Raw genomic sequence first — 71,914 nt, 5'->3', positions numbered from 1 at the left:
ATGCCAATATATCAGATTGTTGCGGCAGATCACTTCAATATTGTTTTGAGTTAAGTGAGAAATGTACGATGGGTGGTTTGCTTTTGTCAATTTTTGTGGGTAGTTAAATGTTTAAATGTCTGATTACTTCATTGCATGGTTGGAATTATGCTTGGGAAAGAAAACTAGATGAGGTCCACACAAATTTCCTCATTAAACAGCAGGCATAGGAAGGTTTCTAAGGCCACTGTAGGTATTTTAAATATGAGGGGCCATATGGGGACATTTTCATTTAATAGGCTGAGATTGGACTGTGCAGGTTCCATAGTTGTTGCTATGAACAGTAGCCATAACAGCTACTTGTTGCTACGCTGGAGATGTGGGAAACCTTCAAGAGACCAAAATCCTTACATCTCTCCTTGCAGTGTGATTTCAGGCTAGAAATAGTTAGCAAACAAAGGCTGATTGGTAAGGCTGAGGAAGAGAGAAATCTGAGCCAGTAATCATTAGCTTGTTGGAGCCCATAAAACAGAAGGACTGGCTCAGTCAGAGTTCTGTGTCATGGTTCAGAAAAGAAACAGGACATGAGCTTGAGCAAGCTCCAGGAGATGTTGATGGATAGGGAAGCCCGGCTTGCTGCAGTCCATGATGATGCAAACAAACGGACATGACTGAAGGACTAAACTGAACGGAAAAAATTGAGAACAAAGACTAGTAAATCTAATTGCATCAAGTTGGTGACTAGCTGCATATAACAACACATTACTTAAGTGGCTTTAAAATTCAGGCTTATGACTACATTCAGAAGGGAATATCATCTAAAGAAAAACAAAATTACTGCCCATCAAAAACAAAATCAAAGCAAATCAAAAGAAAAAAGAGGAAAGAAATTAAAAAATATATTCAACAACTTCAGTTCAGTTCAATCACTCAGGCATGTCAAATTCTTTGTGAGCCCATGAAATGCAGCTCTCCATGACTCCCTGTCCATCACCAACTCGTGGAGTCCATGGAAATTCATGTTCACTGAGTCAGTGATGCCATCCAACCATTTCATCCTGTATCATCCCCTTCTCCTCCTGCCCTCAATATTTCCCAGCATAAGGGTCTTTTCAAATGAGTCAGCTCTTTGCATCAGGTGGCCAAAGTATTGGAGTTTCAGCCTCAGCATCAGTCCTTCCAGTGAACATTCAGGACTGATTTCCTTTAGGATGGACTGGTTGGATCTCCTTGCAGTCCAAGGGATGCTCAAGAGTCTTCTCCAACACCACGGTTCAAAAGCATCAATTCTTCAGGTCTCAGCTTTCTTTATAGTCAACTCTTACATCCATACATGACCACTGGAAAAACCATAGCCTTGACTAGACGGTCCTTTGTTGACATAGAAATTTCTCTGCTTTTCAATATGCTGTCTAGGTTGGTGGCAACTTTCTTTCCAAGGTGTAACCATCTTTTAATTTCATGGCTGTAATCACCATCTGCAGTCATATTGGAACCCATAAAAATAAAGTCAACCACTGTCTCCACTGTTTTCCCATCTATTTGCCATGAAGCGATGGGACCAGATGCCATGATCTTAGTTTTCTAAATATTGAGCTTTAAGCCAACATTTTTACTCTCCTCTTTCACCTTCATCAAGAGGTTCTTTATTTATTCCTCACTTTCTGCCATAAGGGTTGTGTCATCTGCATATCTGAGGTTATTGATATTTCTCTTGGCAATCTTGATTCCAGCCTGTGCTTCCTCTAGTCCAGCGTTTTCATGATGTACTCTGCATATAAGTCAGATAAGCAGGCCTTGATGTACTCCTTTCTTATTTGGAACCAGGCTGTTGTACCACGTCCAGATATAACTGTTGTTTCCCGAGCTGCATACAGGTTTCTCAAGAGGCAGGTCATGTGGCCTGGTATTCCCATCTCTTGAAAAATTTTCCACATTTATTGTGATCCACACAGTCAAAGGCTTTGGCATTGTCAGTAAAGCAGAAGTATGTGTTTTTCTGGAATTCTCTTGCTTTTTTGATGATGCATTGGACATTGGAAATATGACCTCTCGTTCGTCTGCCTTTTCTAAAACCAGCTTGAATATGTGGAAGTTCATGGTTCATGTATTGCTGAAGCCTGGCTTGGAGAATTTTAAGCAATGCTTTGCGAGCATGTGAGATGAGTGCAATTGTGCAGTAGTTTGAGCATTCTTTGGGATTGCATTTCTTTGGGATTGCCTTTCTTTGGAATTGGAATGAAAACAGACCTTTTCCAGTCCTGTGACCACTGCTGAGTTTTCCAAATTTGCTGGCATATTGAGTGCAGCACTATAACACCATCATCTTTCAGGATTTGAAATAGCTCAACTGGAATTTCATCACCTCCACTAGTTTTGTTCATAGTGATGCTTCTTAAGGCCCATTTGACTTCATATTCCAGAATGTCCGGCTCTAGGTGAGTGATCACACCATCGTGATTATATGGGTCATGAAGACGTTTTTTGTACAGTTCTTGTGGGTAATCTTGCCATCTCTTCTTAATATCTTCTGCTTCTATTAGGGCCATATCATTTCTGTCCTTTATAGAGCTCATCTTTGCATGAAACATTCCCTTGGTATCTCTAATTTTCTGAAGAGATCTCTAGTCTTTCCCATTCTATTGCTTTCCTCTATTGCTTTGCATTGATCGTGAAGGAAGGCTTTCGTATCTCTCCTTGCTATTCTTTGGAAATCTGCATTCAAATGGGTATATCTTTCCTTTTCTCCTTTGCTTATTGCTTCCTTTCTTTTCACAGCTATCTGTAAGGCCTCCTCAGACAGCAATTTTGTTTTTTGCATTTCTTTTTCTTGGAGATGATCTTGATTCTTGTCTCCTGTACAATGTCATGAACCTCTGTCCATAGTTCATCATTCACTCTATTAGATCTAGTTTCTTAAATCTATTTCTCACTTCCACTGTATAGTCATAAGGGATTTGATTTAGGTCATACCTGAATGGTCTAGTGGTTTTTTTCCACTTTCTTCAATTTCAGCCTGAATTTGACAATAAGGAGTTCATGCTCTGAGCCATAGTCAGCTCCCGGTCTTGTTTTTGTTGACCGTAGAGAGCTTCTCCATCTTTGGCTGCAAAGAATATAATTAATCCGATTTTGGTGTCAGCCATCTGGTGATGCCCATGTGTAGAGTCTTCTCTTGTGTTGCTGGAAGAGGGTGTTTGCTATGACCTGTGTGTTCTATTGGCAGAACGCTATTAGTCTTTGCCTTCCTTCATTCTGTACTCCGAGGCCAAATCTGCGTGTTATTCCAGGTGTTTCCTGACATTCTACTTTTGCATTCCATCCCCCTATAATGAAAAGGACATTTTTTTGGGTGTTTGTACTACAAGATCTTATAGGGCTTCATAGAACTGTTCAACTTCAGCTTTTTCAGCATTACCAGTCGGGGTGTAGACTTGGATTACTGTGATATTGAATGGTTTGCCTTGGAAACAAACAGAGATCATTCTGTCACTTTTGAGATTGCATCCAAATACTGCATTTTGGATGCTTTTGTTGATTATGATGCCTACTCCATTTCTTCTAAGGAATTCCAGCCCGCAGTAGTAGATATACTGGTCATCTGAGTTAAATTCACCCATTCGAGTCCATCTTATTTCGATGATTTCTAGAATGTTGATGTTCACTCTTGTCATCTCCTGTTTGATCCCTTCTAATTTGCCTTTACTCATGGACCTAACAAATCCACGTTCCTATGCAATATTGCTCTCTACAGGATCGAATCTTCCTTCTATCACCAGTCCCATCCACAACTGGGTGTTGTCTTTGCTTTGGCTCCATCCCTTCATTTTTTCTGGAGTTATGCCTCCACTGATCTCCAGAAGCATATTGGGCACTACCAACCTAGGCAGTTCATCTTTCACTGTCCTTTATTTTGGCCTTATCAAACTGTTCATGGGGTTCTAAAGGCCAGAATACTGAAGAGGTTTGCCATTCCCTTCTCCAGTGAACCACATTTTGTTAGACCTCTCCACCATGACCCATCTGTCTTGGGTGGCCCTACATGGCATGGCTTAGTTTCATTGAGTTAGACAAGGCTGAGGTCCATATGACAGACTGGCTAGTTGTCTGTGATTGTGGTTTCAGTCTGTCTGCTCTCTGATGCCCTCTGTCAGTGCCTACCATCTTACGTGGGTTTCTCTTACCTTGGACGTGGGGTCTCTCTTCACTGCTGCTCCAGGAAAGCGCAGTCGCTGCTCCTTACCTTAGAAGCAGGGTAGCTCCTCTGGGCTGCTGCCCCTAATCTTGGACATGGGCAAGCTGCTCTCCACCACGCTTCTGTGCTGCCCTTACAGCTGCCAAACTTCTGCACCACCACAGCAGCTGTGACTACCAATAATTCAACAACTTACTCTTCCTGATATTGTTTCTGTTATTGTGACAGAATCGTATTTGTGTTAATAGGTAAAAGCAAAACAATAATTAAAGCTAACGTTCTGGTGTAAGCCTTTCAGTGGCTAGTAAAAGAGGTTCACATATAACATAAAGAAGTTTAATTAAAACCTTGCTGTCTTAAATATTCAACTGAAAGCATAAGTTTGTACCAAATAATTATATTCTGTTTTATTTTATTTTCTGAGGAAAATGTATACTTCCTCCTGTGACCACTGTAAAACCAAGAAGCACGAAAACTTGACAACAGTGGCTGTTCTGAGGTCTAACATGTAGCTTCTAAATATATTTCCCATCAGATAATCTTAAAGAGATAGCTGATTTCAGGACTGGGTCAAGAAATGCACAAAATCATCTTGGGAATCTTGAATGACAGGGACCTGAAGGACTTCAATAACCAGTGGGACTGGACAGAAAGTTTAGGAATCCAAATGAAAAGGCCAAACATCTACCAGTTTGTTGGCCAGAATGATATTTCTGCTTCTCAACACACTATTTATGTTTGTCAAAGCTTTCCTACCAAGAAGCAATCTTCTGATTTCACGTCTGCAGTCACTGTCCACAGTGGTTTTAGAGGATACGATGAAGAAACCTGTCACTGCTTCCATCTTTTCTCCTTCTATTTGCCTTGAAGGATGGGGCTGGATCCCTTGATCAGAGTTTTCTAATATTTAATTTTAAACTGGTCGAATGTGTCCAAATGTTAATAGGCAACATCTAATTTGTCACTCTGATGGACTGCTAGGGCACCAACTCACCATTCTAAGCACTGAGAAAGGAAATAATAAATATGTATGCTATTTTTGTTTCTATTAAGCATATGTTATGTAACTACAAACAGTTCCAGTAAAACAATCTAGACTGTCCCTTCTGGGGGTGATGAGAGAGTGACAGGGGGCAGCTATAATACAGATGAAGCCACACTCACTGGCCTGAAGCTCACATCCTGTTGTGGAGGTCTGGTTCCTAGTAGACCAAGGACTCGTATTAGTCCTGACCCACTGCGCTGGTATTGTGGACTCCTGCTCTAAACACAACAGTGGGACATTCTGTAACACAAACCACCCTGCTTCCCCCAGTTTCTGAACAAGTAAATGGCATTATAATTGAGAGAGGAGCAGTTATTTTGTCTTAATGGAGAACAACCAAGTGCAACAAATGAGTACATTCTTACAATAAACTGCAAAAAGACAACTGCTTTTTGTAAAGCAGGGAAATTTGCATATGGACTGGATATAAGATGTTCATTCAATTGTGAACAAAAGAGCAATTTTTTTCACATCCTATCATTTTACCCCAAATACTCATTATGTACATTTTGTGAAATGTTCATCTTGTCTGTAAAATACTTCAGAAAAAATGCATATGGAGTAAAAGAGAGAATGAAATGAGGGTCTCTCTTGATTCAGAAACAGATCTGCATAGCTGATATGGATTAAATTGTGTCCACCCTTGACTCCCAATGTGATGGAATTAGGAAGTAGGGTCTTTGGGAGGTGCGCAGGTTGACATGGGTTTTGATGGTGGTCCCTCATGATGAGATTAGCCTCTCCCTCTTTTTCTTTCCTATTCTCCCTCTCCCTCCTTCCCTTCCCCCACCACATGTGTGATCATAGCAAGAAGAGAAAGACCTGATGCAAGTCAAGAATGTCTTCATCGAGAACTCAAAAGTCCACCACCTGGATGTTGCATAGTCTTCAGTCTATGACAACCTGTGGGACTAAGAGGTTAGTTTTGTAGTTATAGATGTCAAATGATGAAATACAGGGTTCATGACACTCTTCCTACTTATATTTGTTATGTGTGAAATCGTTTAGTAGTAAGAAGTTTATAGAAAGTCCACTTTGAAGATTCTGTCTTAGTGATACCCTGAGGAAACCAAGATAGCAGATTCAGGCAGGTTCCCAATGAATGAGTGATTGGAGGACCACATGATCCTTACTCCAACTCATCTCTTGTCATCTGAAAACTGTCCCCCACACCTGAAAAATGTACCGCCCTCCCCCCCAACCCCTCCCCAATATCTGCATCCCCTCTTCCCTGCTAAGCTGAATCATCTACCTGGAGATGTTAATTCAGGACAGGGTCTGGAAGCAGAAGGAATGTGGACATTTTTAGAAAGAATGAACTGGGCAGACCCCTCCTTGGTTTTCCCATCTTTAGTGCGATTGTGAGGTAAGGGATTGGGCCTGGGTAGGGAGTGAGCCACACGTGGGACTGCGTAGATATCTGCAAGTGAAGGGAGGAGGAATTCAGAACCCAGGAACCAGGAGGTGGGCAGCTTGCACAGGATTCAGGAGGATAGAAGGAAGCACTGGGAAAAGAATAGTGCCTAACAGAGGGCCAGACCTACCTAAGTCTTCTGGTTACACTTGGAGGTCACGTCCTTCCTGCTGAAAGTCTTATTCTAGATGTGGAGGGGATAGAACTGTATTCACTGCCAAGTAGTCATGGGGAGACGGACAGCCTCTTCCAGAAGCCCTTTAATTCCACTGTAACTGTGGGTATCCACCTAAGATAAAGAGCAAATGGCAGATCACCCAAAAGATGACCTACTTGAAATAGTGTTTAAAATACTACAAAATTTGTCTGAGAGTATCAGCATATCTTGTTCCCAGAGTTTTTTAGGAGAGAGGATTCTTCACCCTAATTTGGGTTTCTGCTAAAGAATCTACAATCTTCCCCATTGGTAACTTCTGACTTATAAATACCTGATCTCATGCCACAGAACCAAAGTGATGGTAAGTTCCAGGGGGCAAGGCCTCTAAGGTCCTCGGTGTCACAGCAGCTGTGTGCCAAGTGGTCTACCACTCTCAGTCCTGAGCCCAGGGCCCAGGAACATCACCAGTTACAGCCCTGGCCCAGCAGAGGCAGCCTCAACATCGTCAGCAACACGCACCTCTGAGCCACTTGTCCACTGAGCTTGGCACTGAGCTTCAGTCTGGAACAAGCGTTCTGGAGCAAGTCCAGTCTTCCTCATCTCAGAGATGGCAAACTGAACCCTGGGGTGCATGACTCACCTTAAGGCTGCAGGTAAGTTAGTGAAGACTTGGGATCCAGGAACTCTGGTTTCCAGGCTAGGAGACTTCCAGGAAGGGCAAGATGAGCAAAATCTCAATTGCATCCACTGCTGGGGAGCTCTCAATCTGCAAGCACCAGAGTGAAAGTTCCTTTCCTGTTGCCCCTCAAGTCTGGTTCCAATTTTATCAGCAGACCTGCCTCCATGTAGCAGCAGGAAAGCAATAGTCAGGGCTATTTCTTCTGTGTTCAAGGCACAGTGGGGAAACCCCAGCTGTAGTGACCCCAGGAGGCAGTCGTGCAGGTGGTGACTGACTCACTCCCAACTTAGAATCCAAAGAGCACCTGCTCCTCATTCAGACAACATAGAACCTTGGCTGCCTGGGTAACATGAACCTGAATTCACAGCGAGAAGCATTCTCTTCTCAGCCTTCTGGCAAGTTAGATAAGTGTCTTATGTTTCCACAGGAAGCCCTGGCTGAGCGAAGTTTGGGTTTGAGACTAGCCTGAATGAAGGGGATGTGTTCCCTCTTTGACGCTCCAAGAGAACATGGGGTTCAAAGGCCTTGAGTAGCTTACAACCACATTTGTTTTTCAGGGACTTTGCTTTATGAATCTGGTTGGAGAAAAAGGATAGAAACACAGGACAAGGCTGGACATCTCTGGTCCCAGCTGATTGTGAGTTGAGTTTCAGCCACCAGGATTCAGAGTCAGGGGCTAATGTTATTCACAAGCCACCTTTGAAGAAGGAATAGAGGAAAGAGTTTTAGGGCACAGAGCAGTGTGGTCAAAGGGCCATGGGAATCACAAAGGGCAAGATGAAACAAGAGTGATTACTTGTTTCTTTGCTCTATCAGTTCCTTGGAGTTTCTACGCCTGAGAACAAGTGCATGGAGATAGTCAAGGCATTGGTGGTGCTCCTGGCACCCGATGCTCCTGGTGATAACCAGTTTGTGTACACGTCCCTGAGTCCAGAGCTGATTCAGCTTTGTGATAGCCCCAGGTTCTTCCTTCCTGGGAAGGTTGATATGGCTCATTGCTGCTAACTCACAACTGAAGTGTGGGATGAGGTCATGGCGGTTGCCTGTAGACCAAGTTCCAAGCATGGAAGGATGGTTGGCAGTGGATGGGTAGCCATTTATTAAGCTTGGTTACCTTGGTTCTTAGCAGTGGCTACTTCCCACATCTAGAATGCTTTTCTCCCAGCATTTTGCATGGCAGGGTCCTTCTCAACATTTAGCATCATCTCAAATGAGTGTATCTCAGGTTTGCTTTCCCTGGCTACTGTGCTCTCACAAGCACAGACTCGGATCCAAAAAGTGCCTAGACACTTCCCTCGGTCAAAACAATAATTATAGTTACCACAGTGGCAAGGTGGAAGAGGGATAAATTGAGAATTTGAGATTAATATATGTATACTACTACACTTAATAGATAATCAACAAAGACCTGCTGTATAGCACAGGAATTCTGCTCAGTAGTCTGTAATATCCTGTATGGGAAAAGAATCTAAGAAAGAATGGGTACATGTGTATGTATAAGGGAATTAATTTCCCATACAACTAATATTAATACAATACTGTAAATACACTAAACTTCTATATGAATAAAACCCACTGAAATGTTGTGAAGTAATTAGCCTCCAACTAATAAAAAAAATTTAAAAAAAAAGAAAAAAATAAAAAGCTCAATTTAGGAAAAAAAAAAAAAAAAAGACGTGTACCTGTAGAGACCCATGGGGTTTTTTAGACATGCAAGATTACAGATATGATGCTGAAGATGGCAGAATGTGTGCAGAAATCTAGACATGATCTGAGGTTGCATTTTCCTGAGCTTTGGTGTATCCTGCTTCTAGTGTCACCTTTGATTTGTCTTTGGAGGATCTAATACAAGGGCTCGGAGACACCAGCTGGGTGTAGTTGCAGCAGGAGAGGGAGGTACTGATAGGAGAGTGAACTCCCAGCTCCCTAGCCTTGGTTTGGGGAACTTTTGAGGCACAAATTATGTCCTAAGTTCCCTGTGAAAACAGACTGTAGCTTCCCTCTCCACAAATTCCATGAAATCAGACTCAGACTGGTTTCACCCTTTGTCATCTCCTGCTTCCTCTGAGACCACACTGGTTTCTCTGAGAGAATTTTTTTTTTTTTTTTTAATTTTGGCTGCAGTAGGTTTTCATTGCTGCTCAGGAATTCTCTATTTGCAGCAAACAGGGGCTACTCTGCAATTGCAGCACACTGGTTTTCAATCATGTGCTTCTCTTGAGCAGATCACAGGCTCTAGGGTACTCAGGCTCAGTAGCTATGGCCCACTGGCTTAGTCGCCCTGGGGCATTTGCAATCTTCCCAAACAGGTCTCATACGCATGTCTTCAGCACTGGATCAAAAGGGAAAACACTCTGGAAAGAATTTGAAATGCATCACTTTTACATGAAACTTGGCACCATGGCCTATTTATGAGGAGACTGATAGAGGATTGTCCCCTGCTTCAAGCAACCTCCTGAGACCAGAACTGATTTAAGTTCCCTTCCCAAGTGTTCCTACAGCATCTTGACTGTCCTGCCTTGTGGCTTTGTTCTTGCTTGAGTTTCTGGAACCCACACTAGACCACAGCTTCCAGAGGGCAGGGCTGTCACTTGACTCACTTGTAAGTATACATCAGTAGATCTTGTCTCATTCATACTCTAGTGTCAAGACAAGGCTAACACAAAGATCAGTTATTCTATTATGAGTGTTAGGTTACAGGTTCAACTACTGAAATCAAACCCTAAATAACATAGTCTTAAATAGAATACAATTTCAATTCTCTTTCATATAATGGTAGTGCAGGTCTCTCCAGAGAGATGGGGACCCACTTCTTTCTTGTCATATCTTCCACCCATGCTACTTTCCTCTGGTCTAAAATGGCTACTCCAGCTCCTGTCATTAAATCTGCATCCCAGCTCATAGGACACAAAATAATACTTCCATTTGGAAGTGACTTTTCATCTATATTCAAATTCCACTGGCCAAAGTATCTTCCATGGTCATGGCAAACCTGGAGGTGGTGGGTCCACAGGAGGGCAAGGGAATGTGATCCTACTACAGAACATTCAAGATTAGTTACAAGGGCCACCATCCTTCAGTCATGTCCCCGTAATTCATTCTTCTTTGGTTCTCCCCACACACCTCTCAGTCAGTTTTGGCCTGCAGACATGGATATGGATGAGGTTATAAGAGAGGAAATGGCCCAGGCTGTACAAATATGGAGAAAACAAGAAAGGAAAGAAGATAAGAAAGTATAAAAATGCAAAATCTATAGGAAAGCATGCTTATAATCATAATTTTGCATTTATACAATTTAGGTATACCTGGGGTTTATGAATCAATTTATAAAATAAAAAGTAAGAGAAATGTAAAATATAAATATATTCACTAAACCCAACAAAATAATAAGGCTATATTACATTAAACACATAGTTGTATCAGGATTAAGTTTCCATGCACATTACAAAAAAACTAAAACAACCATAACTTAAGTAAGATAAAATTGATTTTTCCCTCCCACTGAAACAAAGGTGGAGGTGGGCCAGCCAGACCTTGGGTGGTATCCATCTCCAAGCTTACATGATTGTCCAATACAACTACAGGAGCTCCAGCCATCACAACTACAATTCAGAAAACAGTTAGGAAATATGTGGGGAAGGAAAGAGTCTCACCTCTCAGCTAAATCAGCTCCTTGAAAGCAGTCTTCCAAGAAATCCCTCTTCTAAGTCTGCTTGCATCTCAAAGTCACCGGTCATGACTAGGAATGGGTGGGCAGGAAATGCAGCTCTCTAGCTACTGGACTCATAACTATATAACAAACTATCTTCAGTTGTGAAAGAGAAGCAGAGAATAGGTAATTTTGAAGGTAGCCACAAGCGCCTGCCTTTAAGAACAAACCTTTTCTGAATAATTGAGGCTGAACAGCTGGACACAGTGTGGGAGCCAGGAGGGAGGAGCAGCAATGAGAACAGCTAGATGGATGGATCTGAACTGTGCTCCAGAAAAAAAGAGACAGACTGGTCCGTAGAGAACTTCTGAGGACTGAAGTGAGGATTATACATACCACGTGACCCAATTTGTATTGAAAACTGCTTTTCCAACTCAGGTCCCAAATCTCTCTCAATTCTTAACCTTATAAATACCTTGTCTTTGTTACCTCACATTCTGACCTACCTGTCTCACCTTTGTTATTTCTGTTCACATCACTTCTCCATCTAGTCCACCAGCATTGCAAGATCCAGTACCAAGTAGTTAGCAATACTTTCTAGAAGTGGGTAGAATCACAATGACTCTTTCTACTTTAGTATTTGTTTGTCCTGATCAAGGTCTTTTGAAGGACTGAGATGGGTACAATTATGGAGATCTCATGTTTCCTCTAAAATCCCAACCAAAACTCTGACTTCCTTGGACCTGGAGGGGATGCGTTCACTTTTGCATCCACAGGTATTAGCAGAACAGTAAGTCCCCAGTATATGAACAAGTTACATTTCAAAAGGGTGTTCAAAAATCCTAATTTCTTCATAAGTCCAGCAAAGTTACTTAGTTAGCCAACTAAGATAATTGGCTATATATTACTATAGTTTAATAGCTTTATGACACTTTTCACACAAATAATACATAAAAAACAAACACAAACAATAAAAGAAACAGTACCTGGATAGGGCATGGAAACCCACTTCAGTATTCTTGTCTGAAGAATCCCCATGGTATGAGGAGCCTGGCGGACTAGAGTCCATATGTCGCTAAAGTTGGACACAGCTGAGCAATTAAGCACACCTTTATGAGTAGTAGTACCATCTACATCACCACTGCATTTATGCTTCCATCCAGACAGCGTAGGCTTGAAATAAAAATACTGCACTGTTGTACTCCATACACTTCTGCACAATAAAGTACACAAAGCACACCCACTTCTCTAGGATGTGCCCATGGCAATGTGTGTCAGATCTGTGAACTAACTGATGGGATTGTACAGGAAAATGCACTTTTACATGTTTGAAAGTTTTCAACTTGAAGGTCTGTATGTAACAGACTTACTACACAGGTTTTCAGTGAATGTATGTAGTGAAGGAAAAAGAGAGGAGAGTAAGGAGCTGCCTGTTCTTTCTCTTTTTCCATGTATTATGGTCACTCTGAGCGGGAATTCCATTGGGTATAATTGAGGTCCTATGGATGGGAAAATCACTTCAACTGAGAGAGGACAAGGATTCCAGGATGTGAGACAAGAGACATGGTTGGTTGAAAAGATCCAGAGGTGCAAAACAGGAGGAAACAAGTTTTCACTGGTGTATGTGAAAGACTTGGCAAATATCATCTGGATTCGTTTGTACTGATTGAGCGGTGGCTTAGGGGAGCAGTCCCTGTTGCCCTGGATGAGCAAGAGAGAAGAGAGAGGAGACTGAACCGTGAAAATCAATCATGTATCCCAGGTCAAGTATGTCTAGTATTGAAGAGACATAAGTCCTGTCAATTTATCTTCTCCCTCCTGAGAAGAATCAGAGCAGTAAAAAAGGGAAGGTCTGCACTATGCTATCAGCTAATTCTTCTGTCCAGTGAACATTGATTTCTAATGCAATTTCTTTATAAACAGAACATATACTTTGTATGATGGAGGTCTTCTGATTTACTGTCCCATAGAAACTTTTGGGGCTGTTCTGTGCCCAGGCACATGGGGCCCTGGAGACTGGCAGGCTCTGTTTCGGCTGCAAAGTGCAGTGTATGGGGATCTGCTGTCGTCTGGGTCCTGGGTTATATCTTCAGTCTGGGTTCACATCTGAGGGGTTAACTCTAGTTGGGTTTAATTCTATCATCTTGCTCTTTATCTTCAATTTGTCCCATGTTCTTTATTTCCATTTCTCTTTTTATCCCTGACTGCTTTGTGACTGAGGAGTTTTAGTGATTTCCTTTTATACCCTTTGTCACTTATTAACAATAACTGTTTTTTTAAATAGTTTTAAGATCGATGGTATGCATCTTTAACTTGCCAGTCTATCATTATTAATTATGATAATTATTAAATTATATATTTATTTGTCGTTTCTTTGGCTGTATTGGGTCTTAGTGTGGCATGCAGGTCTTCCTTGTGGTTGGGACTCTCTATTTAAGTATGGAAAGCTCAGTACTTGCAGCATGTAAGCTCTAATGAGACATGCAGGCTTAGTTACTCAGTGGCATGTGAGATCTTAGTCCTCTGGCAAAGGAACAAACCAGCATCCCCTGCATTGCAAAGCAGTTCCTTAACCATTGGATCACCAAGGAAGTCCCTATATTTACCTTTTAATATATATCACATGTTTATCATTTTGGGTACTGTTCATTCCCCTGGAGATCCAGATTTCCACTTCCTTTTAAATTCCTTATGAGTTGTGATGTTTTATAAAACATTTATTACATTCGTGTGTTGGAGGTGATGCAGTTTTGTAGTCCTTGTATGTCCAGGAAAGTATTTTATCTTGTTTCTGATACGTATGTTTCTTGGGTATAGAATTCTGAGTCAATTATATTTCTCTCAGCACTCTAAGATGTGGTGCCAGTGTCCTCTGGCTAACATTGTTTCCTATGCCTAATCTGCTGTCATTCCCAATTTTTTGTTCTACTGCGTCTGTTTTTCCTTCTGGTTACACTTCTTTGGTTGATTGTTTTAAACAAGGAATTATGATGTGCCTTTGAATAGTTGTCATATTTCTTGTCCTTGAATTAAGTGAGCTTCTGTGTGAATGGGTTTAAAACTTTCATCATATCTGGAAAGTTTTCAGCCAATAATTATGAAGTTCTTTTCTCTTTTCTCCTTTCACTTCCCGCGGGATTCCATTCACATATACTTTAGAAGTCTTTACATATATTTTGCACATATTTAGATTCAAATCTCTTTGATGGACAATTCATTTTTTCCCAAAGTCTTTCTGTTCCTATTTTCCATGTCTCTATTTAACATACTTAATATTCTTCAGCTTAATGAATATAAGGATTATTGTTCTAGTCAGCATTTTAATGTCTTTCCCTGCTAATTATGTAATGTATATTTCAACTGTGTTTTTACTAATTGATTTTTCCCTCATTATGGATATTTTCTTGCTTCCTTGCACATCAAAATTTTTTTTTCTTTTTAAATATATTTATTTATCTTAATTAGAGGATAATTATTTACAATATTGTGATTGACCTAAGACAAATACTTTCAGAATTTATATGGAAATTTTATATTGGATATGGTCATTTTTACCCTTTGGATGCTGGATACTTTTTTTAATTTTTATAAATTTCTCCTGGCACTGTTTGCAAACACTGTTAATTTCTTGGAAACAATTGTACTTTCTGAAGGCTTGCTGTTCAGTTTTTTAACTGAGATGAGACCAGCCTTTATACCAGGTTTACTATCCCCACTAACAAGACAATATTGTCTTCAGGGCCATACTGTTGTCATGGGAATTATGAGTAATTTGCACACTGGTGGGTGGAGACAGAATCAGACCTCGCTCAATTTGAGACTCAAGCATTGCTCCCTATAATACTGACCAGTGCTATCAACTGTCTGCTGAAAACTGGAGGGGTATCCCCTGTACACTGCCACAGATCTCTGTTTGTTACTCTCTCCTGTGAACTCTAACTATCTAGAGTCTCAAATCTCTCTTCTTGGGGAGACCATTTGTCTCTGCCGAGATACCACTTCCATGGATGTGTTGGAAATTATTTCTAGAGTTGGGGCAATTGTGGAACTCACCTTGCTTGCTCCCCAGCTCAGGAATCCATTCTCTGCTGCCTGATGTTTGATGTAACAAATTGCTCTTTCATTTATCTTGTCTACTTTGGAGTTGAGACAGGAGGATAAATGTGTCCTTTACTCCTTTATGTCGACTACAATGGAGGTCCCCCTGCAATCAGAACTCACTGAATGCCTTGTGAATGCTAGGCACTGACTTCTGTGCCTGGGTGCAGACTTGATTGGGGATATGTGTTGAGGCCTTGGGGAGACCCAGTCTTGCTGGAGAAACACGCCAATTGCAAATAGCATTTGCTATGGTGTATGTTCAGTTCAGTTCAGTCACTCAGTTGTGTCCAACTTTTCGCAACCCCAAGGACTGCAGCACGCAGGTCTCCCTATCCTTCACCAACTCCTGGAGATTGCTCAAAGTCATGTGCATCGAGTTGGTGATGCCATCCAACCATCTCATCCTCTGTCATCCTCTTCTCCTCTGGCCTTCAATCTTTCCCAGGAATAGGGTCTTTTCTAATGAGTCCATTCTTCACATCAGTTAGCCAAAGTATTGAAGCTTCAACCTCAGCATTGGTCCTTCCAATAAATATTCACGACTGATTTCTTTTAGCATTGACTGATTGGATCTCCTTGTAGTCCAATGCATTGCCAAGAGTCCTGTCCAACACCACAGTTCAAAGGCATCAGTTCTTCACTGCTCACCATTCTTTATGGTCCAATTGTCAAATTCACACAAGACAACTGGAAAAATCATCACTTTGATTATACTCAACTTTTTCAGCAAAGTAATGTCTCTTCTTTTAAAAATTTTGCCTAGGTTTGTCATTGCTTTTCTTCAAACGAGCAAGCATCTTTTAATTTCATGGCTGCAGTAATCATCTACAGTGATTTTGGAGACCCCGAAAATAAAGTCTCTCACAGTTTCCATTGTTTCCCCCATCAATTTGCTATGAAGTGATGGGACAAAATGCCATGATCTTCATTTTTGAATGTGGAGTTTAAGCCTGATGTATCATCCTCCTCTTACACTTTCATCAAGTGAGACTTTAATTCCTCTTCACTTTCTGCCGCGAGGGTGGTGTCTTCTGCATATCTGAGGTTATTGATATTTCTCCCAGCAATCATGATTTCAGCTTCTACTTCATCCAGTTGGGCACTTCGCATGATGTACTCAGCAAATAATTTAAATAAGCAAGGTGACAGTCAAACGTTGTTGCTGAACCACGCAAAATTGCCAGGATTCCTGGCCTCCGGAGGAGAAGAATTGAATCCGGGGCCAGAGATGAGGCTTGTTCACTCAGAGCTTTTGTGTAATAAAGTTTTGTTAAAGTATAAAAGAGATAGAGAAAGCTTCTGACATAGGCATCAGAAGGGGGCAGAAAGAGTACCCCCTTACTAGTGTTAGCCATGGAGTTATATACTCTATAATTAGTTATTACAGTAAATCAAAAGAATGTCTGAAGGTTGTAAAGACCTCACTAGACCTACTCCCATGAATTACACTTTAAGATAACAGGATTAACCAGAACGTTTTTTTCCAAAGACTGTCCTCAAGCAGGATACATTATTGTTATATAATCCTAAGGAATGTAGAGGGGCAAAAAAGTTTGTCCTTTCTTCCTCCTTGAGAATTCCAGATCCCTCTCTCATTGGGGACCCCTGGACTTCTTATCAATCTGCCTAGGATTTGACTCTATCATTCCCCTCCCCCTTTTCTTTTAGGAGAATTATGTTGCCAAGGGAAAGGGGCTTCTTTTTCATTCCATAACTACTTCCTGCTGTCTAGGGGCTTGGTCCCTAAATTGTTAAGGCAATATATTCTCCTAACCCTCATATTGAGGGTCTCTGATCCAGGGACCCCAAGTAATAGTTGGAGGAAGCTGTGGCACTCATAGGAGTTTGGACAACCATTTGTAACTTAAAAGCCTTCATTCGACTAGAAACAAATCGAATTACATAGCTACAGATGCAGAGAAAAAGCAGCAAAAATAGAACAATCAGATTTATTGTCATAAGATAGTTTTGCACGATGGGGAACTAGTTAACGTCTCCCAAAGTGAGACAATGAAGCTTCAGGAGTCTCCATAGCCCCAGTCATTAGGGCATGCGTTTAGTAAAATGAGTGACATCAGTGCTCATATCAGGTATACAAGTACAGCATTGGGTATGAATAATGGCACTGGTTCCTCCTTGCACAGCTGGCAGAATAACTAAAGCTAATCAGTTTTGTAAAACCACCTTTCTAATTTGTGCTTGTTCAGCATTAAGAGCTGAATTAGCTTTTTGAGAATTTTGTAATGCATGCTGAGTAAAATTAGTCTAAGTATTCACTCATAGCATAATATATATAGATCCCAAAGAGGGAACAAACACTGCAGCCAAATAATCATACCAGTAAAATACAGACCTTGCCCACCGGCTTTTAAGGTGGGTAAATTAGCAGGCCTTTCTGGAAGCTCTGAAAATAGAAAGCCATGAGTAAAGGCTAGACCTAGGGTGCGGGTCCTATCCAACCAGGGGGAAGCCATGCCCATAGGTAAGATCCACATATCCAATAAGTCCCGATTGGAGAAAGCCAGCCTGACTGAGATATTCAGTCCCAATCAGTGCCTGGCCAGAAAAAGGGAGGACCTGAATTGGGGTTGGAACACAAGGGAATGATTATATTGAATATTTCCTGAGGCAAAAATCCCAAGTGTTTCTAATCACTGTAATTAAGTTGCTGACTAACTTCTGAAGATGGCTCTACATGTTCCCAGCATATAGGGGCAGTAGATATTAGACGTCCTTTTTCAGGAGTTAACCATATAACCTCATTCCATACTTGATACACATCAGGTAAAAAACCATTAGATCTAGACCTATTTGCCTTATATGTAGCAAACTCGTCGTTGAACCGAGACAATGGACAATCAAATTTAAAAATCAAATTATATCCATAGTTAAAGTACAATGTGTTGCACCCAACCATTTTAGGGTTGTTTTCTTGAGTATTTCCTTGTATTTCCTTGAAGAAGAGATGTCCACCATGGGAAGATTTCCACTGATGAGGAGGGGGTGCTCCACAGACCCAGCAGTTAGACTGATTGTGAAATGCTGCAGAGGAGTGAACCCAGGAGAGGAAGTCATTGTCTTGAGGATCAGATGGCAGACTCAGGAATTTTGGAGTCAGCGTAAGTAGGCTCACATAGATTATCAGGCCCATCTGAAAAGTACCAAGCCAGAGCATAGAAAGTAAAGACATAAAATGAAGTCACTTAGTTCTGGTCAGGTTGTCACCTCTTAACTCAAGTGTGATGTACCCAAGAATCAATTCCTGGCACTTTGACAGCTGTCGGGGAAGAAAGAATAACCTGGTAAGGGCCTTCCCAGTGGGGCTCAAAGGATGGGGCCCTAGGCTCCAATGTTTTTAGGAAGACCTCAGTTCCTGGCTCAAATAGAGGCTTTCTTGATTCAGAGGCTAGGTCAGGAGTCGTCTCCAGGAGTTCTGTTAATGCCTGCTGAAAACCTGAGAGCTGAGTTACATAACTAGTTAATTCCAAGGCTTCAGGGTCTATAACAATGTCTGTGTGTAAGAAAGGCCTTCCATAAATGCATTCAAAGGGGGACAATCCCTCCTTTCTGGGGGCAGTTTGAGCTCTCATTAAAGCTATGGGTAAGACTATAATCCAATTGTACTGCATCTCTTGAGTTAATTTGTGCAGATTTCTTTTGATAATGTCATTAGCTTTTTCAACCTTTCCTGAGGATCGGGGTCTCCAGGAACAGTGTAAGTGATACTCTATTCCTAGAGCTTTAGACACCCCCTGGGTTACAGCAGCTTTAAAGGCAGAGCCCTTCTCACTCTGAAGGCTCCATGGCAGTCCAAACCTGGGGATAATTTCATGGATTAAAATCTTTATAACTTCCTTAGCTTGCTCACTATGATGTGGAAAATCCTCAATCCATCCACTAAAAGTAGCCATCCAAACTTGTAAGCAAGAATATCCCTTAGCTTCTGGCATATGAGTAAAATCAATTTCCCAGTCCTATCCAGGACACTTTCAACTTTGCTGTAATTCAGATTTTGCTAGCTTTTAAGTCTTTGGGTAACTTTTCTGACATACCTCACACCTTTTGATCATGTTCTTTAAAGTTTTCATTACATTTTTCCCTTCAAACAAACGAGAAGCCATCTGGTAAGTACTCTCTGCACCCAAATGAAAACACTGGTGTAAACCCTCAAGAATTTTCCATTGAGCACTTTCAGGAATTATGAATCATCCATCCTTAGACTGTAAACATCCTTTACCAGTAATCTTTGCTCCTCTTTTCTCATATCTTTCTAATTCGTACTCAGTGTATTTTGGTTTTTCCTGTTCCACAGGACCTGTCCAGATCAAAGGCGTCTGTAGTGAGGGGGATTCATTAGTGCTGCTTTTCTGGCTTGACAGTCAGCCAGCTGATTTCCTTCAGCTACTTTACTCCCATCTCTGTTGTGTCCTTTGCAATGCACAACAGCTACTTCTTTAGGACAATATATAGCAGTTAAAAGTCTCTCAATCTCTCTGAAATGTTTAAGTTCTCTTGTTGCTGTTTTAAACTGTCTTTCTTCCCATATTGCAACATGAGCATGTAAAATCAAATAAGCATACTTAGAATCAGTGTAGATATTTAGCCGCTGCCCTTTGCTTAACTCTAGAGTTTGGGTCAGAGCCACAAGCTCCACTAACTGAGCACTGGTTCCCTGGGGTAGAGATTTTGCTTAAAAAACCCTCTTCAGCAGTCACCACAGCGTAACCTGCTTTAGGCTCTCCATCCCGAACAAGAGAACTGCCATCAGTAAATATTTCCATGTCAGGATTGTCTAATGGGGTATCCATGAGATCCTCCTTAGCTGCATAGTTTAAAGTTAGGAATTGGGAACAATCGTGATAAGGTGCTTCATTTTCCTTCTCAAGAAGGAAAGTGGCAGGATTTAAATTTCCACAAACTTTAAGCTTAGTTCCTGGTCCTTCCTACAACAGCGACTGATATTTAAGAAGCCTACTGTCTGTCATACAAATATTAATCTTAGAATTTAAGATTCTACTCACATCATAAGAAGTCAATACAGTAAAGTTTCATCCATTAATTATTTTTAAAGCCTCGGGTGCTAAGAAAGCCACTGCCCCAATTACTCTTAGGCAGAGGGGCCACCCACGTGAAATTACATCTAATTCTCTGATTAGATAAGCAATAGGTTGCTGGTGAGGCCCTCAGGGTTGTGTCAAAACTCCCAAGGCCAGACCTTTTCTTTCAGTGACAAGCAAATTGAATTCTGACCGTGTGGGCAAGCTCAGAGCAGGAGCTTGCAGGAGAGCAATCTGAAGAACCTAAAAAGCGTTTTGAGTATCTGGACACCAAACCAGTTTGTCAGTTTGGGACTGCTGAGTTTGCTGTAAGTTTGTATAAAGGCTGTTCAGGTTCCCCATAAGCCAGAATCCAAATGTGACAGTAGCCAATGATTCCCAAAAATCCTCTCAATTCTCTTAAAGTCATAGGTCGGGGGATGATTTAGTATAGGTTTCATTCTCTCCACGCCTATGGCCCTAGTCTCTTCTGATATGATTAAGCCCAGATATCTAACAGATTGTTGACAAAGCTGAGCCTTCTTTCTTGATGCCCTGTAACCACAGCCTGCCAGAAAGTTTATGAAGTCTTCTGAGACTTGTGAACAAGCTGCCTCTGTCTCAGCATAGAGCAAAATGTCATCTACATATTGTAACACCACTGCTTTGGAGCTGTTAAAGTTTTGTAGATCCTGTGACAAATTTTGTCCAAATAAGTGAGTACTGTCACCAAATCCCTGGGGCAAAACTGTCCAGGTTAACTGAGAAGCTGGCTGTGTAGGGTCCTGAAAGGTGATTAGAAATTGACTTTCCTCTGCCAAAGGCCCTTTTCCTCTGGCTGAATAGAAGGCACCTTTTTAATCAATTACTGAGAAATATTTGGCTTGTTCAGGAATTTCAGACAATAGCGTGTAAGATTAGGCACCACGGGGTGTAAAGCAACTACAGCCTCATTTATTATTTGTAAATCTTGAACTAGTCTCCACTTACCATTTGATTTCTTTATACCCAAAATAGGAGTGTTGCCTGGACTGTTACAGGGAATTAATAGTCCCTGCTCATTTAAATTCTCAATGATGGGTTTTAACCCTTCCTTAACCTCAGGTTTCAGTGTATACTGCTTCTTATGTGGAAATAAGTATCGGTCTTTGAGCTTGACAACTACAGATATAGCATTTTGTGCTCGACCCACAGTTTTTCCATGAGCCAATACTCTAGGATTTACATTTTGTTCAATTCAAGGGAGAGAAAGGGAAGGCTCCATATTCATGAAAACAGAGGCATGGGCCTTGCTCAGTATATCCCTCCCCAAAAGGAGTGAGGGAGACTCTGGAACAATCAGAAACTCGTGTGAAAATAGCACAGAGTAACTCACAATTTAAAAAAAACATCAAGTAATACCTTTTGGCTCATCCAGACAGTCCCATTTCAGAAGGAGATTGGGAAGAAAGTGGGCCAGGGGCTTCAGTAAGCATGGAGTAAGTTGCCCCAGTATCTAAAAGGAAATAGACGGATTTGCCTCCCCTCCCCCACAGTTATTAATGCCTGGGGTTCCTCAGGTGTAATAAGGAAAGGCGCTTGTGTGGGGACCTGCAGGCACATTCAGTCCTGATTGTCATGAGAGTCTGAACCCTGACACCCATGCCTCTAGGGTAGTCTCTTCCAGTGTGGTCCCTTGCGGACCTGACATGGAGCCCAGGGCATCTTGGATATCTGAGGGCAATCCCACTTGAGTGCCCCTCCTTTTCACAGTAATAACAAGCCCATGCCTTTTCAGCTAGGCCCCTCTGTGCATTTTTCTCAGGCTGTTTCAGAACGGTTTTCATAGCCATTGTGAGGACTTCCGCCTGTTTCCTTGTACTTTTCTGCCTTTCTTTCATTTCCTCATTTTCCCTACCATAATAGACTGTCTAAGCCAGTTGTAACAGAGTATGTAAAGACTGATTTGGTCCATACACACGTTTTAATAGCTTACGGAGGATATCTGGAGCCAACTGAGTGAGAAATCCATCCTTTAAGATGACTTGTCCCTGTTCCCTTTCAGGATCAATCTCAATGAATCTGCGAATGGATTCTCTCAGTCTATCTAGGAATTTACCAGGAACTTCCTTCTCTTCCTGTTCTATTTCTGCTAATTTGCCATAGTTTAAAGGCCAAGCCAGGCTTCAGCAACACGTGAGCCATGAAATTCTACATATTCTAGCTGGTTTTAGAAAAGGCAGAGGAACCAGAGATTAAATTACCAACATCCACTGGATCATAAAAAAAAGCAAGAAAGTTCCAGAAAAACATTTATTTCTGATTTATTGAATATGTCAAAGCCTTCGACTGTGTGGATCACAATAAACTGTGGAAAATTCTTCAAGAGATGGGAATACCAGACCACATGACCTGCCTCTTGAGAAACCTATATTCAGGTCAGGAAGAAACAGTTAGAACTGGACATGGAATGACAGACTGGTTCCCAACAGGAAAAGGAGCACGTCAAGGCTGTATATTGTCACCCTGCTTATTTAACTTATATGCAGAGTACATCATGAGAAACGCGGGGCCAGAATAAGCACAAATTGGAATCAAGATTGCCAGGAGAAATATCAATAACCTCAGATATGCAGATGACACCACCCTTAAGACAGAAAGTGTAGATGAACTACAAAGCCTCCTGATGAAAGTGAAAGAGGAGAGTGAAAAAGCTGGCTTAAAGCATAACATTCAGAAAACTAACATCAAGGCATCTGGTCCCATCATGTCATGGGAAATAGATGGGGACACAGTGGAAACAGTGTCACAATTTTGTTTTTCTTTGGGGGGTGGGGCTCCACAATCACTGCAGATGGTGATTGCAACCATGAAATTAAAAGATGCTTACTCTTGGAAGGAAAATTATGACCAACCTACGTAGCATATTGAAAAGCAGAGACATTACTTTGCCAACAAAGGTCTATCTGGTCAAGGCTACCAGTTTTCCAGTGGTCATGTATGGATGTGAGTGTTGGACTGTGAAGAAAGCTGAGCGCCCAAAAATTTGTGCTTTTGAACTATGGTGTTGGAGAAGACTCTTGAGACTCCCTTGAACTGTAAGGAGATCCAACCAGTCCATCCTAAAGGAGATCAGTCCTGGGTCTTCATTGGAAGGACTGATGCTGAGGCTGAAACTCCAATACTTTGGCCACCTCATGCATAGAGTTGACTCATGGGAACAGACCCTGTTGCTGGGAGGGATTGGGGAGAGGAGGAGGAGGAGACCACAGAGGATGAGATGGCTGGATGGCATCACCGACTCAATGGACATGAGTTTGAGTAAACTCTGGGAGTTGATGATGGACAGGGAGGCCTGGTGTGCTGTGATAAATGGGGTCGCAAGGAGTCAGACACGACTGAGTGACTGAACTGAACTGAACTGAAACGCTTAGCACATGCCTGCCTGAGTCCTTCAAGAACACATCTGACAAAATGACTCTGATCCCATCTTCCTTTTAGCTGTGTTGAAGTCCTAGTCTGGTTCTGTAGTGGGATCACCTGATTTCCAGTGTGGAGGGCGGTTATCTCCTCCTCCCTCTTCCCTACTGATTCATTAACAAACCATTCATCTCCATAAGCAACCACTTTCCCCAAAACTTGAGTCTTTGACTCGGGAGTCAGTGTTTGCCCCAAGACATACATTACATCCTTCCTTAAAGCAGAGTAACAAGTTTGAAAGCTCTAATATATTTTTCTGGGTCCTCTAAATTGTCTCCCATATCCTCCTTGATTTTTTTGTATTTCTTGATATAAAAAAGGCTTATTAACTCTCATAGACTGATTATTTCTCCTGGTGGGTGCTTCATGAAGAGGCAACAGCTTGTGTGGCTGTTCCTCAGTCTCTCTGGCTGCTCTGTGCAGATGATCCCAGGGATAGATTGGAGAAACCTGCTTTTCTTTATCTCTTTGTCTCCTGTCCTCCCTCTCATCTAGCTAAATAGGAGGACAAGAGGGAGCTGAAGATTTCACACCCAAATCTATGCCCTTAGGACCTAAGTCTGGCATATTTCACAGAGAGAAAAAGGGCAATACATATGCTACTTCTACCCATTTTCCCTGTTTTCTACATAACTGGTCTAATTGTAAAATAGTATTATACTTAAGAGACCCTCCAACCGGCCACCATTCACTGTCCTCCAATGGATCCAGTGGCCATGCAGTATCACATAGGAAGACCAGGTGTGTCTTCTTTAAGCCCTGGGGATCAAATCTATCCCAGTTTCTCAGGATACAGTTCAAAGTAGTGAGGCTGGAATTCTTAACTCCCGTCTGTAAGAGAAATAAAATAAAAACAAAAATCGATCAGCACCCTCTTTCTACCGGAGGCATCACTGCCTTCTCTAGTTGAGGGTATAGACAGACTTTACACGAAAGCTTGTCTTTCCTGGTTGGACTTAGTCGGTCCCTTACCGACACAGGTGACCTACTCATTCCTCCCTGTTCTACCACCGAGATGGGGTGGAGATGCACGAGGGGTAGACCTGATGGCATCCCTGACTGACGTCCAGCTCCTCACCATTAAAACCTTGCTTGCCTCTGATGCAGCCTGGGTGCAATCAGAGTAACCTTCCAGAATGCCTCCCAGGCTAAACTGCTGGGGGAAACATTCTCGTCACCTGAGTGCCAGGGCATGACCCTGAGTAAATTTCTGACCACAATATGACTGATACGAACATAAACCTGAGATGTTCCTTCCAAGCCTCACCACACCAATATAAGAGCCTCCTAAGTGTCATCACACCAGTATAAGAGTCTCCTCTGGTTCACTAAGAGGCACCATTACCAAAGGGGAGGGGGAAAATCCCTTGAAGTTCCAATGTGAGTAACCTTTAACCTCAGAGATGCTCTTGAAGCTAGAGCTCCATCTCTCTTCAAACTGTCCATGCCTAGCAAGGCTAGGCGCTTCCTGACTACCAATCCAAGTTTGGAACCTAAGTCATTGTACACAGTAATAGCATAGATCACAAGTCCCTTGACAGTCTATGATCCAACAGATTAGGTTAGTACTTCTAATTCCAAGGAGTTCTGAAATGGTCAAAGAGACCGAAAAGTTTGACTGAAAAAGAGAGTTCAGTCCACATGCTTTGCTCATTTCTGGTGGGTCCCAAAAGAAGCCATGGGTGCCTTTTCGTATTGGCAGGTCTGTATAAACCCCCAACAGGTATCTGCCATAAGCCATGTGAGGTCGCCACAGAACCACAGAGCAGGGATCCACACGTGCTTTGTGCAGGGCATGTCATTCATTCACACAAGCACAGCATAGAGTTAGTAAAGGAGAGCAGAAAACATGTTCGCTAGGAGAACAAGGAACTAGAGCTCCAAGCATCCTTACCTTGTCCTGAAGAATCCCCCCAAGATGAAAGGTTGTTGCAGAACCATGCAGAGATGCCAGGATTCTTGGCCTCCAGAGGAGAAGAATTCAATCCTGGGCCTGAGATAAGGCTTGATCGCTCAGAGATTTTGTGTAATAAAATTTATTAAAGTATAAAGGAGATTGAGAAAGCTACTGAAATAGGCATCAGAAGGGGTCAGAAAGAGTACCCCCCTGCTAGTGTTATCCATGGAGTTATATACTCTCTAGTTCATTATTACAGTGAATCAAAATATTTTCTGGAAGTTGGAAAGACCTCAGTAGACCTACTCCCATAATTTACACCTTAAGATAAAAGGATTAGCGAGAAGGTTTTTTTCCCAGAGACTGTCCTCAAGCAGGATACATAATGGTTATATAATCCTAAGGAATGTAGAGGGGCAAAAAAACTTTGTCCTTTCTTCCTCCTTGAGAATTTCAGACCCCTCTCTCCTTGGGGACCCCTGGACTTCTTATCAATCTGCCTAGGATTTGACTTTCTCAACAATATACAACCTATGTACTCCTTTCCCGATTTGGAACCAATCTGTTGTTCCATGTTCAGTTCTAACTGTTGCTTCTTGACCTGTTACAGATTTCTCAGAAGGCAGGTAAGATGGCCTGGTATTCCATTCTCTGTAAGTTTTCCACAGTTTGTTGTGATCCACAATCAAAGGCTTTTGCATGGTCAATAAAGCAGAAGTAGCTGTATTTCTGGATCTCTTGCTTTTTTTATGATCCAGTGGATGTTGGCAATTTGATCCCTGGCTCATCTGCCTTTTCTAAATCCAGTTTGAACATATAGAATTTCATAGTTCATGTACTGTTGAAGACTTGCTTGGAGAAATTACTTTGGTAGCATGTGAGATGAGTGCAACTGTGTGGTAGTTGAACATTCTTTGAAATCGCCTTTCTTTGGGATTACAATCAAACGACCTTTCCATTCCTGTGGCCACTGCTGAGTTTTCCAAATTAGCTGGCATATTGAGTGCAGCACTTTCACAGCATCATCTCTTAGGATTTCAAATAGTTCAACTACAATTCCTTCACCCCCACTAGCTTTGCTCGTAGTTATGCTTCTAAAGGCCCCCCTGACTTCACATTTCAGGATGTCTAGCCCTAGGTGAGTGATCACACCATCGTGGTTATCTGGGTCATTAATATATTTTTTCTATAGTTCTATATATGCTTTCAACCTCTTCTTAATATATTCTGCTTCTGTTAGATCCATGTAATTTCTGGCTTTCATTGTGCCCATATTGCATGAAATGTTCCTTCCCTACCTCTAATTTTTTTAGCTGATCTCTGATCTTTCAAATTCTATTGTTTTCCTCTATTTCTTTGCACTGATCACTTAGAAAGGCTTTTCTTAAATCTCTTCTTGCTATTCTGTGGAAATCTACATTCACAGGTTATGTCTTTCTTTTCTCTTTTGACTTTTGCTTCTCTTCTTTCTTAAATTATTTGTGAGGTCTCCTCAGACAACCATTTTGCCTTTATGCATTTCATTTTCTTGTGGATGGCTTTGATGTGGTACATAGAGATCAAAAAACAAGGATAATTGCATCTAGTTCCATTACTTCATGGCACATACATGCAGAAACAATGAAAGCAGTGACAGAATTTATTTTCCTGAGATCCAAAATCACTGCAGAAAATAACTGCAGCTATGAAAAAAAAAGACACTTGCTCCTAGAGAATAAAACTATGAAAAACCTTGACAGCATACAATAAAGCAAAGACATTCCTTTACGAGTAAACTTCTGTATAGTCAAAGCTATGGCTTTTTCCAGAAGCCGTGGGTGGATGTGAGAGTTGGACCAGAAAGGAAGTTGAGTACCAAAGAACAGATGCTTTTGAAATGTGGTGTTGGACAAGACTCCTGAGAGCCCCTTGAACTGCAAGGAAATCCAACCAGTCCATCCTAAAGAAAATCAGTCCTGAATATTCTTTGGAACGACCAATAATGAAGCTGAACCTCTAGTACTTTGGCCACCTGATAGGAAGAACTGACTCTTTATAAAAGATCCTGATGCTGGGAAAGATTAAAGGCAGGAGGCAAAGGGGAAGACAGAAGAAAAAATTGTTGGGTGGCAGCACCAAAATTGATGAACATGAGTTTGAGCAAGCTGTGGGAGTTGGTGATGGACAGGGAGCTCTACCATGCTGCACCCCATGATATAGCAAAGAATTGGTCATGACTGAGAGACTGAACTGAACTGATGTACAAAAGGCAATCAGGGACCAGGCAGAAGTATTTGGGGAATGAGGAAGGAATAATTCCTGGATAGCTGACAATGATGGTTCGGCAGGCCGTTTCAAGCTGGAGAAGCTGTAGGGAAGCAACTCTATGCCAGGTGGAGAGAATGGTAAGAGAAAGGCAGGGCGGCAATGGTGGTATTTCTCAGAGGACAAGATCCCTGTTCTATTAAACTTTATCAATCCTCAATTTTGTTAGATGATTGGAAACATGAGTTTTGTTTTGGAAGTGGTAGAGCAATATTCAGTGGAAGGACTGATGCGGAAGAAGAAGCTCCAACACTTCCACCATCTGATGTGAATAGCCAGCTCATTGGAAGAGACCCTGATGCTGGGAAAGATTGTAGGCATAAGGAGAGGGATCAAAGGGATGAGATGGTGAGATGGCATCACCGACTCAATGGACATGAGTTTGAGGAAACTACATAAAATAGTGAAAGACAGGGAATTCTGTTCTGTTGCCATACATGTAATCACAAAGAGTCAGATATGACTTAGCAACTGAATAATACCAATGAGAACAGAGGGTCCAGTGAAGCCTCTGGCCTTGGAGGGAGTGGAGAAAGATTTCGATGGAAGGCTAGGCTTCCCATTCTCTGGTGCAGTTCCTTGAATCCAAGGCAAGGAGCACAAGATATTGAATGTGTGACCAAACATTGTTTTCTAAAAAAGCAAAGAACTGTTTTGTGCAGGAGTGAGAGCTTTGACTGAGTTTGTGCTCTAGATTTTACTGAGGTATGTGGAAGGAAATTGGAGTGGGCTGAGTCTGCAAAAACCAGGTGAGCAGCTGCTGGAGGGCGAGGCATGTGGTAAATATTCTGCACTAAGTGGAAAACGAATCCAGAAAAAGAGCCCCTTCTGGAGTGTACATGCCAACTTATCCCTTTGTTGCAGCAGATCACTTCAATGGTGTTTTGGGGCAAGCAAGAAAAGCACGATGTGTGTTTTGCATTTGTCAATTCCTGTGGGAAGTTAGATGACTCAATGTCTGGTTACTTCACTACATGGTTGAAATCATGCATGGGAAAGAATACTAGATGAGGTCCATATCTATTTTGTCGTTAAACAGCAAGCATAGGAAGGTTTCTATGGCAACTATAGGTAATTTCAACATGAGGGGCCAAATGGGGACAGTTTCATTTAACCAGCTGAGATTGGACTGTACAGGTTGCCATAGTTGTTGCTATGACAAGTAGCCATAACAGTTACTTGTTGCTATGCTGGAGATGTGGGAAAGTGATGAGACCAAAAGCCTTACAACTCTCTGTGTAGTGCAATTTCAGGCTAGAATTAGTTGGCAAGGAAAGGCTGACAGGTAAGGCTGGGAAGGGAGTAATCTGAGCTAGTAATCATTAGCTCTTGTGGAGCCCAGAAAACAGAAGCATCGGCTCAGTCAGAGCTCTGTATCGTGGTTCAGAAATAGAGGTCATTCATCTTGAATCAATATTTAGCCTTGGGCATGGCAGCCATAACCTCTAAACAGAAGATTCCCTTCTTCCCGAGTGGGAGGATAATTCATATTTGTTCCAGACTCAGGAACCCAGAAAGCCCTCTCAGTACCACTTGTTCTCAGCAGGCGCACATGCAATCTAGAAGGTGCAATTATCATCATAGTGCCCATTTTCCAGATGAGACAAGTGAGGTTAAGGGACTTGATCAAGTTCACACACCTATACACGTGAATTGCCAAGCAAAAACCCAGCGCAACAGACCTCAATCTGTGTGTTTTTGCTCCACACGCACTGGGAGTGATGGGTGGTGATCTGGCAGAATGCTTAGGCAGAAGCAAGCAAAATTCAGGCTTAAATTGAAGAAAGTAAGGAAAACCACTAGAACACTCAGCTATGACCTGAATCAAATCCCTTATGATTATATAGTGGAGAATAAAGAGATTCAAGGGATTAGGTCGGGTAGCCTGCAGAACTATGGACGGAAGTTTGTAACATTGTACGGGAGGTGGTCAGCAAAAGCATCCCCAAGAAAAACAAACATGAGAAGGAAAAATGGTTGCCTGAGGAGGTCTTAAAAACAGCTGAGAAAATAAGAGAAGTTAAAGGCAAGAGAGAAAGGAAAAGATATACCCAATGGAATGCAGACACACACAGAAAAGTAAGGAGAGATAAGAAAGTCTTCGTAAGTGAACAGTACAAGAATTAGAGGAAAATAACAGAATTGTAAAGAGTACAGAACTCTTCAGGAAAATTGGAGCTACCAGAGGAACACTTCATGCAAAGATGGGGACAATAAAGGACAACAAAGTCAAAGACCTACCAGAAGCAGATGAGATTAAGAGGAGGTGGAAAGAATGCCGAGATGAACTGCACAAAATGGTCCTAAATTAGGGATAGGGATGATGTTTGGGTCACTCTTGTAAAGCCAGATATACTGGAGTATGAATTCAAGTGGGCCTTAGGAAGCATCACTACAAACAAAGCTAGTGGAGGTGATGGAATTAGAGCTGAGTTGTTTAAAACATCCCAAGGAATGAGGCTATAAAATGACTGCATTCAATATGTCAGCAATTTGGAAAACTCAGCAGTGGCCACAGTGCAGGAAGAGGTCAGTTTTCAACCAATCCAAAAGAAAGGCAATTTCAAAGAATGTTCAACACATCATGCAATTGCGCTCATCTCACTTGCTAGCAAGGTAAAGCTCGAAATCCTTCAAGCTAAGTCTCAACAGTACATGAACTGAGAACTTCCAGATGTACAAACTGGTTTGAGGAACCAGAGATCAAATTGCCAACACTCATTGGATCATAGAGAAAGCAAGGGAATCCTAGAAAAACATTTCTGTCTGCTTCACTGACTATGCTAAAGTCTTTCATTGTGTGGACCACAACAAACTGTGGAAAATTCTTAAGGAAACAGGAGTACCAGATCACCTTAACTGTCTCCTGAAAAGTCTGCATGTAGGTCAAAAAGTGGCAGTTAGAATCAGACATGGAACAACTGAAAGATTTAAAATTGGGAATGGAGTGTGACAAGGTGTACATTGCCACTCTTGTTATTTAACTTCTATGTAGGATACCTCATTCTATATGCTGGACTACATAAATCCCAAGCTGGAATCAAGATTGCTTGGAGAAGTATCAACATCCACAGATATGAAGATGACACCTCCCTAATGGAAGAAAGCAAAGAACAAAAGAGCCTCTTGATGAGGAGAGGAGATGCAAAATTTGACTTAAAACTCAACATTCAAAAAGCTATTCAGAAAAAAATACTCAACATTCATGGCATCGAATCCTACCTCTTCAAGGCATATGATGAGGGAAAAGTAGAAACAGTGGCAGAATATTTTTATGGGCCCCAAAATCACTATGGACCTTGACTGCAACCACAAAATTAAAACACACTTGACTCTTGGAAGGAAGAAAGGCTATGAAAAATTGGGCGGTGTATTAAAAAGCAGAGAGTCACTTTGCTACAGTGGTCTGAAGTGTCAGAACTATGATTTTTCCAGTAATCATATGTAGATGTGCTATCTGGACCGTAAGAAAGGGTGAATGGCAAAAAACTGAGCTTTTGAACTCTGGTGCTTCAGAAGATTCTTGATAATCCCTTACACAACAAGGAGATCAAACTGGTCAATCTGAAAGGAAATCAACTTCTGACCCCTCCTGTCTCAGTTGAGGCATCTACTGAGGGCTTCCAGGTGGAAAGAACGGATGCTTCCCCTGCAAAAGTGGCTAACGGTGGCAGCTCCACTCAAAGAGTTTGTAGCTCCACCCCTGGAGGAAGCTCAGAAATGCTGAAGGCTCTGTGTACCCTGGGTCCCCCGATACATGTGTTGCATTCTCCCCAGCAGCATTGGAGGCCAAGGAAGGGGCATTCTGGGCCCTGGAGGAGGGGGATGGCTCAGGGATCCACTGGGGCCATCACTTATCAGTAGGACTGGAAAGGACAGAGCAGGCATATGTGGCAGAGAGCTGGTGACTGTGGTGTGGGAACAAAAGGGAACCAGCTCTGCATGAACTACCTCACCCAAACTCCCCTGGAGGAGAAGCCCAGTGATAAGATCATCTGATATGGGATGAAGAGAGTCTATTTCATTACCCCTTAGAATTCCTCTGAATGAGGAGGTGGTGGAGTTGGTGGGTCATCACGAACACTTTCATGGCCTAGACCATCCCCCAGCTGGTATCCTTGGGGCTGCCTCTCCCCAGGTTCAATGATGTAGTTCTGGAGCAACCTGACAATCATGTGTGCTGCTGGGTCAGGGCCAACGACCATGTAAAGCCAGTCATAGGACCACATGGCCCTGCAAGGATGGCTGATCTGGGACTGTACAGGTGATTTGAGGTGGGTCATTCAAAGAACACCATTGAACACTGATATCTCCGAGCTTCTTTCCTTACTAGGTGATGCCTTGGGGGTATAAAACCCTAGGGCAGGTAGCTTGGACTCCTTCACTAGGTGTAGAAGCCTTGTGGAAAAAAGCTGTCAGGCTAAGACCCACAAAGAAGAGCAAAGGGAAAGAGCGAGGGTGAGAAAGAGAGAACTGATGACTTCTGATTTCTTGGGTTCAGTCACTGAAATCTTTTTATTTGCTCTGATTATTGTGTCCTGGATTTCCAGAATCATTTCAATGAGTCTCCCTTTTCCTTGAAGCCAGTTGGAGTTGGGCTCCTCTCAATAATCATTCAGACTTGGTTCTAGATCGTTCCCTCCCAGACACAAACAGAGGCACCCATTTATTTCAGCATCGTTATGAGTGAAACCCTTTATACTTTATTGAGAATAGGGTGTGCAGACCACAAAATACAGTTTATCAGCATCCTGGGCAGGAGTGCCCTAAGTGTGAGTGAGTGTGTGTTAGGAGTGGTCTTACTGATTCCTGAATCACTCCAAGAGGTTACACTGCCTGTGCCAGGCCAATCCTGTCATTTCCTCGATCAAAGACCGAGAAATATTGCCTCAGGAAGACGTCACCCAGGATCCAGTTCTCTGTAGATCTATTCACTGGGTTCTCTCTAATGCCGATATAGCAGTTGCCACTAGAATCCTGGGGGAGTCAGAGACACACACCAGTCAGACTGAGCCCTTACATGTGATTCCCCCCATTATCCAGACCAGCACCGTTCTTGCTTTTATTTCCCTCTTTTGGTAAGTATCAAGTGGTTTTATGAGCAGCAGGGGATGTGAGAGTTCATCCAAAACCAAAAAGGGCCCACACACGTGGCTGCCATGAGGAAGGGTGTGGTGAGAGGAGGACTGAGAGTTGGGGAAACAGTGGAATGATAAACAACAAAGTCCTACTGTAGAGAGTAAAGAACTATATTCAATATCCAGTGATAAACCACAGAAAAAGAATAAGAAAAAGAATATATACTTTTTATGTGTGTAACTGAGTCACATTGCTGTGCAGCCGAACTTGAAGTGACACTGAAGATCAGCCACACTTCAATACAATTTTGAGAAAAGAACAAGAGTGTCCCCTGGTTCTCCTCACTCCCTGTTTCTTTCCTTCTAACTCCTTCTCCTTGTTTGCTCTACCGAGAATGCAGGTCTTCCTTTGGCATCCCCAGAATCCCCACAATCCCTCTGTATTAAAAAACTATTTTTTATTGGATTATAGCTGATTAACAATATTCTGGGTTTCAGGTGGACACTAAACAGACTCAACTGTATGTAGCTACGTATCCTGGTCCCAAAGATACCCCTCCCATCCAGGTTGTCATATAACTGAGTAGAGTTCCCTGTGCTACACAGTAGCTCATTGTTGGTTATCCATCTTAAATACAGCAGTGCCCACAACAAGTTCTTGAAAACTTAACTCAGCAACTGTGGGAAGCCTCCTTGGGCCCACACTCATCCTCTTTGGCCACTCCAGGATTTGTTGGGTAATGTACTCTGGTTCTCCATTCCCACCAGTCAGTCCGTATCCCTCATCACCCCTAGTAAGTCCCCAGTGCCCCAGTGCAGAGCACCTTAGGATGCCATTTGCATGAAATCCAGTGCAGTGTTGCCTAGAACCAAGCAACCCTCCATATGTCTCCATGAGTTTGTGGTTTAAGAATTCCTGATTCCCTCTGTTCCTCAAAGCCTTCTTTGAGCCCATCTGCCTGCTATGTACTCCCACAGGGAGCTGACATGAAGCCTCCACCCTGTGCCGGGGTGAGCAGTCACTGTGCACCCTTTATTCACCTTAGTATCCAACATCCCCAATCCGAGTAGAGGTTGGGTACCCAATTCACAAAGGGAGCACCTGGTCAGAGCAAGGGGAAGTAGTAGCCGAGATCTAGGGTGACCATGTAATTCATCATCCAAAGCAGGAAAACTTTGAGAAGGTAAGGGAGACTGTTAATTTATGCTGGGACATCACACTGGGATTGTCCCCAGCCATTCACCTTGTAACATGGCCTATTTCAGGGACTGCTAGCACTGACTTTCATGTTCATGCACCTAAGGGCTCAGATTGAACTGAAGCTCTCTGAGGACTGAGGGCCTCAGTGTTCCCCTCGCCTTGTGACTCCCACCATGCCAGCATGGTGTGGCGTCTCCACATTTATTTCAGGATGATCAGTGTCCCAGACGGGCCTTTACTCTCAAGTAGTTGGTTCTTTGGGAAGCACTGGCCCAGCCACAAGACTCAGAGCATCTACAACAGTGTGACACGGCCTGCAGAGGGCGCCCTCCTCCCAGCAGCAGCCCAACGGTTCCTGCAAGCTCCAGTTTGAGAACCAACCCTCAGTATTGCCCCCTCACCTTGATGGTGTAGGCTTGAGCTGGAACTGGGTATTTGATGCCGTTGATGGTGAAGTCAACAGAGGGCAGGGTATTGACCACAGAACAAGACACACAGCGCTATTAGAGAGAGAGGGAGAGAAGTTGGCCCTGGAGATCCTTGATGTGTGTGGAGACTGGGAGTGACCCTGGGGCATGACCATTCACCTCGGTGACACCGATGAGCCTCAGGATGTTATCGATCAGTCTTCCTGGGCCAAGGATCAGTGATGTCCCGGTGTCCACAAAGGCCTCACAGCCATCATTACAAGCAATAACCCGGCTGTTAATGGAGATGCTGAGAGACAGTGGAACAAAGCGAACATCGAGGTCACTCTGAGTCCCCCCAGAGCTGCCCCCTTCCTGACTGTCTCCTAAACAGCCCTTTGTCTCTTGCCCTGACTCTCTTCATCTGCTCTCGACATGGCACCTCGCTTCACATCCTTGAATTCAGTACTTGAATACACCAGGATCTTTTGTAGCTTGACACAAGCTGCTTTTCCTTCCTAGAAGAGTCCCCTCCCCTTTGACTAGCAAAGTTCTTCTCATCTTCCAGATTCCAGCTTAATTGTATTGCTTTCAAGGAAGACTTTCCCCCAGTGTTTATCAGTCTCCTCTCTTGGTCACTCTCTGTAGACACTTCCTCACGTCTAGCATGTACCAAAGTCAATTCACTAAGTGTGTGTGTCATTTCTGTGCATCTGCCTTCTTAGATGTGAAGGCCAGTTAGTTCTCATTGCTTCCCTAAAGTGCCTGGCACACAGTGGATGCCCAATGTGTGTCTGTTCAATGAGTGAATGAAGACTGTGAAAATAATGAGAAACATCCAGAGAGCTGTATCTGGTGGGGAACAAATAATGGGTCAAACACAGAGTGAAGATGGAGATTCGCAAGGGCAGCAGATTCTCATAGAAGGGGGAGACAGAGGCTCCTCTGGTAGAGGGTCTCTCCCAGGACTGTTTCTACAACCAGCTCAGACCCTGAGACCCTGCACAGGATATACATGACTAGCCCACAGAAACTCCAAAGGACAGGTCAGCTTTTGTCTGAGCATATCACACAGAATCCTTTCAGTTATTGCCTCTTGTCCTCACGTCACTCCTGGATCCCATCTTCCTGATTCTCTCAGTTTTAGCCCCTGCCCCACTCTGTGCCCAGGGATGTGGGGTGTCTTTTTTATTAGTTGCTTTCACGTCTTAAGACTGCAGCCAACCTCTCTCCACTGCTGGGTAGCTTCTCCATAAGGAGACCCGTTGTCCGCATTTGCTCAGGACTTGCCCTGTTTTTAAACTGACATTTATCTGTACTGAGAACTTCCTTGGTTCCAGGTAGCCCTGGACAGTTGGCTATCTTATATCTCTGTCCAGGCTGGTGAAATCCTCCCTGATCCTGCTCACCACACTGCAGAGTCCTCTGACCGTGCTCCCCAACTCACAGGGTAGCAGGTGCAAGGCTCTCCCAGCTGCACAGACCTCTCTGGACCCTGTGAGGACCATGGTCAGAGCCCTGGTCAGGGGGCCTGGGGATTATGAACCAATGGGCTTTTTGTGTATCTATGTGCTTGTGTGTTTGTATGTGTCTCTGTGTGTGCTTCTGTGTCTTTGATTAGTTATGCAAGTTTTGCATGTTTATATGTGTCTCTGTGTATGTTTATATGTGTCTGCTTCTGTGTTTCCATGTGTCTCTGGGTCTATCTGTGTCATTGTGGGTGATGTATATGTTTCTGTGTCTATTTGTCTGAGAACGCATTTCAGTGTGTCTGCCTGTGTCCAGGTACAGTAGTGGGAGCATTTTTTGGGCTGACCCTCAGAGGGAGAGGCTTACCGGTCCATGTGGACATGCCAGTAGCCCACTTGGGTCAATGGTACCCAGTTGAGTGCTCCCTGGTAGTAGGATTTATCCACCCCACCAAACAGCACCACACTGCCCTCCGGCTTGCTTCTGTAGAGAGAAGACAATGGGGGGATCCTTGGAAGTCGGTAACAACAGCACTGTCTGAGAGCTTTGCTTCTCCACCCATCAAGGCCCTAACAAGATCCCCATCTACAGATGCAGAAATCGAGTCTCAGAGCAATTGAGAACCAGACTGAGATCAGGTACTGGCTAATGAGTGGCATAGAGAAGGGTGGAAGCTGAGTCACCTGGCTGGGCTCCACCCACTATATCTTCGGAAGATGCCCTGGACCTCCTGTGACCTGAGTGCTCAGACACCCTCAGAGGACAGGGTGTTAAAGCAATTTTGCTTTCCCCTGTCCACTTTGTCATTTTTAAGGAAAATCAAGGCCTGGGAGTGCTAAGGGTGTAGGATCAGGTCACCCAGAGTTGGCTCCACTGGCCTGTGACCTCTATTGTCCAAAGGGCCCCACACTCAGAAGGGACCCCACCTCTGCTCTCCCTGTCTTGAAATGCCTAATATTTCATGAAAAAGGGGTCCCACACTTTTGTTTTCTGTCCCACACTTTCATTTTTCACTGGTTCTTGCAAATTGGGTAGCTGGTCCTGGGCTCACAGTGAAATGCTAATGAGGAAGGAAAGATACCCACCATCCTTCTCCTTCCTTATCAAATTCATAAGCAAATCCTAATGCCTTTCATTCTAACTTGATTCCTGTTGCCTTCCATTAGTCTTCCTCCTCACTCATCCCCCTAGATCAAGTTACTGATCTTGAGCCCAGGAGCAGGCTTATGTTCCAATAAAACGTTATTTATAAAAGCCAGTGTTGAAGCCAGGTAGCGCCCTGGGGCCATAGTTATCTGGGATTATATTATCTCTCAAGATACTTATTTATCAAGTGTTCTACAAATTTCTTACAACAGAAAGCAAATTACAGATCATTTGGAGAAATGGATTGTCCATCTCAGACTTACTTGCTCAGGTAGAAGGCAAAAACCGGCTCAGAAATGGCACCTTGATTCTTCAGGTTGTCAAAGATGGGGATGCCTCCAGTGAGAGATATGTTGGGGTAGCTCAAACCCAAGACTCCATCAAAAGGCTTTCCCTCAAACCAGGAATGCTCCATGCTTAGACCAAATGCCTGGTTAGTACTTACTAAGTCCCCAATCTGTGGGAGAGAAGAGTGATCCCACTTACAGATACGTGAAGTGGGGCTAGGACTGGGCTGGGGAGCATTACCATTTGATCCTCAGAGAAGAATTGAGGCTGGCCTGTGTGTTCGGTGGACCTCAGGCAGTTAGACCAAGCTGGGAGGGGAATTTGGGTTCCATTTGTGAGAGGCTGTGAATTTTAAAACATCTGCCCCTCTGAAAAACACCACCTGAGTGAGTCAAATTGGCCTTGTGGCTTCTGTACAAGAGGGGCAACCAAGAGTCAGGCCAGGACCCATTGGTGCCCCCTTGTGGACAAATGAGCCGAGAGCAAGGCAACTATCTCCTTGGCATCACTGTGACCTAATGACAGGAATGGACTGCATTCTCTGTAAGGTACTGTGGATTCTGCATCTGTCCAGGAAGACAGAAGCCAAAAACACAATCTTGCTTGCAGGGATCTATGAAATTACTGCCTGGGATTCACTTTTGGGGATATGTGTGTCTTTGTGTGAGTGTGTATGGCGGCGGGGGGGGGCGGGGAGGGGGAACTACCCAAGTACTTTGGGGGAGGCAGGCCATAAGTTTGTTGGACTCTCAAAGGCACCCTAAAGTGAGAATTCATTTATCAGGCCCCCTAACTTCTCAGGCCTCCAGTTTCCCATCTGGATACCTGAAGCCCTTGACTGCCCCGAGGTTCTCCAGATCAGTTTTTTCTTGTCCCCAAACACCCCACAGCAACTTCAGTCCTGAAAAGCCAGCCGAGCTCCACTGTTTACCACATGTGTGTCCTCAGCAAGGCCCTTGCTGTCTGCACCTCAGTTTCCTCATATGTCCCATGAGTTAATCAGAGTAACTGCTGTGTGGGGTTGTTGCGGGACTAAACCAGTTATCACCTGAAAGTGCCTGGAACAGTCTGAGAATATAAAGTGGGTGCTTTTTTCCCCTCTTCTCACTCCCAGCAAAATGAACCTTGAAGTTCTCATGGGCAGAGAAGCTGCAAGTCCCCATTTCAAGCCACTCTCTGGGTTAGCTAAACTCTGTGCTCATGTGTCACCACAGGCACTGCCTTCCCAGGGACAGGATCCTGTGGGTAAGATGGCCAATATCTATGGGAGTTAGGCTAGGAAGGGTCCTGCCAGATGGTCCTGCATCTGTTTTGCAAGCAGTGGTCAGTCCATAGCCAGTCCTGACTCAACATTTGTTACACTCTTACACGAACGGTGTCATGAACAACAATTCCATTCATCCTCCCACGACCGTATACGATGCTGAATCTCCTTCTGGTAGCCCGGAAGGTGGAAGACTCACGATGTCTGAACAAACCTTGTGAAGCTGCAGACCCAAGAGATAAGTGCCATCAGGTGCCAAGGGTGCAAACCAGGGTGGCAGGGCAAGGGAAAGATGGGCCGGGTACGGGGTGTCTGTACTCACAACAGCGTCGCCTGGAGCATAAGACGGAGTGCACCCACAGGTCAGATGAGCCTGTGTCAAAGACAACCTGGAATTTCTGAGGGGGTGTTCCAATGGTGATGTTACCCACATATATTATCTACAGGGAAAAGGAGGGAGTGGGTTAGTGCAGAACTGGCTACCCTCTATTCCCACACTCATGCCTCCCTCTGGATGTCACATATCTCTTGAGATCACTTTCTAACCACTGTGCAGCTCACTGACTTTGGTCACAGAGGTGCCTGCATTTGATATATTTTTCCTGTGCTGCATGGTATGCAGGATATTGACTCTATGACCAGGCGTTGAAGTGGTACGTCCTGCTTTGGAAGCACAGAGGCATAACCACTGGACTCCCAGGACCACTGGACACGCAGGGAAGTCCTGGTGCCTTCATTTGAGATGCTATTTAGTCTTTTAAAACTCAGCCTTAACACTCCCTTCTCCAGGAGGTCCTTCTTGATCAATCTCAGCCACTCCCTCAAAACTCAGACCACATCTAATCAACACCACACAGGTGACCCTTTCATTTGACATCTATTTACTAATATGCCTATCTCTCAGGCCAGCATGAGCATTTTTGAAGACAAAATAAGCCCCTTTTCTAATCTAAAAGCAGTAAACACAGTGTTAGATACTTATGGCCTTACACGGAATACGGGTTCAGTAACATTTTACGGCTGTGGTTCTTGTTTCTGTAGAAACTGAATTCCTCTGCCTTGGGATTCACAATTGCTTTGCCGTTGATTCTACCAATTGATCAGTGACGGTTCCCTCTTCATCTGTAACTGACTGACTCACTTATTTCAGAGGGAACAATCTTCCTCAAACTAATGACACATCTTTGACACAGAAATGGATATTTGCCTGCCACCTGGTAATCGCCGGGTCCAGTCACAAAGACCAACAGTTGAGGATGAGAGTGTGTTCTCCTCTGGGTGGGGTCCCTGTTTTCCAGTGTTTCTGCCTCCTGCAGGAACCCCAACCCCAACATCTCACCTGGCACCTCCAGATGAGTCCTGGTGCTAGGCTAGAGCACGAGGTGGCGCTGTGGAGCACCATCCTCCCAAAATACTCACATCCTGGATGTTTCTCAGGGGGTAAGTAGTTATATTTGAGCCAGGAGAAGAAGTCAGGTACAGGCTGTAAGCATGTTCCTTCAGGAAATTGTTCGGCATGTATTTTTCACTGCGGGTTTTTCTCATGATATTCACCCTCGTTAGAGGTATTCTTTACAGAGCATTTGACAAAGAAAACAAAGACGAAGCTACAATTAGCTGTCAGTGTTCAGGTAAAACTGTCGTTGTAATTGCCCTGTGTTTTGTAATCATTTTTATGAGGCACATTATTATCGGAATTTTATGCATATACCATGGCAAAGACATATATTTGATTACAGGTTCTGTTCTGCAATCTGGGATAAGCCATATGACCATGGGGTGTCTCAGTCTCCCCCTCAGTAAAATGGTGGAATGTAACAACACAAACCCTCCAAAGAGAATATCTTTGGGATAAGTGAAGTGATGGATATAAGGTACTTGATATAGAAAAGTCTCGATAATGACAGCCATTAGCATTGCTGTTGCCATCCCACTGTATCCTTCTCATAGAACCTCAAGGAAGGAGGTAGAAGGGGGACTCATGCTCTTTTACAAGGGAGCAATTTGAAATGCAAGAGGTTACTGAGTTGGCTGTGGTCACACTGCTTGTCAGATATAAAACTGTATATCAAACAGTGTATCTTTCTCCAATTTGAAAGAGAAGAGGGAGTTGAAAGAAGAATCCAGGAGATGGGGAAAAAGTAAGGGAATTTCAGAGCCTCGAGAAGGAAGGATGAGTCAAATGAAAAACTAAAAGAAAACAACACAGAGAGAAATACACTCACAGAGACTTCCAAAGAGAAGGATAGGTAAATGATAGTGATACAGAGATGGAGAGGTAAATGATAGTGATACAGAGATGCAGACATAGACATATACACACTGAAGTAGACAGGGAACAAAGAGGACATGTTGAATAAAATGTACCAAAGTGCCATTCCACAGGACCACACCTACATCTGCATAGACTGTGCTCTGAACAGTTGTAAGGAGTTGCATTTTCAATAAGTCATGACTGGACCCCAAGAGTTGTGCAACCATGCAAATCTACACCAACACCCTTGGCATCCACAGCTCCTAAAGTAAGGTACTTATCAATAAGTAAGGGTTGAATTTCAAGACTGTCAGGGAAATATTCATTCCATATAAATCTGATGGGTGGAAGAATAAGCAGGTGAAAAGAAAAATCCGAGAAAGGAAGATGATGCAGCTTACAGTCCCCATACTTACTTGACTATGCAATCTGAGAAGACCACCAGCCCGAGGAGCACAAGCCACTTCATGCTTCTTTCCTGGCTCCAAGTACTCAGGGAAATTCAGGTTCTTAGCATGTAGTGGTGACTGGGAGCCCCAAGTTATATATGCTCTGACCTACCCTAGTTTTCCCCTTTATGCCACTAATAGATCTGATAAAAACACAAAGCTTTCGATAACATCTTTACCTTCATCATTATCCTTGGTGAGTGGACTTTGAAGCTTCTGAGAATACAGAGAATTGAACTGTAATATCTTCCTTGAAGCTTGGCTGGAGAATCTAACTGATCTGCATGGACATCTAAGGAGAAGGAGAACCTTGCTTACTTGGAGAAAAATCTGCTAAGAACATCATGAAAATGGTAAGTAGGAGCCATACTCTACATTCATGGTTTCAAGTCATCTTCCTAGCCACTTCATGAGATATGCATTGCTGTCTTCATTGGAGAGGAGATTGCTAGGAGGATAAGTTGTCAAATGGCAAAGTGAAGACTTCAGGGACAGCCCAGGGACATACAACTGGCCATAGGTAGTGGGTCTAATGGCAGAGATCTGGGTACCTGTGATGCCAGTCTGCATCAAAGATTTAGGGCAGAGCAGTACTTCCATTGCATGGATTTCAGTATTGTAAAAAATGTCATATGCATCCACAAGATATTTTATATCACCCAGCAAACATACAAGGAAGAACTGTGTGCTGGGTTCTGGGTTAAAGGCTTCAAAGTCAAAGTTGATCAAGACAAAACCTGTCTTTATCTTAAGAGAGCCAGCAGTCTAGTTCTCACAAACTCATGGCCCCAGGAGGCAAGAGAAATGATAATAGGACTAGGTGACCATGCTGGACTCTGACCCCTAGGAGCAGCCTTTCCTCTACTTCAACCATGCTGGAAAGCAGGCCAGTTGGCCATGTTTTCAAGAGAATCAGAAGTTTGGATATTTATGTACAATCTACTGATTTTAATCTTAGCAACTAATTTTTTTTTCTCAAAAAAAGAGTGGGAACGAAATTTCCACAACGATATGCGAGAATCAGCCTTCAGTCTCCGCAGGTTTTTATTTCTAGCCTACACTTGGGAGTGCAGTGGGGACAGAAGGGAATGTAATTCAAATTGGTTGATTTAAAAAGACTGAAAAATGCATACTGAACATGTTTGTTTCCTTTCTATTTATAAAGAAAGATCACTGGGGACATGCAAACCAACAAATTTACCTACTGAAGATATCTAGATATATTTCTGATATAATTTCCCCTATAGGGTCTATACCATGAAAAATTCTGTCTGCCAAAGCAAAGACCAAAAAAAAAATTTTTTTTAAAGGTCTTCCCAATCAAAGAAGACAAAACACCTGTGGCAGCCAAAGTAAAGACAACCCTGTTTAATGACTCATCCAGGACTCCCAGGGCCCATTCCTGCATGAGATCTATCCAGGCCTGTCCCTTGAATACAACAAGAGCCTCTCCTGTTGCCAGCTGTATGTAGGCGGGGCTCTGTGTGTTAATCCTCATTTTTGCATATTGTTTAAATTCTGTTTTGGTGGTTAAATCCCAACAGGAGAAATATGACATCACTGAGAAATGACACACATACATGCCCTTTGATCTATGGCCTTGAAGAACACTTTTTTTTTCATTTATTTTTATTAGTTGGAGGCTAATTACTTTACACTATGGTAGTGGTTTTTGCCATACATTGACATGAATCAGCCATGAATTCACATGTCTTCCCCATTCCGATCCCCCCTCCCTCCTCCCTCTACATCCCATCTCTCTGGGTCTTCCCAGGGCACTAGCCCTGAGCACTTGTCTCATGCATCCCACCTGGGCTGGTGATCTGTTTCACCCTTGATAGTGTATTTGTTTCAATGCTATTCTCTCAGAACATCACACCCTCGCCTTCTCCCACAGAGTCCAAAAGTCTGTTCTATACATCTGTGTCTCTTTTTCTGTTTTGCATATAGGGTTATCATTACCATCTTTCTAAATTCCATATATATGTGTTAGTATGCTGTAATGTTCTTTATCTTTCTGGCTTACTTCACTCTGTATAATGGGCTCCAGTTACATCCATCTCATTAGAACTCATTCAAATGAATTCTTTTTAATGGCTGAGTAATATTCCATAGTGTATATGTACCACAGCTTCCTTATCCATTCATCTGCTGATGGGCATCCAGGTTGCTTCCATGTCCTGGCTATTATAAACAGTGCTGCGATGAACATTGGGGTGCACGTGTCACTTTCAGATCTGGTTTCCTCAGTGTGTATGCATAGGAGTGGGATTGCTGGGTCATATGGCAGTTCTATTTCCAGTTTTTTAAGCAATCTCCACACTGTTCTCCAGAATGGCTGTACTAGTTTGCATTCCCATCAACAGTGTAAGAGGGATCCCTTTTCTCCACACCTTCTCCAGCATTTATTGCTTGTAGACTTTTGGACAGCAGCCATCCTGACTGGCGTGTAATGGTACCTCATTGAGGTTTTGATTTGCATTTCTCTGATAATGAGTGATGTTGAGCATCTTTTCATGTGTTTGTTAGCCATCTGTATGTCTTCTTCGGACAAATGTCTGTTTAGTTCTTTGGCGATTTTTTGATTGGGTCATTTATTTTACTGGAATTGAGCTGCAGGTGTTGCTTGTATATTTTTGAGATTAATCTTTTGTCTCTTGCTTCATTTGCTATTATTGTCTCCCATTCTGAAGGCTATCTTTTCACCTTGCTTATCATTTCCTTTGTTGTGCAAAAGCTTTTAAGTTTCATTAGGTCCCATTTGTTTATTTTTGCTTTTATTTCCAGTACTTTGGGAGGTGGGTCATAGAGGACCCTGCTGTGATTTATGTCGGAGAGTGTTTTGCCTATGTTCCCCTGTAGAAGTTTTATAGTTTCTGGTCTTACATTTAGATCTTTAATCCATTTTGAGTTTGTTTTTGTGTATGGTGTTAGAAAGTGTTCTAGTTTCATTCTTTTACAAGTGGTTGACCAGTTTTCCCAGCACCACTTGTTAAAGAGGTTGTATTTTTTCCATTGTATATCCCTGCCTCCTTTGTCGAAGATAAGGTGTCCATAGGTACATGGATTTATCTCTGGGCTTTCTATTTTCTTCTATTGATCTATATTTCTGTCTTTGTGCCAGTACCATAATGTCTTGATGACTGTGGCTTTGTAGTACAGCCTGAAGTCAGGCAGGTTGATTCCTCCATTTCCATTCTTCTTTCTCAAGATTGTTTGGCTCTTCGAGGTTTTTTGTATTTCATACAAATTGCGAAACAATTTGTTCTAGTTCTGTGAAGAATACCATTGGTACCTTGATAGGGATTGCATTGAATTTATAGATTGCTTTGAGTAGTATAGTCATTTTCACAATTTTGACTCTTCCAATCCATGAACATGGTATATTTCTCCATCTGTCTGTGTCTTCTGTGATTTCTTTCATCAGTGTTTTATAGTTTTCTATCTATAGGCCTTTTGCTTCTTTAGGTAGATATACTCCTAAGTATTTTATTCTTTTGGTTGCAGTGGTGAATGGTATTGTTTCCTTAATTTCTCTTTCTGTTTTCTCATTGTTAGTGTATAGGAATGCAAGGGATTTCTGTGTGTTAATTTTATATCCTGCAACTTTACTATATTCACTGATTAGCTCTAATTTTCTGGTAGAGTCTTTAGGGTTCTCTATGTCAAGTATCGTGTTGTCTGCAAACAGTGAGAGTTTTATTTCTTCTTTTCCTATCTGGATTCCTTTTATTTCTTTTTCTGCTCTGATTGCTGTGGCCAACACTTTCAAAACTATGTTGAATAGTAGTGGTGAGTGTGGGCACCCTTGTCTTCCGCCCGACTTTAGGGGAAATGCTTTCAGTTTTTCACCATTGAGGATAATGTGTGCTGTGTGATTGTCATATATAGCTTTTATTATGTTGAGGTATGTTCCTTCTATTCCTGCTTTCTAGAGAGATTTATCATAAATGGATGTTGAAATTTCAAAGGCTTTTTCTGCATCTATTGAGATAATACATGGTTTTTATCTTTCAGTTTGTTAATGTGGTGTATTATATTGATTGATTTGTGGATATTAAAGAATCCTTGCATTCCTGGGATAAAGTTCACTTGGACATGATGTGTGATCTTTTTAATATGTTGTTGGATTCTGTTTGCTAGAATTTTGTTAAGGATTTTTGCATCTGTGAACATCAGTGATATTGGCCTGTAGTTTTCTTTTTTTTTTTTTTTTTGGCATCTTTGTCAGGCTTTAGTATGAGGGTGATGGTGGCCTCATAGAATGACTTTGGAAGTTTGCCTTCTTCTGCAATTTTCTGGAAGAGTTTGAGTAAGACAGGTGTTAACTCTTCTCTAAATTTTTGGTAGAATTCAGCTGTGGAGCCATTGGGTTCTTGACTTTTGTTTGCTGGAAGATTTCTGATTACAGTTTCGATTTACATGCCTGTGATGGGTCTGTTAAGATCTATTTCTTCCTCGTTCCAGTTTGGAAAGTTATAGTTTTCTAAGAATTTGTCCATTTCTTCCAAGTTGTTCATTTTATTGGCATACAGCTGCTGGTAGTGGTCTCTTATGATCCTTTGAATTTCAGTGTTGTCTGTTGTGATCTCTCCATTTTCATTTCTAATTTTGTTGATTTGGTTCTTCTCCGTTTGTTTCTTGATGAGTCTGGCTAACGCTTTGTCAATTTTATTTACCTTTACAAAAAAACAGCTTTTAGCTTTATTGATTTTTGCTATGGTCCTTTTTCTTTCTTTTGCATTTATTTCTGCCGTAATTTTTAAGTTTTCTTTCCTTCTACAAACCCTGGGGTTCTTCATTTCTTCCTTCTCTAGTTGCTTTAGGTGGAGAGTTAGGTTTTTTTTGTTGTTGTTGTTGTTGTTTTTTACTTTTTTCTTGTTTCTTGAGGTAAGCCTGTATTGCTATGAACCTTCCCCTTAGCACTGTTTTTACAGTGTCCCATAGGTTTTGGGTTGTTGCATTTTCCTTTTCATTCGTATCTATGCATATTTTGATTTATTTTTATTTCTTCTATGATTTGTTTGTTATTCAGAAGCGTGTTATTTGACCTCACTATATTTCAATTTTTAATATTCTTTTTCCTGTAATTGAGGTCTAATCTTACTGCATTGTGGTCAGAAAAGATGACTGGAATGGTTTCATTTTTTTTTTAATTTACCAAGGCTATATTTATGGCCCAGGATGTGACCTATTCTGGAGAAGGTTCTGTGTGCACTTGAGAAAAAGGGGAAATTGATAGTTTTGTGGTGAAATGTCCTATAATTATCAATTAATTCTAGCTGGACCATTGTGTCATTTAAAGTTTGTGTTTCCTTGTTAATTTTCTGTTTAGTTGATCTATCCATAGTTGTGAGTGGGGTATTAAAGTCTCCCAATATTATTGTATTATTGTTAATTTCTGCTTTCACTCTCGTTAGCATTTGCCTTACATATTGTGGTGTTCCTATGTTGGGTGCACATATATTTATAACTGTTATATCTTCTTCTAGGATTGATCCTTTGATCATTAGGTAGTGTCCTTCTTTGTCTCTTTCTACAGCCTTTATTTTAAAGTCAATTTTACCTGATATTAGTATTGTGACTCCTGCTTTCTTTTCGTCTCTGTTTGTGTGAAATATTTTTTTCTAGCCCTTCACTTTCAGTCTGTATGTGTCCCTTGTTTTCAGGTGGGTCTCCTGTAGACAGCATGTATAACGGTCCTGCTTTTGTATCCATTCAGCCAGTCTTTGTCTTTTGGTTGGGGCATTCAACCCATTTACATTTAAGGTAATTGTTGATAAGAATGTCCCGTTGCCATTTGCTTTGTTGTTTTGGGTTCACGTTCATACAACCTTTCTGTGTTTCCTGTCTAGAGAAGATCCTTTAGCATTTGTTGAAGAGCTGGTTTGGTGGTGCTGAATTCTCTCAACTTTTGCTTGTCTGTAAAGCTTTTGAATTCTCCTTCATATCTGAATGAGATCCTTGCTGGGTACAGTAATCTGGGTTGTAGGTTATTCTCTTCATTCCCTTAAGTATGTCCTGCCATTCCCTTCTGGCCTGAAGAGTTTCTATTGAAAGATTAGCTGTTATCCTTATGGGAATCCCCTTGTGTGTTATTTGTTGTTTCTCCCTTGCTGCTTTTAATATTTTTTCTTTGTGTTTGATCTTTGTTAATTTGATTAATATGTGTCTTGGGGTGTTTCATCTTGGGTTTATCCTGTTTGGGACTCTCTGGGTGTCTTTGACTTGTGTCACTATTTCCTTCCCCATTTTGGGGAAATTTTCAGCTATTATCTCCTCTAGCATTTTCTCATGGCCTGTCTTTTTGTCTTCTTCTTCTGGGACTCCTATGATTCGAATATGGGGCGTTTCACATTGTCCCAGAGGTCCCTGAGGTTGTCCTCATTTCTTTTGATTTCTTTTTTTTCTTTTTTCCTCTCTGCTTCATTTATTTCCACCATTTTATCTTCTAACTCACTTATCCTATCTTCTGCCTCAGTTATTCTACTCTTGGATCCCTCCAGAGTGTTTTTTATCTCATTTATTGCATTATTTATTTTTAATTGACTCTTTTTTATTTCTTCTAGGTCCTTGTGAAACATTGTCTTCTCAATCCTTGTCTCCAGGTTATTTATCTGTAACTCTTTTTTTTTTTTTTTCAAGATTTCGGATCAGTTTTATTATCATAATTCTAAATTCTTTTTCATGTGGTTTCCCTTTCTCCTCCTCTTTTGTTTGGCTTGGTGTGCATTTTTCATGTTCCTTTAACTGCTGGGTATTTCTCTAGCTTTTCATCTTATTTAGATTGCTGTATTTGGGGTTGCCTTTCTGTATTCTGGAAGTCGGTAGTTCCTTTTTATTGTGGAGGTTTCTCCCAGTGGTGGGGCTGGATATTTGGCTTGTCGAGATTTGTGGTCAGGGAAGCTTGCTTTGGTGTTCTAGTGCATGGAGCTGGATTTCTTCTCTCTCGAATGCAATGGAATGTCCAGTAGTGAGTTTTGAGATGGGTCTATGGGTTTGGTGTGACTTTGGGCAGCCTGTATATTGATGCTTAGGGCTATGTTCCTGTGTTGCTGGAAAATTTGGGTGGTATGTCTTGTCTCGAAATTTTTGGCTCTTGGGTGGTGGTTGGTTTCAGTGTAGGTATGGAGGCTTTTGGATGATCTCTTATTAATTAATGTTCCCTGTAGTCAGGAGTTCTCTGGTGTTCTAGGTTTTGGGCTTAAGCCTCTGGCCTCTTGTACCCAGGTCTCTCCTGGATCCCACCATGCTGATTGTCTCAGTTATAGCTATCGCCCCTGTCCCACTGTGTGCCCAGGGATGTGGGGTGTCTTTTATATTAGTTGCTTTCATGTCTTAAGACTGCAGCCAACCTCTTTCCACTGCTGGGTAGCTTCTCCATAAGGAGACCAGTAATCTCTTCCTTGAAGCTTGGCTGGAAAATCAAACTGATCTGCATGAAAATCTAAGAAGATGGAGAACCCTGCCTACTTGGAGAAAAAGACTGCTAAGAACATCATAAAAATGGATACTAAGGGCCATACTCGACATTTGTGGTTTCATGTCATTTTCCTAGTCACTTCATGAGATATTCATTGCTGTTTTCATTGGAGAGGAGATTGCTAGGAGGATAAGTTGTCAAATGGCAAAGTGAAGACTTCAGGGACATCCCAGGGACACACAACTGGCTTTAGGTAGTGGGTCTAGTTGCAGAGAACAGGGATACCTGTGATGCCAGTCTGCATCAAAGATTTAGGGCAGACCAGTACTTCAATTACATGGTTTCAGTATTGGAAGAAATGTCATATGCACCCACAAGATATTTTATATCATCCAACAAACGTACAAGGAAGTACTGTGTGTTGGGTTCTGGGTTAAAGGCTTCAAAGTGAAAGTTGATCAAGACAAAAGTAGTCTTTATCTTCCGAGAGCTAGGAGTCTAGTTCTCAAAAACTCATGGCTGCAGGAGCAAGAGAAATGATAGCTGGACTAGGTGGCCATGCTGGACCCTGGGCAGCATAGGCCTGACCACTGGGAGCAACCTTTCCTCCACTTCAACCATGCTGGAAAGCAGGCCAGTTGGCCATGTTTTCAACAGAATCAGAAGGTTGGATATTTATGTACAATCTACTGATTTTAATGTTAGCAACTTTTTTTTTTCCCAAAAAACCAGTGGGAACGAAATCTCCACAATGATGTGCTGAAATCAGCCTTCAGTCTCTGCGGGTTTTTATTTCTGGCCTAGACTTGGAAGTCTGTGGGGACAGAGAGGAATTTAATTCAAGTTGGTTGATTTACAAAGAGACTGAGTGCATACTGAACATGTTTGTTTCTTTTCTATTTATAAAGAAAGATCATTGGGGACATAAAAATCAACACATTTAACTGCTGAAGATTTCTGGATATATTTCTGATAAAATTTCCCCATAGGGTCTATGCCATGAAAAATTATGTCTGCCAAAGCAAACATAAAAAAATAATTTTGAAATGTCTTCCCAATCAAAGAAGACAAAACAGCTGTGGCAGCTAAAGTCAAGAAAATTGTGTTTAATGACTCATCCAGGACTCCCAGGGCCTATTCCTGCATGAGATCTATCCACACCTATCCCTTGAATACAACAGAAGCCTCTCCTATTGCCAGGTGTGTTTAGATGGGGCACTGTGACTTAATCCTCATTTTTGCATATTGTTTATTCAGTTTTGGTGGTTAAATTGCAACAGGGGGTCTTTCCTCCGCTGCCGCTAAGGTGCTCGGTTCTTCCGAGGAAGCTAAGGCCGTTTTGGGGTGAGGCCCTCACTTCATCCGGCGACTAGCACCGCGCCCGGCAGCCCCCACCTAGCAGTCGCCTGCACCATGGCCTCCGTCTCGGAGCTCGCTTGCATCTACTCTGCCCTCATTCTGCACGACGATGAAGTGACGGTCACGGAGGATAAGATCAATGCCCTCATTAAAGCAGCCGGTGTAAATGTTGAGCCTTTCTGGCCAGGTTTGTTTGCAAAGGCTTTGGCCAATGTCAACATCGGGAGCCTCATCTGCAACGTGGGGGCTGGTGGACCTGCCCCGGCAGCTGGTGCTGCACCAGCAGGAGGTCCTGCTCCAGCCACCGCTGCTGCCCCAGCTGAGGAGAAGAAAGTAGAAGCAAAGAAAGAAGAATCTGAAGAGTCTGATGATGACATGGGCTTTGGTCTTTTTGACTAAACCTCTTTAGTAACACATTCAATAAAAAGCTGAGCTATTAAAAAAAAAAAATTGCAACAGGGGGAATATGAGGTCACTGACAAATGACACACGTATATGCCCTTTGAACTATGGTGTTGGAAAATACTCTTGAGAGTCCCTTGACTGCAAGGAGATAAAACCAGTCCATCCTAAAGGAAATCAGTCCTGAATATTCACTAGAAGAACTGATGCTGAAGCTGAAGCTCCAATTATTTGCCCACCTGATTGGAAGAACTAACTCAACGTGAAAGACCCTGATGTAAGGACAGATTGAAGGCAGGAGGAAAAGGGGAAGACAGAAGATGAGATGGTTGGATGGCATCACCAACTTAATGGATATGAACTTGAGCAAGCTCTGGGAGTTGGTGATGGATAGGGAAGCCTGGCATGCTGCAGTCCAAGTCGTTGCAAACAGATGGACACGACTGAGTGACTGAATTGAACTGTACAAATATAGAACAAAGACTGATAAATCTAATTGCATCAAGTTGGTGACTAGATGCCCATAACAACACATTACTTAAGTGGCTTTAAAATTCAGAATTATGACTACATTCAGAGTGGAATATCTCATAAGGAAAAACAAAAATACTGCCCATCCAAAACAAAACAAAAGAAAACCAAAAGAAAAACAGGAAAGAAATCAGAAACCGTATTCAACAGCTTATTGTTCTTCATATTGCTTCTGTTATTGTGACAGAATCAGATGTATGTTAACAGGTAAAAACAAAACAATAATTAAAACTAATGTTCTGAAGTAAGCCTTTCAGTGTCTAGAAAAAGAGGTTCACACATAACATAAAGAAGTTTAATTAAAGCCCTGCTGTCTTAAATCTTGAACTGAAAGCATAAGTTTGTACCAATTAATTATTCCTTTTTATTTTATTTTGAAGGAAAATATGTACGTCCTACTCTTACCAATGTAAAACCTACAAGCAATGACAACTTGATAACAGTGACTATTCTGAGGTCTAACATGTAGCTTCTAAATATATTTTCCATCAGACGATCCATGGATTCTTAAAGAGATGGCTGATTTCAGGACCGAGTCAAGAAATGCACAAAATAATGTTGGGAATAGTGAAGGACCAGAAAGCTGAGGGACTTCAAAGACCAGTGGGGACTTGACAGAAAGTTTAGGAATCCAAATGAAAAGGCCAACCATCTACCAGTTTGTTGGCCAGAATGATGTTTCTGCTTCTTAACCAACTGTTTATGTTTGTCATAGCTTTCCTGCCAAGAAGCAAACACCTTCTGATCTCATGGCTGCAGTCATATCCACAGTGGTTTTAGAGGCTAAGATGAATAAATCTGTCCTGCTTTGACCTTTTCTCCTTCTATTTGCCATGAAGGATGGGGCTGGATCCCATGATCAGAGTTTTTTAATATTTAATTTTAAGCTGGCCAAATGTGTCCAAATGTTAATAGGCAACATCTAATTTGTCACTGTGATAGATTGCTAGGGCATCAACTCTCCATTCTGAGCACTGAGAAAGGAAAATAATCGTCAATATTTATGCTATTTTTGTTTCTAGTAAGCATATGTTATGTAACTACAAACAGTTCCAGGAAAACAAACTAGACTGTCCCTTCTGGGGGTGATAAGAGAGTGACAGGGAGCAGTTATAATACAGATGAAGCCTCACTAACTGGCCTGTAGCTCATGTCCTGCTGTGGAGGTCTGTTTCCTAGTAGGCTAAGGACTGGGACTTGTCCTGGCCCACTGTGCTGGTATTGTGGACTCCTGCTCTAAACCCAATAGTGGTACATTCTGTAAGACAAACCACCCTGTTTCCTCCCAGTTTCTGAACAAATAAATGGCATTAAAATTGGGAGAGGAACAGTTATTTTTTCTTAAAGGAGAACAATCAAGTGCAACATATGATTACATTCTTCCAATAAACTGTAAAAACTGCTTTCTGTAAATCAAGGAAATTTATACATGGACTGGATATTAAATGTCAATTTTATTGGGATCAAAAGAGCATTTTTTTAAATCCTATCATTTTACCCCAAATACTCATTATGTACATTTTGTGAAATGTTCATCTTGTCCCTAAAATACTTCAGGAAAAATGAATAAAGAAAGAAATGAGGGTCTGTCTTGATTTAAAAACAGATCTGCATAGCTGCTATAGATTGAATTGTGTCCACCCTTGATGCCCAATGTGATGGTATTAGGAAATAGGGCCTTTGGGAGGCACACAAGTTGACATGGGGTTTTGATGGTGGTCCCTCATGATGAGATTAGCTTCTCCCTCTATTTCTTTTTTACTCTCCCTCTTCTTTCCCCCACCACAAGTGAGAACATAGCAAGAGGAGAAAGACCTGATACAAGTCAAGAATGTCTTCACCGGGAACTCAATTGTCCACCACCTGGATATTGCATAGTCTCCAGTCTATGACAACCTGTGGGACTGAGAAATTAGTTTTGTAGTTATTGATGCTGGATGCTGAAATATAGGGTTCATGACACTCTTCTTTCTTATACTTGTTATGTTTGAATTCATTTTGTAGTAAGACGTTTATAGAATGAAGTTTATATCTTAGTGATACCCTGAGGGGCCCAAGATAGCAGATTCAGGCAGGTCCCCAATGAGTGAGTGCTTCGAGGACCACTGATCTTTACTACAACTCTTCTTTTGTCGCCTGCAAACCATCTCCCCACACCTGACAACCTTACATCCAACCCTATCTTCATATCACTCCCCTGCTAAACTACTGAGTCATCTAGCTGTAGGACTTGATGATTCAGGACAGGGTCTGGAAGCAGAAGGAATGTGGACATTTTTACAAAGAATGAACTGGGCAGTCCCCTCCTTGGTTTTCCCTTCTTTAGTGCCATGTTCAGGTGAGGGATTGGGCCTGGGTAGGGAGTGAGCCACAGGTGGGACTGCATAGATATCTGCAAGTGAAGGGAGGAGGAATTCAGAACCCAGTAATCAGGAGGTGGGCAGCTTGCACAGGACCGAGGAGGGAAGGAAGAAGCACTTGGAAAAGAATATTGCCTAACAGAGGGCCAGACCTACCTGAGTCTTCTGGTTACACTTGGAGGTCAAGTACTTCCTGGTGGAATTCCTACTTCTGATGTGGAGGGTATAGAGCTGTACTCACTGCTAATGAGTCATGGGAAGAGGGACAGCCTCCCCCAAGGTCCCTTTGATTCCACTGTAACTATGGGAATCATACCAAGCCAGTGAGTGAGTGACAGGTCATCCAAAAGATGACCTACTTTAAATAGTATTTAAAATACTAAAGAGCAGACTTTTGGACTCTGTGGGAGAAAGTGATGGTGGGATATTTCGAGAGAACAGCATCGAAACATGTATATTATTTAGGGTGAAACAGATCACCAGCCCAGGTTGTATGCATGAGACAAGTGTTGGGGCCTGGTGCATTGGGAAGACCCAGAGGGATCGGGTAGAAGGGAGGTGGGAGGGGGGATGGGGATGGGGAACACATGTAAATCCATGGCTGATTCATGTCAATGTATGACAAAAACCACTACAATATTGTAAAGTAATTAGCCTCCAACTAATAAAGATAAATGAAAAAATAAAAATAAAAAATAAAATAAAATACCACAAAATTTGTCTAAGAGTCCTGGCATATCTTGTTCCCAGAGTTTTTTAGGAGAGATGATTCACCAGCTTAATTTGGGTTTCTGCTGAGGAATCTACAAGCTTCCCCATTGGTAACATCTGACTTATAACTACCTGATCTCATCCCACAGAAGCCAAGTGATGGTAAGTTCCAGTGGGTAAGGCCTCTAAGATCCTCGGTGTCACAGCAGCTGTGTGCCAACTGGTCTATCACTCCCAGGCCTGAGCCCAGGATCCAGGAACATCACCAGATAGTTAGAGCCACAGGCCCACCAGAGGCAGCCACAGCATCCTCAGCAACACGCACCTCTGCACCATTTGTCCACTGATTGGCACTGAGCTTCAGTCTGGAACAAGTGTTCTGGAGCAAGTCCAGTCTCCCTCATCCAAGAGATGGGAAACTGAACCCTGGGGTGCATGACTCAGCTTAAGGCTGCAGGTACGTAAGTGAAGACTTGGGATCCAGAAACTCTGTTTCTCAGGCTAGGACACTTCCATGAAGGGCAGGATGAGAGAAAGCTCTATTGAATCCCCTGCTGGGGAGCTCTCAGATGTCTGCAAGCACCAGAGTGGAAGTTCCTTTCCTATTGCCCCTCAAGTCTGGCTCCGATTTTCTCACCAGACCTGCCTCCATGTAGCAGCAAGAAAACAATATTCAGGGCTGTTCTTCTGGTTTCCAGGCACAGTGGGGGAGCCCCAGCTGTAGTAAACCCAGGAGGCAGTCATGAAGGTGGGGACTGACTCACTCCCAACTCAGAATCCAAAGAGCTCCCACTCCTCATTCACACAACACAAGACCTGGGTGTCTGGATAACATGGACCTGCATTCACATAGAGAAGCATTCTCTTCTCAGCCTTCTGGCAACTTAGATAAGTGTCTTATGTTTCCAAAGGGAACCCCTCGCTGAGCGACTTTGGCATCTGAGACTAGCCTGGATGAAGTGGATCTGTTCCCTCTTTGATGCTCCAAAGAGACCTTGAAGCTTCAAAGGCCTTGAGACGGTTACAATCACATTTATGTTTTTCAGGGACTTTGCTTTATGAATCTGGTTGGAGAAAAAGGACAGAAACACAGAACAAGGCTCGACAATCTCTGGGTCCCAGCTGATTGTGAATTGAGTTTCAACCACCAGTCTTCAGAGTCAGGTGATTATGTCATTCACAGGCCACCTTTGAAGAAGAAATAGAGGAAAGAGTTTCTGGACAGAGAGCAGAGTGGTCAAAGGGCAATGAGAATCACTCAGGGCAAGATGAAACAAGAGTAATTACTTGTTTCTTTATGCTATCAGTTCTTTGTGGTTTCTACGCCTGAGAACAAGAACATGGAGATGATCAGAGGCATTAGTGGTGCCCCTGGCACCTGATACTCCTGGTGATAACCATTCTGTGTACATGTCCCTGAGTCCACAGCCGATTCAGCCTTGTGATAGACCCAGGTTCTCCCTTCTTGGGAAGGCTGTAATGCCTCATTGCTGGTAACTCACAACTGAAGTATGGGATGAGGTCATGGTAGCAGACCTGTAGACCAAGTTCCAAGCATGGAAGGCAGTTTGGCAGTGGAAAGTTGGCAATTTATTAAGCTTGGTTACCTTTGTTCTTAGCAGTGGCTACTTCCCACATCTAGAATGTTGTTCTGCCAACTTTTTGCATGACCGGGTCCGTCTCAATGGCTAGCATCATCTCAAATGAGTCTCTCTCAGGCTTGCTTTCCCTGGCCACTGCACTCTCACAAGCACAGACCCTGATCCAAAAAGTGCCTATAGACACTTCCCTTGGACAAAACAAAAATTCTAGTTATCAAAGTGGATAGGTGGAAAAGGATAAATTGAGAGTTTGAGATTAATATCTGTATACTACTTTATTTAATAGATAATCAACAAAGATCTAATATACAGCACAGGAATTCTGCTCAATACTCTGTAATGTCCTGTATGGGAAAAGAACCTAAGAAAGAATGGGTACATGTGTATGTATAAGGGAATTAATTTCCCATACAACTAATACAATGTTATAAATTAACTATACTCATATATAAATTAAAAGCTCAATTTAGAAAAAAAAAGATTACCTGTAGAGACCCATGGGGTTCTTTAGACTGCAGGATTCCAGATATGATGCTGGAGATGGCAGAGTGGGTGTAGAAATCTAGACATTATCTGAGGTTGCATTTTCCTGAGCTTTGGTGTCCTTTTACTTCTAGGGTCACCTTTCATTTGTCTTTGGAGGATCTAAGACAAAGACTCAGAGACAGCAGCGAGGTGTTAGTTGAAGCATGAGAGGGAGGTGCTAGTGTGAGAGTGAAATCCCAGCTCCGAGCCTTGAAACCTCTATGCAGGTCAGGAAGCAACAGTTAGAACTGGACATGGAACAACAGACTGCTTACCAATAAGAAAAGGAGTATGACAAGGCTGTATATTGAAACCCTGCTTATTTAACTTATATGCAGAGTGCATCATGAGAAATGCTGGACTGGAAGAAGCACAAGCTGGAATCAAGATTGCGGGAGAAATATCAATAACCTGAGATATGCAGATGACACCACCCTCATGGCAGAAAGTGAAGATGAACTAAAAAGCCTCTTGATGAAAGTGAAAGAGGAGAGTGAAAAGGTTGGATTAAAGCTTAACATTCAGAAAACTAAGATCATGGCATCTGGTCCCATCAGTTCATGGGAAATAGATGGGGTGACAGTGGAAACAGTGTCAGACTTTATATTTTTGGGCTCCAAAATCACTGCAGATGGTGATTGCAGCCATGAAATTAAAAGATGCTTACTCTTTGGAAGGAAAGTAATGACCAACCTAGATAGCATATTAAAAAGCAGAGACATTACTTTGACAACAAAGGTCCGTCTGGTCAAGGCTATGGCTTTTCCTGTGGTCATGTATGGATGTCAGAGTTGGACTGTGAAGAAAGCTGAGTGCCGAAATATTGATGCTTTTGAACGATGGTGTTGGAGAAGACTCTTGAGAGTCCCTTGGACTGCAAGGAGATCCAACCAGTCTATCCTAAATGAGATCAGTCCTGGGTGTTCATTGGAAGGACTGATGCTGAATCTGAAACTTCAGTACCTTGGCCACCTCATTCGGAGAGTTGACTGATTGGAAAAATCCTGATAGTGGGACGGATTGAGGGCAGGAGGAGAAGGGGTCAACAGAGAATGAGATGGCTGGATGGCATCACCGACTTGATGGACATGGGTTTGAGTAAACTCTGGCAGTTGGTGATGGACAGGGAGGCCTGGAGTGCTGCGATTCATGGGGTCGCAAAGAGTCAGACACGACAGAGTGACTGAACAGTATGACTGACTGACTGACTGAGCTTTGGGTTGGGGCACAACTTATGTCACAATTCCCTGGGAAAACAGGCTGTAGCTTCCCTCTCCATGACTTGCCTGATATTAGACCTGGACTGGTTTCATCCTTTTTCATGTCCTGCTTCCCCTGAGACCTCACTGATTTCTCTGTGAGAAAGCTTTTTTTCATATAAAGTCATTTATTTTAAATTGGAGGCTAATTACTTTAGAATATTGTAGTGGTTTTGCCATGCATTGACATGAATCTGCCACAGGTGTACATTTGTTCCCTGTCCTTAATCCCCCTTTCCACCTCCCTCCCCATCCCATCCTTCTGGGTCATCCCAGTACACCATCCCCAAGCACCCTGTCTCATTCATCAAACCTGGACTGGCAATCCGTTTCACATATGATAATATACATGTTTCAGTGCCATTCTCCGAAATCATCCCACCCTTGCCCTCTCCTACAGAGTCCAAAAACTGTTTTATACATCTGTGTCTCTTTTGCTGTCTCACATATAGGGTTATCATTACCATCTTTCTAAATTTCATATGTATGCATTTGTATACTGTACTGGTGTTTTTCTTTTTGGCTTACTTCATGCTATATAATAGGCTGCAGTTTCATCCACCTCATTAGAACTGATTCAAAAATATTCTTTTTAATGGCTGAGTAATATTCCATGGTGTATATATACTACAGCATCCTTATCCATTCATCTGCTCATGGGCATCTAGATTGCTTCCATGTCCTGGCTATTATAAACAGTGCTGCAATTAACATTGGGGTGCACGTGTTTCTTTCAGATCTTGTTTCCTTGGTGTGTATGCCCAGAAGTGGGATTGCTGGGTCATATGGCAGTTCTATTTCCAGTTTTTTCAGAAATCTCCACACTGGTCTCCATAGTGGCTGTACTAGTTTGCATTCCCACCAACAGTGTAAGAGGGTTCCCTTTTCTCCACACCCTCTCCATCATTTATTGTTTGTAGATATTGGATAACAGCCTTCCTGACTGGCATGTAATGGTACCTCATTGAGGTTTTGATTTGCATTTCTCTGATAATGAGTGATGTTGAGCATCTTTTCATGTGTTTGTTAGCCATCTGTATGTCTTTCTTGGAGAAATCTCTGTTTAGTTCTTTGGTGATTTTTTGATTGGGTCATTTATTTTTCTGGAATTGAGCTTCAGGAGTTGCTTGTATATTTTTGAGATTAATCCTTTGTCTGTTGCTTTGTTTGCTATTATTTTCTCCCATTCTGAAGGCTGTCTTTTCACCGTGCTTATAGTTTCCTTTGTTGTGCAAAAGCTTTTAAGTTTCATTAGGTCCCATTTGTTTATTTTTGCTTTTATTTCCAGTATTCTGGAATGTGGGTCATAGAGGATCCTGCTGTGATTTATGTCGGGGAGTGTTTTGCCTATGTTCTCCTCTAGGAGTTTTATAGGTTCTGGTCATACATTTAGATCTTTAATCCATTTTGAGTTTATTTTTGTGTATGGTGTTAGAAAGTGTTCTAGTTTCATTCTTTTACAAGTGGTTGACCACTTTTCCCAATGCCACTTGTTAAAGAGGTGGTCTTTTTTCCATTGTATATCCTTGCCTCCTTTGTCGAAGATAAGGTGTCCATAGGTTTGTGGATTTATCTCTGGGCTTTCTATTTTGTTCCATTGATCTATATTTCTGTCTTTGTGCCAGTACCATACTGTCTTGATGACTGTGACTGTGTAGTAGAGCCTGAAGTCAGGCAGGTTGATTCTTCCAGTTCCATTATTCATTCTCAAGATTTCTTTGGCTATTTGAGGTTTTTTGTATTTCCATACAAATTGTGAAATTATTTGTTCTAGTTTTGTGAAGAATACTGTTGGTAGCTTGATAGGAATTGTATTGAATCTATAGATTGTGTTGGGTAGTGTAGTCATTTTGACAATATTGATTCTTCCAATCCATGAACACGGTATATTTCTCCATCTATTTGTGTCCCGTTTGATTTCTTTCATCACTGTATTATGGTTTTCTATCTATAGGTCTTTTGTTTCTTTAGGTAGATAAGTATTTTATTTTATTCTTAAGTATTTTATTCTTTTTGTTGCAGTGGTGAATGGTATTGTTTCCTTAATTTCTCTTTCTGTTTTCTCATTGTTAGTGTATAGGAATGCAAGGGATTTCTGTGTGTTAATTTTATATCCTGCAACTTTACTGTATTCATTGATTAGCTCTAGTAATTTTCTGGCAGAGTCTTTAGGGTTTTCTATGAAGAGGATCATGTCATCTACAAACAGTGAGTTTCAGTTCTTCTTTTCCTATCTGGATTCCTTTTATTTATTTTTCTGCTATGATTGCTGTGGCCAACACTTCAAAAACTATGTTGAATAGTAGTGGTGAGTGTGGGCACCCTTGTCTTGTTCCTGATTTCAGGGGAAATGCTTTCAATTTTTCACCTTTGAGGGTAATGCTTGCTGTGGGTTTGTCATATATAGCTTTTATTATGTTGAGGTATGTTCCTTCTATTCCTGCTTTCTGGAGAGTTTTAATCATAAATGGATGTTGAATTTTGTCAAAGGCTTTTTCTGCATCTATTGAGATAATCATATGGTTTTTATCTTTCAATTTGTTAATGTGGTGTATTACATTGATTTATTTGCAGGTATTAAAGAATCATTGCATTCCTGGGATAAAGCCCACTAGGTCATGATGTATGATTTTTTTAATATGTTGTTGGATTCTGTTTGCTAGAATTTTGTTAAGGATTTTTGCATATATGTTCATCAGTGATATTGGCCTGTAGTTTTCTTTTTTTGTGGCATCTTTGTCTGGTTTTGAAATTAGGGTGATGGTGGCCTCATAGAATTAGTTTGGAAGTATCCCTTCTTCTGCAATTTTCTGGAAGACTTTGAGTAAGATAGGTGTTAGCTCTTCTCTAAATTTTTGGTAGAATTCAGCTGTGAAGCCATCTGGTCCTGGGCTTCTGTTTGCTGGGAGATTTCTGATTATAATTTTTATTTCCTTGCTTGTGATGGGTGTGTTAAGATCTTCTATTTCTTCCTGGTTCAGTTTTGAAAAGTTATACTTTTCTAAGAATTTGTCCATTTCTTCCAAGTTGTCCATTTTATTGGCATAGAGCTGCTGGTAGTAGTCTCTTATGATCCTTTGTATTTCAGTGTTGTCTGTTGTGATCTCTCCATTTTCATTTCTAATTTTGTTGATTTGGTTCTTCTCTCTTTGTTTCTTAATGAGTCTTGCTAATGGTTTGTCAATTTTCTTTATTTTTTCAAGAAACCAGCTTTTAGCTTTTGTTTATTTTTGCTTTGGTCTCTTTAGTTTATTTTGCATTTATTTCTGCCCTAATTTTTAAGATTTCTTTCATTCTACTAACCTTGGGGTTCTTCATTTCTTCCTTCTCTAGTTGCTTTAGGTGTAGAGTTAGGTTATTTATTGACTTTTTTCCTGTTTCTTGAGGTAAGCCTCTAATGCTATGAATGTTACCCTTAGCACTGCTTTTACAGTGTCCCATAGGTTTTGGGTTGTTGTGTTTTCGTTTTCATTCATTTCTATGCATATTTTGATTTCTATTTTGATTTCTTCTATGATTTGTTGGTTATTCAGAAGCGTGTTGTTTAGCCTCCATATGTTTGAATTATTAATAAGATTTTTCCTGTAATTGAGATCTCATATTACTGCATTGTGGCTAGAAAAGGTGACTAGAATGATTTCAATTTTTTTTTAATTTACCAAGGCTAGATTTATGGCCCAGGGTATGATCTATTCTGTAGACAGTTCCATGTACACTTGCGAAAAAGGTGAGATAGATTGTCTTGGGATGAAATGTCCTATAGATATCAATTAGGTCTAGCTGGTCCATTGTGTCATTTAAAGTTTGTGTTTCCTTGTTAATTTTCTGTTTAGTTGATCTCTCCATAGTTGTGAGTGGGGTATTAAAGTCTCCCACTATCATTGTGTTATTGTTAATTTCCCCTTTCATACTTCTTAGCATTTGCCTTACATATTGTGGTGCTCTTATGTTAGGTGCATATATATTTATAATTGTTATATCTTCTTCTTGGATTGATCCTTCAATCATTATGTAGTGTCCTTCTTTGTCTCTTTTCACAGCCTTTATTTTCAGTCTATTTTATCTGACATGACTATTGCAACTTCTGCTTTCTTTTTGTCTCTGTTTGCATGAAATATTTTTTTCCAGCCCTTCACTTTCAGTCCGTATGTGTCCCATGTATTGTGGTGGGTCTCTTGTAGACAGCATATATAGAGGTCTTGTTTTTATATCCATTCAGCCAATCTTTGTCTTTTGGTTGTGGCATTCAAACCATTTACATTTATGGCAATTATTGATAGGTATGGTCCCATTGCCTATTACTTTGTTGTTTTGGGGTCACCTTTTCATAGCCTTTCTGTGTTTCCTGTCTAGAGAAGATCCTTTAGCATTTGTTGAAGAGCTGGTTTAGTAGTGCTGAGTTCTCTCAACTTTTGCTTGTCTATAAAGCTTTTGAATTCTCCTTCATATATGAATGAGATCTTTGCTAGGTACAGTAATCTAGGTTGTAGGTTATTCTCTTTCATTACGTTAAGTATGTCCTGCCATTGCCTTCTGGCCTGAAGGGTTTCTATTGATAGATCAGCTGTTATCCTTACAGGAATTCTTTTGAGTTATTTGTTGCTTCTCCCTTGCTGCTTTTATTATTTGTTCTTTGTGTTTGATCTTTGTTAATTTGATTAATATGTGTCTTGGGGTTTTTTGCCTTGGCTTGATCCTGTTTGGGACTCTCTGGGTTTCTTGGACCTGTGTGACTATTTCCTTCCCCATTTGGGGGAAGTTTTCAGCTATTATCTCCTCGAGTATTTTCACATGGCCTTTCTTTGTGTCTTCTTCTTCTGGGACTCCTATGATTCGAATGTTGGGGCATTTCACATTGTGCCAGAGGTCCCTGAAGTTGTCCTCATTTCTTTTGTTTCTGTTTTCTTTTTTCTTCTCTGCCTCATTTATTTCCACCAATTTATCTTCTACCTCACTTATCATATCTTCTGTCTCCGTTATTCTACTGTTGGCTCCCTCCAGAGTCTTTTTGATCTCATTCATTGCATTATTCATTTTTAATTGACTTCTTTTTATTTCTTCTAGGTCCTAATTAAACATTTCTTGCATCTTCTCAATCTTTGTCTCCAGGCTATTTATCTTTTTTTCTTTCTTTTTTTTTTTTTCCCCAGTGGGTTTCGTCATACATTGATATGAATCAGCCAGAGATCTACACGTATTCCCCATCCTGATCCCCCCTCCCACCTCCCTCTCCACCCGATTCCTCTGGGTCTTCCCAGTGCAGCAGGCCGGAGCACTTGTCTCATGCATGCCACCTGGGCTGGTGATCTGTTTCACCCTAGATAATATACATGCTGTTCTTTCAAACATCCCACAGTCACATTCTCCGACAGAGTTCAAAAGTCTGTTCTGTATTTCTGTGTCTCTTTTTCTCTTTTGCGTATAGGGTTATCGTTACCATCTTTCTAAATTCCATATATATGTGTTAGTATGCTGTAATGTTCTTTACCTTTCTGGCTTACTTCACTCTGTATAATGGGCTCCAGTTTCATCCATTTCATTAGGACTGATTCAAAGGAATTCATTTTAATGGCTGAGTAATATTTCATGGTGTATATGTACCACAGCTTCCTTATCCATTCATCTGCTGATGGGCATCTAGGTTGCTTCCATGTCCTGGCAATTATAAACAGTGCCACGACGAACATTGGGGTGCACGTGTCTCTTTCAGATCTGGTTTCCTCAGTGTGTATGCCCAGAAGTGGGATTGCTGGGTCATATGGCAGTTCTATTTCTAGTTTTTTAAGAAATCTCCACCCTGTTTTCCATAGTGGCTGTACTAGTTTGCATTCCTGCCAACAATGTAAGAGGGTTCCCTTTTCTCCACACCCTCTCCAGCATTTATTGCTTGTAGACTTTTGGATAGCAGCCATCCTGACTGGCATGTAATGGTACATCATTGTGGTTTGATTTCCATTTCTCTGATAATGAGTGATGTTGAGCATCTTTTCATGTGTTTGTTAGCCATCTGTATGTCTTCTTTGGAGAAATGTTTGTTTAGTTCTTTGGCCCATTTTTTGATTGGGTCATTTATTTTTCTGGAATTGAGCTGCAGGAGTTGCTTGTATATTTTTGAGATTAATCCTTTGTCTGTTGCTCCATTTGCTATTATTTTCTCCCAATCTGAGGCCTGTCTTTTCACCGTGCTTATAGTTTCCTTTGTTGTGCAAAAGCTTTTAAGTTTCATTATATCCCATTTTTTTACTTTTGCTTTTATTTCCAATATTCTGGGGGGTGGGTCATAGAGGATCTTGCTGTGATTTATGTCGGAGAGTGTTTTGCCTATGTTCTCCTCTAGGAGTTTTATAGTTTCTGGTCTTACATTTAGATCTTTAATCCATTTTGAGTTTATTTTTGTGTATGGTGTTAGAAAGTGTTCTAGTTTCATTCTTTTACAAGTGCTTGACCAGTTTTCCCAGCACCACTTGTTAAAGAGGTGGTCTTTTTTCCATTGTATATCCTTGCCTCCTTTGTCAAAGATAAGGTGTCCATAGGTTCGTGGATTTATCTCTGGGCTTTCTATTCTGTTCCATTGATCTATATTTCTGTCTTTGTGCCAGTACCATCCTGTCTCGATGACTGTGGCTTTGTAGTAGAGTCTGAAGTCAGGAAGGTTGATTCCTCCAGTTCCATTCTTCTTTCTCAAGATTGCTTTGGCTATTCGAGGTTTTTGTATTTCCATACAAATTGTGAAATTATTTGTTCTGGTTCTGTGAAAAATACCGTGGGTAGCTTGATAGGGATTGCGTTGAATCTATAGATTGTTTTGGGTAGAATAGCCATTTTGACAATATTGATTCTTCCCATTCTTGAACACGGTATGTTTCTCCATCTGTTTGTGTCCTCTTTGATTTCTTTCATCAGTGTTTTATAGTTTACTATGTATAGGTCTTTTGTTTCTTTAGGTAGATATACTCCTAAGTATTTTATTCTTTTTGTTGCAATGGTGAATGGGATTGTTTCCTTAATTTCTCTTTCTGTTTTCTCATTGTTAGTATATAGGAATGCAAGGGATTTCTGTGTGTTAATTTTATATCCTGCAACTTTACTATATTCATTGATTAGCTCTAGTAATTTTCTGGCAGACTCTTTAGGGTTTTCTATGTAGAGGATCATGTCATCTGCAAACAGTGAGAGTTTCACTTCTTCTTTTCCTATCTGGGTTCATTTTACTTCTTTTTCTGCTCTGAATGCTGTGGCCAACACTTCGAAAACTATGTTGAATAGTAGTGGTGAGTGTGGGCACCCTTGTCTTGTTCCTGATTTCAGGGGACATGCCTTCAATTTTTCACCATTGAGGGTGATGCTTGCTGTGGGTTTGTCATATATAGTTTTTATTATGTTGAGGTATGTTCCTTCTATTTCTGCCTTCTGGAGAGTTTTAATCATAAATGAGTGTTGAATTTAGTCATAGGCTTTCTCTGCATCTATTGAGATAATCATATGGTTTTTATCCTTCAATTTGTTAATGTGGTGTATTACATTGATTGATTTGTGGATATTAAAGAATCGTTGCATTCCTGGGATAAAGCCCACTTGGTCATGGTGTATGATTTTTTTAATATGTTGTTGGATTCTGTTTGCTAGAATTTTGTTAAGGATTTTTGCATCTATGTTCATCAGTGATATTGGCCTGTAGTTTTCTTTTTTTGTGGCATCTTTGTCTGGTTTTGGAATTAGGGTGATGGTGGCCTCATAGAATGAGTTTGGAAGCTTACCTTCATCTGCGATTTTCTGGAAGAGTTTAATAAGATAGGTGTTAGCTCTTCTCTAAATTTTTGGTAGAATTCAGCTGTGAAGCCATCTGGTCCTGGGCTTTTGTTTGCTGGAAGATTTTTTTATGACAGTTTCGATTTCCTTGCTTGTGATGGGTCTGTTAAGATCTTCTATTTCTTCCTGTTTCAGTTTTGGAAAGTTATACTTTTCTAAGAATTTGTCCATTTCATCCAAGTTGTCCATTTTATTGGCATAGAGCTGCTGGTAGTAGTCTCTTATGATCGTTTGTATTTCTGTGTTCTCTGTTGTGATCTCTCCATTCTCATTTCTCATTTTGTTAATTTGGTTCTTCTCTCTTTGTTTCTTAATGAGTCTTGCTAATGGTTTGTCAATTTTGTTTATTTTTTCAAAAAACCAGCTTTTGGCTTTGTTGATTTTTGCTATGGTCTCTTTAGTTTATTTTGCATTTATTTCTGCCCTAATTTTTAAGATTTCTTTCCTTCTGCTAACCCTGGGGTTCTTCATTTCTTCCTTCTCTAATTGCTTTAGGTGTAGAGTTAGGTTATGTATTTGGCTTTTTTCTTGTTTCTTGATGTAAGCCTGTAATGCTATGAACCTTCCCCTTAGCACTGCTTTTACAGTGTCCCATAGGTTTTGGGTTGTTGTGTTTTCATTTTCATTCATTTCTATACATATTTTAATTTCTTTTTTGATTTCTTCTATGATTTGTTGGTTATTCGGAAGCGTGTTATTTAGCCTCCATATGTTTGAATTTTTAACAATTTTTTTCCTGTAATTGAGATCTAATCTTACTGCACTGTGGTCAGAAAAGATGACTGGAATGATTTCAATTTTTTTGAATTTTCCAAGACCAGATTTATGGCCCAGGATGTGATCTATTCTGGAGAAGGTTCCGTGTGCACTTGAGAAAAAGGTGAAGTTGATTGTTTTGGGGTGAAATGTCCTATAGATATCGATTAGGTCTAGCTGGTCCATTGTGTCATTTAAGGTTTGTGTTTCCTTGTTAATTTTCTGTTTAGTTGATCTACCCATAGTTGTTAGTGGGGTATTAAAGTCTCCCACTATTATTGTGTTACTATTAATTTCCTCTTTCATACTCGTTAGTGTTTGCCATACATATTGCGGTGCTCCTATGTTGGGTGCATATATATTTATAATTGTTATATCTTCTTCTTGGATTGATCCTTTGATCATTATGTAGTGTCCTTCTTTGTCTCTTTTCACATCCTTTATTTGAAAGTCTATTTTATCTGATATGAGTATTGCGACTCCTGCTTTCTTTCAGTCTCCGTTTGCATGAAATATTTTTTTCCAGCCCTTCACTTTTAGTCTGTATGTGTCTCTTGTTTTGAGGTGGGTCTCTTGTAGACAGCATATATAGGGGTCTTGTTTTTGTATCCATTCAGCCAATCTTTGTCTTTTGGTTGGGGCATTCAACCCATTTACATTTAGGGTAATTATTGATAGGTGTGGTCCCGTTGCCATTTACTTCGTTGTTTTGGGTTCACGTTTATACAACCTACTGCATTTCCTGTCTAGAGAAGATTCTTTAGCATTTGTTGAAGAACTGGTTTGGTGGTGCTGCATTCTCTTAGCTTTTGCTTATCGGTAAAGCTTTTGAATTCTCCTTCATATCTGAATGAGATCCTTGCTGGATACAGTAATCTAGGTTGTAGGTTATTCTCTTTCATTACTTTCAGTACGTCCTGCCATTCCCTTCTGGCCTGGAGGGTTTCTATTGATAGATCAGCTGTTATCCTTATGGGAATCCCTTTGTGTGTTATTTGTTGTTTCTCCCTCTCTGCTTTTCATATTTGTTCTTTGTGTTAGATCTTGGTTAATTTGATTAATGTGTGTCTTGGGGTGTTTTGCCTTGGGTTTATCCTGTTTGGGACTCTCTGGGTTTCTTGGACTTGGGTGGCTATTTCCTTCCCCATTTTAGGGAAGTTTTCAGCTATTATCTCCTCGAGTATTTTCTCATGGCCTTTCTTTTTGTCTTCTTCTTCTGGGACTCCTATGATTTGAATGTTGGGGCGTTTCACATTGTGCCAGAGGTCCCTGAGGTTGTCCTCATTTCTTTTGATCCTTTTTTCTTTTTTCCTCTCTGCTTCATTTATTTCCACTATTTTATCTTCTACCTCACTTATCCTATCTTCTGCCTCCGTTATTCTACTCTTGGTTCCCTCCAAAGTGTTTTTGATCTCATTCATTGCATTATTTATTTTTAATTGACTCTTTTTTATTTCTTCTAGGTCTTTATTAAACATTTCTTGTATCTTTTCAATCTTTGTTTCCAGGCTATTTATCTGTAACTCCATTTTGTTTTCAAGATTTCGGATCATTTTTATTATCATTATTCTAAATTCTTTTTCAGGTAGATTCCCTATCTCCTCCTCTTTTGTTTGACTTGGTGGGCATTTTTCATGTTCCTTTACCTGTTGGATATTTCTTTGCCTTTTCTTCTTGTTTAGATTGCTGTGTCTGGAGTGGGCTTTCTGTATTCTGGAGGTCTGTGGATCCTTTTTATTGTGGAGGATTTACCCAGTGGGTGGGGTTAGATGATTGGCTTGTCAAGGTTTCCTTGTTAGGGAAGCTTGCATCAGTGCTCTGGTGCATGGAACTTGATTTCTTCCCTTTGGAGAGCAATGGAGTGTCCAGTAATGAGTTTTGAGATGGGTCTATGTGTTAGGTGTGACCTTGGGCAGCCTGTATGTTGACGTTCAGGGCTATGTTCCTGCGTTGCTGGAGAATTTGCGTGGTATGTCTTGCTCTAAAACTTATTGGCTCTTGGGTGGTGGTTGGTTTCAGTGTAGGTATGGAGGCTTTTGGATGGTCACTTATTACTTAAAGTTCCATGTAGTCAGGAGTTTTCTGGTGTTCTCAGGTTTTGGGCTTAAGTCTCCTGCCTCTGGATTTCAGTTTTATTCTTCCTGTAGTCTCAGGCCTTCTCCAACTATACAGCACAATTCAATTCCCTGTGGAAAAGGTGTATCATCCCAGTCCTTCTGTGGAAATCTCTGGATTATTTTCCCCAGACCTGCTCCTGACCCTGCAGCGATATGCTGACGGTCCTTACTTAAAAGATCGTATTCAGACTCCCTTTGAAATGACCGTCAGATTTGTCCACGAGGCTCAGCCGGGCCATCAAGGCCCGACGCTGAGTGCCAGCTCCACCGACGCCAGGACCGGCCCTCCACGCCTCCCGGCCGCGATCCAGGCTATTTATCTTTAACTTCATTTTGTTTTCAAGATTTTGGATCATTTTTATTATCATTATTCTAGATTCTTTTTCAGGTAGATTCCCTATCTCCTCCTCTTTTGTTTGACTTGGTGTCCATTTTTCATGTTCCTTTATTTGCTGGGTATCTCTCTGACTTTTCATCTTGTTTAGATAACTGTGTCTGGTGTGGGCTTTCTGTATTCTGGTGGTCTATGGTTCCTTTTTATTGTGGAGGTTTCACCCAGTGGGTAGGGTTGGACGATTGGATTTTCAAGGTTATGGTTATTGGCTTGTCAAGGTTAGGGAAGCTTGCGTCAGTGTTCTGGTGTGTGGAACTGGATTTCTTCTCTCTGGAGTGCAGTGGAGTGTCCAGTAGTGAGTTCTGAGATGGGTCTATGTGTTAGGTGTGACTTTGGGCAGCCTGTATGTTGACGCTCAGGGCTATCTTCCTGTGTTGCTGGAGAATTTGCGTGAAAAGTCTTGCTCTGGAACTTATTGGCTCTTGGGTGGTGGTTGGTTTCAGTGTAGGTATGGAGGCTTTTCGATGATCTCTTATTAATTAATGTTCCCTGTAGTCAGACGTTTTCTGGTGTTCTCAGGTTTTGGGCTTAAGTCTCCTGCCTCTGGATTTCAGTCTTATTCTTCCAGTAGCCTCAAGACTTCTCCAAGTATACAGCACTGATTATAAAACTTCTAGGTTAATGGTGAAAAGATTCTCCACCACAAGGGACACTCAGAGAGGTCCACAGAGTTATATGAAGAAGAGGAAAGGGAGGAGGGAGATAGAGATGAGCAGGAGGAGCAAAGGGGGGACTCAAGAGGAGAGAGACAGATCTACACAGTTCTTTGTTCCCTAAGTGTTTTCTGAAGCCCAGACACCCACAGAGATTCATAGAATGGGATTGGGAAGAGAAGGGGGAGGGAGGAAATAGAGGTTATCTGAGGGAGAAAACGGAGAGTCAAAAGTGGGAGAGAGTAATCAACACACTCCTGAGTAAAAATGGGTACTGAATATTGGATTCTAAAATGTCCAAAATTGATATCAAATACTGAAGAACAAAGATTAAAAATCTAAAGTAGATGTTAGACTCTTAAAAATACAATATTAAAAACAAAAACACAAACACAAAAAAATTAAGAAATATATGTAAGTTCAGTTTAAAAATAGGGCCTCTTTTTTTTGATAGGTTATAGTGAAATGAAATAGAAAATTGGAGGAGTAATAGGGGACTTTAGAAGAAAATAAGAGGAAAAACTTTTTTTTTAAAAAGTGTAATTTAAAAAATAGTAAAAATATATGAAAATGAATATGAAAGTTAAGGAGTAATGGAGGAGTAACAGGGAATTTTAAAAGAAAATAAAGAGACAAAATTTTTAAAAAGGAAATAAAAAAATTTTTTTTATTTAAAAAATAAAAGTAAAAATATATCTAGGAATTTCTCTGAAGCTGTTGCAGTCTGTTTGGTTCAGTTCAGTTTCAGATAGCTACTTGTTCCAGCTTACACTTCTCTATATCTATAGGCCCCTTCCAGTGTAGTCAGTGTTAACTACAGGGATTTTAATCTGTTGCACTGGTCACTTCTGAAGCAGTTCCCTTTGTTTATTTGGCTTCTGTTTGCAGGTCTCTTCAGTGTCTAATTTCTGCCCTGACACAGGCAGGCGGAGGTGGTTTCTTGTTTAGATTCACTTGTTCAGTCGTGCTGCGGGGAGGGAGGAGCGCTGCAGACAAATGTCATTGGCGTGTGTGGGGAGAACTCACAGTGTTCCGGCCACACTGGGTTTGCCCCAGCTCAAGGGTGTGTGCTTTCCCCGTCTACACTGCTCAGGCTCCAGGATGCTCTATAGGGAGCAGGCCATGCATTGCGTGTGGTTCCAGTTTTCAGGTACTCCACAAAAGCGCGGACTCAATTGGGCCTGTGTTTTGTGCTTTCCCCGGCCTGAGCAGCTCAGGCAGCCAGGAGCTTGATGAGTGCACTCTCCCTGGGTGCGGTGCAACTTATCCCCTCGGCGGTCCCAGCCTCAGTTTCCGCCCGAGTTGGTTGGGTGTGCCTTGTGTCTGTTCTGGGGAGCTGGTCTCGAGCCGCAACCCTCCCAGCAGATGTCACCCATTCAGAATCTCAGGAAGTCTTTGGTTAATAACTGGAAGCTAGTTTGCAGTTTGGTAGGGGGTGCCATCTCTGGGGCCGAGTTTGCCCCTTTCCCCTCCCCCGTGCCTCCTGCCTCCAGTGGGGGATGGGCCAGTCCGCAGCCAGCTAGCTCTTCTGGGATCAGTCATTTCTTCCTTTGTTCTGTGAACGGGCCGGCAGTGTGTTCGGTTAGCGTGCTTTTCACCAGTTAATTTTTTCTCTCTCTCTTGCTATCCCACAGTATAAGTTGCTATCTCACGTTAGCTCCCTCCAATTGCACTCAGGGTATTCAGGCCCAGTCCTTACCCTAAGCAATGCCGCTCGCTCCTCTCCATTCTGCCCCCAGTTGCTGGTGGCGGATGCGGGCATCTGGGGTACTTTTCTGCTGGGAGTGGCTTTTAGGCATGTAATCTATTGGTTTTATTTATTTTTACTCCCAGTTAGGTTGCCCTCCAAGATTCCAAATCTTCCCCCAGACCGCTGGTGAGAGGGTTTTCTGGTGTTTGGAAACTTCCTCTATTATGACTTCCTTCCCGGGATGGGTCTCTGTCCCTAGCTCTTTTGTCTCTCATTTTATCTTTTATATTTTATCTTACCTCCTTTTGAAGTCGATGGGCTGCTTTTCTGGGCACCTGATGTCCTCTGCTAGTGATCAGAAGTTGTTTTGAAAGTTTGCTCAATGTTCAAATGTTCATTCAATGAATTTCTAGGGGAGAAAGTGGTCTCCCTGTCCTATTCCTCCACCATCTTAGCTCCTCCCCCCAGATTTTGCTAGCTTTTCATTCGTAATTTTTCTGATTATACCTCACACCTTTTGATAATGTTCTTTAAAGTTTTCATTACATTTTTACCTTCAAACAAATGAGAAGCCATCTGGTAAGTACTCTCTGCACCCAAATGAAAACTCTGGTGTAAACCCTCAAGAATTTTCCATTGAGCACTTTCAGGAATTATATATCATCCATCCTCAGACTGTAACCATCCTTTATCAGTAATCCTTGCTCCTCTTTTCTCATATCTTTCTAATTCTTCCTCAGTATATTGTGGTTTTTCCTGTTCCACAGGACCTGTCCAGACCAAGGCGTCCATAGTGAGGGGTTTTTGTAAAGTGCTGCTTTTCTGGCTTGACAGTCAGCCAGCTGATTGCCT

At 41.7% G+C, this 71,914-nt stretch overlaps 2 protein-coding genes across 2 annotated transcripts; one reads left to right on the top strand and one right to left on the bottom strand.

Annotated features, from left to right (window-relative positions):
- Positions 1-32,742: 32,742 nt before the first annotated feature.
- On the bottom strand, positions 32,743-41,492 carry LOC133066255 (pregnancy-associated glycoprotein 1-like). The gene is made up of 9 exons (XM_061157139.1): positions 41,440-41,492; positions 40,189-40,339; positions 39,092-39,209; positions 38,874-38,992; positions 37,481-37,674; positions 36,438-36,554; positions 34,770-34,911; positions 34,596-34,694; positions 32,743-32,892 (listed from the first exon to the last, which is right to left on the bottom strand). Exons 1-9 carry the CDS (start codon positions 41,490-41,492, stop codon positions 32,743-32,745), a joined length of 1,143 nt encoding a protein of 380 aa, XP_061013122.1.
- Positions 41,493-50,181: 8,689 nt separating this feature from the next.
- LOC133066249 (large ribosomal subunit protein P1) lies at positions 50,182-50,679 on the top strand. The gene has a single exon (XM_061157126.1). It carries the CDS (start codon positions 50,309-50,311, stop codon positions 50,651-50,653), a length of 345 nt encoding a protein of 114 aa, XP_061013109.1. The 5' UTR covers positions 50,182-50,308; the 3' UTR covers positions 50,654-50,679.
- Positions 50,680-71,914: the final 21,235 nt, after the last annotated feature.

The sequence above is a fragment of the Dama dama genome, chromosome 2 (genome assembly GCF_033118175.1).
Source record: "Dama dama isolate Ldn47 chromosome 2, ASM3311817v1, whole genome shotgun sequence".
NCBI classification, from domain to species: domain Eukaryota; kingdom Metazoa; phylum Chordata; class Mammalia; order Artiodactyla; family Cervidae; genus Dama; species Dama dama.
Note: the sequence above shows the minus strand (reverse complement) of the source record. Positions and strands in the feature narration are given on the sequence as shown.

Excerpts from the sequence above, each read along its gene's own strand:
- LOC133066249 (XM_061157126.1), top strand. The coding sequence starts at position 50,309 with ATGGCCTCCGTCTCGGAGCTCGCTTGCATCTACTCTGCCCTCATTCTG.
- LOC133066255 (XM_061157139.1), bottom strand. The coding sequence starts at position 41,492 with ATGAAGTGGCTTGTGCTCCTCGGGCTGGTGGTCTTCTCAGATTGCATA. Across the intron at positions 37,675-38,873 it reads TTGTTCATGACACCGTTCGT|ATTGGGGACTTAGTAAGTAC; the intron begins GTAAGAGTGTAA and ends TCTCTCCCACAG. Across the intron at positions 34,912-36,437 it reads TGGCATGTCCACATGGACCG|CATCTCCATTAACAGCCGGG; the intron begins GTAAGCCTCTCC and ends ACTGTCTCTCAG.